At 48.1% G+C, this 70,618-nt stretch overlaps 2 protein-coding genes and 1 non-coding gene across 8 annotated transcripts; 1 reads left to right on the forward strand and 2 right to left on the reverse strand.

Moving 5' to 3' along the window:
- Positions 1–7,664: 7,664 nt before the first annotated feature.
- SLC52A3 (solute carrier family 52 member 3) lies at positions 7,665–24,927 on the reverse strand. 2 transcript variants are annotated; one of them, XM_019755183.3, is made up of 6 exons: positions 24,806–24,927; positions 14,870–15,494; positions 12,691–13,193; positions 10,838–10,961; positions 10,173–10,422; positions 7,665–9,623 (listed from the first exon to the last, which is right to left on the reverse strand). In XM_019755183.3, exons 2-5 carry the CDS (start codon positions 15,434–15,436, stop codon positions 10,210–10,212), a joined length of 1,407 nt encoding a protein of 468 aa, XP_019610742.1. In that variant the 5' UTR covers positions 15,437–15,494; positions 24,806–24,927; the 3' UTR covers positions 7,665–9,623; positions 10,173–10,209. The 2 variants fall into 2 exon arrangements, with proteins under 2 accessions (XP_019610742.1, XP_074173744.1); XM_074317643.2 differs by lacking the exon at positions 24,806–24,927 and adding an exon at positions 23,980–24,166.
- An 8,593-nt stretch (positions 24,928–33,520) lies between these two features.
- LOC141568429 (U6 spliceosomal RNA) lies at positions 33,521–33,627 on the reverse strand. Its single transcript, XR_012491545.2, has one exon. It is a non-coding gene; the product is annotated as a U6 spliceosomal RNA (small nuclear RNA).
- Positions 33,628–39,770: 6,143 nt separating this feature from the next.
- On the forward strand, positions 39,771–53,150 carry FAM110A (family with sequence similarity 110 member A). Of its 5 annotated transcripts, XM_074317408.2 has the most exons (3): positions 41,332–41,579; positions 49,104–49,161; positions 51,568–53,150. In XM_074317408.2, exon 3 carries the CDS (start codon positions 51,665–51,667, stop codon positions 52,550–52,552), a length of 888 nt encoding a protein of 295 aa, XP_074173509.1. In that variant the 5' UTR covers positions 41,332–41,579; positions 49,104–49,161; positions 51,568–51,664; the 3' UTR covers positions 52,553–53,150. The 5 variants fall into 5 exon arrangements, with proteins under 5 accessions (XP_019610765.1, XP_074173509.1, XP_019610763.1 ...); XM_019755206.3 differs by lacking the exons at positions 41,332–41,579; positions 49,104–49,161 and adding an exon at positions 39,771–39,911; XM_019755204.3 differs by lacking the exon at positions 49,104–49,161.
- The last annotated feature ends 17,468 nt before the right edge of the window (positions 53,151–70,618 follow it).

The raw sequence follows: 70,618 nt of genomic DNA on the forward strand, positions 1-70,618 counted from the left end.
AAATGCTTATTGTCCTCGTAAGCCATTGTTTTGAGTTAATTTGTTACGCAGCATAGTACATAAGCTATTTGTGACTAATACCTTATTACAGACTTTTGTAGCACAGTGGTCCATCGGTATCTGCAGGGGATTGGTTCCTGGACATCCCGCACATAGCAAAATCTGAGGATGCTCAAGGCCCTTACAGAAAACGGCACAGAGCAACGCACACAGTCGGCCCTCTGCATCTGCGGATTCCCAGCCACAGATGGAAAATACTGTTTTCCTTCCGCAGTTGGTTGACTCCACAGATGTGAAACCCACAGATAAGGAGGGCCGACTGCATTTCTTGAAAAAAAATCTGTGTGTAACTGGACCCGCACAGCTCAAACCCCTAATGTTCAAGGGTCAAGTGTATATTTTATTACATACAATAACAATTTCTCTCACAACCACACATCAAATACTGCTAGCTTATCATCCTTCAAAACATTTGGAATCCAGATACTTGCTCCCATCTCCAAAGCTGCCACCGGGGTCCACAGCCACCACTCTTTGCTCACCTGAGCCATTGCCACAGCCACCTCATGGGTCTCTCTGCTTCACTCCTGCCCTTCCCTAGCCGGTTGACTCTGTAGTGAGATCCTGCCCTTACTGCAAAGGTGCAGCTGTGATGGGAGAGGTGACCCCATGACCTCTGGGGGGGCTGCAGGAGGCTTCCAGGAAGAGGCTCTCTTGGGGAAAGTGAGTGTTTAGCAGGGTCCTTTGCTCCCCCACCCCCCAACACACATACACACACACACACACACACACACACACACACACACACAGAGGAGTGGCTCCTGAGGTGGCCAGACAAGGAGGATGACGCCAGGGCCAGGTAAGGTGTGTGCTTGTGGCCCTGGTCACTTCATAGCACCCAGGGGACCTCGTACTCTGTACAGTTTGGAGCTGCTCTGACTAAACATGTGAATGTGAGAGTGGAGTGTGCCCGTGCATATGTGTATGCTTGTTCCCTGCAGGCCCCCAGCAGGTCACAGAGTGCGGTGGTTTAGAGCACAGACTTCAGTTAAAATCCCAGCTCTTGCTCTTTGGCCGTGTAACCTTTGACAAACTGCCTAACTCTCAGTGCCTCCATTTCCTCCTCTGTAACATGAGGCTAAAAAAATACTAATACCTACCTCATAGAGCTGTTATAAGGATTTAATTAATGAGTTAATATGTGCAGAAAGCCTTGGGACAGTATTAGCACATACAGGAATTACGTAAATGTTGGCTGTTAATATTATTATGGGCATAGACCAAATCCCAGCTCTGTCATGGACTTGCTGTGTGACCTAGTGCAGGTCACTTTGCTTCTCTGGGCTCAGTTTCCTCACCTGTAAATGGGATCATATTGGCACTGTCCATAGGGCAGTACGAGGATCCAAGGAGGTTGTGTATGGGAAGGCCCTGTTCTGGTTCAAGGTTGGTCTTTGGTTATGCATGTATTCGAGGCTCTCATGTGTCTGTATGTGTGGCATGGGAGGCACTCTTGTGGCCTGGATTCCTACCTTCCCTCTGAATGCTGCCTCTTCTCACCTGCAGGCCCCCAGCTGATCAACCCTCCAGGCCCCCTTTTCTTGCTTCTTGGGCTGCAGCGCCACCTGCTGGCCCAAAGCTACATGACAACCCAAGAACACTGCCTTTGTAAGGACAGAGAGAAGGGAATATACACTTGAGCACCTACTGTGTGCAGAATAGTTATGCTATATAGTATATACAGGCCAAGACAGGTGTCAACCTAAATTTTTTTAGAGGATGAGCCTCAGGGAAGTCACACAGAGTCAGCTGAGAGCAGGGATTCAAATCTACATTCCTTTCCCCTCACTTAAAACAGTTTTGTGTTGAACCTGCCTTCCCCACTACTCAGAGAGGAGCCAGGCGTTGAGGTCAGGGGTCCTTGGGAGAATGTTAGGGTTGTCTCCCAGGGCCCAGATGCAGCAGGAAGAGCACTGGACTGGGGGTCCCCAGGCTGAGGTCTCCCTCTGGCTTCCGCAACCACCAGCCGAACAACATTTTGAAAATTCTCACCCATTTATTCTAACTGTGGGGGAGGACACTTAATGTGGGTGTTGGGTTCTAATGTGAGGAGAAAATTATAAAAATAAACACATTTTTAAAAAAACTACCCCAAATCCTTTCAGTTACCCATCAAGTACAGTAAGGGCAGGTTTCTAAACATCGTCCTTCACAGTAATAAATACACTTAACATAAAGGGGGCAGCATGTGGTGGCGACTGCATAGATTTGCAAACTATAATTTTCGATTCAGCTCTCACTCAGATGTGTGGGACTGTGAACAGTGGGTCCATGCTCCCCAACCCCACATCTTGCTTACAGCTGGGCTCACGTCCAGGCAGAATCACCCACACTGTGTATATCGTTAACCCTTCTCTCTCTTTTTCTGGGAGCACACAGTTGCATTTCTGATGTTATATTATAAAAAACAGCCAACATTTCTTGAGCATTTATTATGCATCTGGCACTATTCTGAGCCCTTTACCTGCATTCATTTATAGTATATTATCCTCTTAACAATGCTATGAGATAGATATTATCGCCACAGATAGAAAATTGAGGCATTGAGAGGTTAAGTAACTAGCCCAAGGTCACACAGCCAGTAAATGGTAGAGGCTGGATTTGAAACCGAGGAATCTGGGGCCAGAGCCCACACTCCTAACCATCATGCTAACCACCTGAATGGAGGCCCCATGGGAGCCAGGTGTACATGTGTGTGTATCCGTTGTCGGCCCACAAGCACCTTAGGCAAGCCAGAACCCAGTCTGGGTCACCTTTGCATCCCACATACTGGCCCTTTCCATCCAGGGCTCACTTTGGTTATGTGCTCAGTAACTGTGTATTGAAACAATTCATAAGGCTCGCTGAGCCCCAGCTCCTTCACCTGAAAGACAGGAATAAGAGTCAGCACTTCAGATTGCCCAGCGAGCTCGTTAGTGGGAAAGTTTACGTTAAAGACCCCCGTTCTCCCTTGCTTACCTCCTGTTCACCCTTCCGTGGGCTTCCAGCCTGCCCAATTTAGTGGCCTGCACCAGCTCGGGAGAGCTGACCGTACTCATCTTTTCCCAACTTTTCACTCAGTACCATCATGTTTGTAGCTTGAGATCAGCAACAGTGAGAGTATTTACACCACAGAAATTGGCAATAGAAACAGGAGTTTTTTCCTTTAGAGATGATAAACATTTACCACTGTCAGGAGGAAATGGATTCTCTAACAATCACCTTCAGGCAGTAGCATAGTGGAGTGATCATGCCTATTGGCTTTGGAGCCAGACTTCCTGGGTTTAAGCACGAGCTCTATCACTTACCAGCTGTGTGACCTGGTTCAGTTACTTAACCTCTCTGAGCCTCCTTAGTCTCATCCATAAGATGATTGCCTATTTCATTAGGAATTCAATGCCTTCTCAATAAATGTGGAGGGACTTTCTTGTTTCCCCATCTTAGGAAAGGGGATGGTGATGGGAATGGGACTTGCAGTGTCAAAGAGGAACCTCAACAAGGGCAATGTGTAACCCCAGGTCCAGGCCCTAAGTGGACAGTGTCTTGAGCGCTGTCAGGCCAGATCTTTATGAGCCAGCATGGACTGTATGCATGGAGGCTGGGGGATAAGGGATCTCTTCCAGTTTCTTGGAGGCAAGGCTGCTGTGAGATTTGGAGCCTGGAACAGATTTGGGGGGAATCAGGTAATCTAACCAATGATTCCCGCTGCCCTCCCCTCCCCTCCTTTCTGCTAGTGAGCATTCCTAGAGGTGTGTTATGGGGTTTGCAACATATAAGATGTAATATACATATAACAAGAATAATACAAATAGGGAGAAGAAGGAATATTGCTATGTAGGAGTGACATTTCTATACCTCATTGTAATTAAGTTAGTATAAATCTGAAGTAGATTCTGATAAGTGGAGACATATGGTAAGCTTAGAGCAGCAATTTTTTTTTAAAAAAGACAATTTTTAAAGAAATTAAAATGTTACACTAGAAAATACTCATTTAATGTAAAAGAAAGCTGTAAAGGAAGAATAGAGGAATGAAAAAGACATGAAATATACAGAAAACATAATGTAAATGGCCGACGTAAATTCAATTCTATTAATTAACAATAACATTAAATATAAATGGATCCAATCAAAAGGCAGAGATTTTCTGACAGGATACAAATAACAAGCTCCAACTATATACTGCCCACAGGAGACATACTCTAGATTCAAAGATACAAATACTCTGAGAGTTCAAGGATGGAAAAGATATATTATGCAAATAGCAATCATAAGAAAGCTGGATTGGCCTTATTAATATCAGAAAAAATAGGCTTTAAAACATAATATGTAACAAGAGATAAAGATATTTTACAATGTTAGAAGGGTCAATCCATCAGGATGACATAAAAATTATAAACATATCTGTACCTAACAACAGAGCCCCAAAATATAAGAAGCAAAAATGGACAGAATTGAAAGGAGAAATAGACAATTCAATAATAATAGCTGGACACTTTAATACTACATTTTCAATAATGGATAGGCAGAAGATCAACAAGGAAATAGAAGACTTGAACAACTCTATAAACAACTAGACCTAAAAGACATCTATAAAACACTCTACCACCAACAGCAGAACACATATGCTTCTCAAATGCACATGGAACATTCTCTAGGATAGACCATATATTAGGCCACAAAATCAACCTCAGCAAATTTTAAAAGATTGAAATCATACAAGTATGTCCTCTGACCACCTCCTCTAAGAAGTCTGTGGAAGGGTTCCATGCGAAGGTTGAGCCAGAGGATTTTATGCTGGTTGTCTGAAAGCTGGAACCTTCTAGAAAACTTTCAGGGCTTCTGTCTAAACATTACCTCATGTTACCCTGTTGTGAGCATTAACTTTGTTAACTCATGGAAAGCACTTAGAAAAGTGCCTGGCATGCAAATACATTTCATTTGTTATTGTCCTCACAATGATTTCATGGGGCAACTTCATTATTTTCCTTATTTTACAGGTGAGGAGACAAGAGACTCAAAAATGCACAGTAAGTTGAGGTCACATAGCAAATAATCAGGGGAGCCAGATTAAAACCCAGATACAAGGCTTCTTACTTCAAAGCCTTGTACAAGTACACAGAGAGGCAGGTCTGCGAACTTTCATCACTGCATTTTTTTTCAGTAGCTTAAAATCGGTGTAGATGTCCACCAACAGGGACCATTCAGTAAAGCCCAGCCAGAAAGTACTTTGTGCTGGTTACAAGAAACAAGGTCATCCTATACATAGGGACATGGAACCATCTCCAAGACGTTTTGTTCAGTAAAAAGAACATCTGAAACAAAAGTTTCATAACCCACAGGAAACAAAGCCAAATATTCCATAAGATCTGTCTGTGCATGTGCGTGTATGTGTGTGTGTGTGCGCGCGCTAGAGAGAAAGAGTGACTGAGATCTTTGGGTGCTCATATGAAGCAAATGAAGGTGATTTAAACAATAGGATCTATTTATAGGAACCTTTCTTTCTTTAGATTTTATTTTATTGAGCTTTGAAATAATACATGCTCAAAGAAAAAATTCAGAGTACAGCAACGTATCATGAAGGGAAAAAACCCCATAGAAATCCCTCCCTCTGGAACTAACTAGGCTAACATTTTGGTATATATCTTTCCAATCCTCTTTCTGTGTGATCGTGAGTATGTGTGTGATTGTATGTATGCATGTATGTATAGGTATAGAGAAACATACATATGCAAATATGAGAATTCTGCTGTTATAACAAAATGTCCCCCACATTATAGAAACTTAAACAATATAGAAACTTATTTCTCTGTCACATTAAATCCGGGTCCCAGGCAGAATGGTGGCTTCACAAACATGGTTTCTGACTCCTTCTATATTCTTATTGTATTTTTCTCAACCTGTGGCTTTTTCTTCATGGTCTAATACAATTGCTCCAGGTCCAGCCATCACATCTGCATTTCCACCAGCTGGAAGGGGTAAATAGGAAGTGGAGATCCTGCCCCTGCCTTTTAAGTACACAATCTAGAAGCTGTACACATTATTCTTGGTAACTGTTGTCTAAATGTCATCAGATGGCCATTCCTTGGCACAAGGAAACCTGGGAAATGTGGTCTTTACTGTGGGTTACCATGTGCCCAGCTAAAAGTCAGGGTTTCTATGACTATGAAAGAAATAAGAGAATGGACATTGTAGCAACTAGCAATGCTGTTTGTTGCTTATTTTCATTCTCTCAATAATAATATCTTTCTTCACTAAGACAGAAAGTTCTATATCTTACATGGTAGCCATTGAACCCTGTGAGAGGACACCAGCCTAGACCTAATTACAAGTTGCAATAGAGCAGCTGTTCTTTCTAAGGCACACCCAGAAGTCAGCTGCTCAACCAGCAATCTCCAAATGAAAGGCAGAGTCCTGGCAACACTAATATTTACCATGGCACTCCCACCAGACTTTACCTTTATAAACATCATTAAGAGAACCAGAAAAGGTCATCCCATTGCAAAACCAGAATTGCAAGACAAAGTGACAAACCTCTGACAAGTTTCAGTCCCTTTGCTGATCATTCTTAAAGTGATACCATTAGACTGTGTGTGTGTCCTGCCTACAGAAGCACTAATTTCTCCTCCCTTCTTTTCAATTCCAGAGGAATTTGAGTGTGTGTGTGTGTGTGTGTGTGTGTGTGTGTGTGTGTGTGTGTGTGTGTTGGGGGGTGATGGAGTGGAAAGCATGGGAGTGGATTGGAGTTTTCTATTTCTATCTGTAATATTTGCATTTCAAACTAGAAGACAGTGAGCCAGGGGAGGTATTTATCTCCACCTGAAGCTAAGGTTTTCTTGACTGGTTCATGTGGTTAGAGGCTCGTGTCTCTGACACAGAAAGATCATGTAATACACAGCCTAGGCGGCCTGGGTCCAAGTCCTCGTTTTGCCTCTCACTGATTGTGTGACCTCAGCCAAGATACTTAACCTCTCTGCCTCAGTTTCTTCATTTGCAAAATAGAATTGATGATACAAGAAATACTTCTAGGGCTTCTGGGAGAATTAAATCAGTAAAGTCTCAGGAAGAGCCCAGGGCATGGGGAGGCCCTCAGTAGGTAACCGCAGGAATGGCCCCAGGCCCTGGCACCCAGCCAGCCAGGAAGGGCGGCAGCAGGCAGGCTCTTTAGCGCCATAAACTGATGGTCACTGTGGTGGACATTAGTGAGGATGAACAGGGTAGAGACTCCCTTTTTCATCATTCTAGTGCTGACCAACCCTGAGGAAGCGTATTGGTGGAAACCCTACCAATTCTCTTTTAGACGGCTTTGTGGGCCTCTCCTCAAAGCAGTCTTGGCCTGATTTTACATATTCAGGTTCCTGGGGCCACCTTCCTTCAGGATAATTCTGGAGTGTGTCTCAATATTTATGCCAACAGCTCATTAGAAAGAACCCTGGATTCAGAGCCAGAGTTTGGGCCCTGACGTTGCGGCCCATTTTCTGGGGGACTCTGGCTAGATCATTTCCCTGTCTGGACCCCTGCTAGCTCACTACCGCATTTATAGGGCCTGCCTGGGACACACCTGGAGGTTCATGTACCGTCTGTCTGAAGCATTAGACGGTGTTAAATTAAAAATAAGAAGACCTTCCAAAGCGAGAGGGAAGTGCTTTTATCATCCCCGTCTCACAGAGGGGATGGAGGTGTGCTAACTCATGCGCGTTACCTTCAAGGCCGTCAGCGTCATCGAGACTTCCAAGGGTGGTGAGTAAAAGCAAAACCACAGAGAGGGTTGTCAAATGGAGGTGCCTTTTCCAGATACCAAGTCACTTGCCCTCCCACCTGTCCTTGACAGAATATATTAGCGTGGCCAGCTCCGTACTGTACTTGCTCTTCTGCGTCTACTCTCCACGTGTGTAATTATTCTTGGCGCATCTTCACGTGTCAGCACAGAGTTTCTTGCTCACAATCCACTCCAACATTCTTTCTGGGAGGGAATGCTTGGAAACAACCCAAATGCACTTGAAAGGGCAAATACAAATTTAAAAAATATTCTTCCTGGTGCCAAAAAGGGAGACACCCCTTCTCCCTTTACTTAGAGCATTTACTTCAGAGAAGTTGTAAATTCTTTTTCTGCCCCTTTCAGATGTATGCGGTTCTTTAAAAAGCTGAATAAGCCTCTTGCCAGGTTTACCACCCAGGAATGTTTTTCTCAGGGACCTGGGAGCCATCTCTTCGTAATGTAAACATCAAGTAACCCAGCACCCCTATTGCCCAGTCTCTGTGGGAGGGTGGGAGCCTAACTTCAGTGCTGGGCTCCAAGTTGCCAAACAACCTCCTCTCATAAAGATATGAGTTTCTTTTCCTGTGGATAAGGACAATTAGTTAACACAGATAGCCACCCCAATGATAAACTATGTGACAGATGGTGCTGTCTGGCCCTCCTACTTGAGGACTAGCTACTGTTTGAGAACGTGGATGTAATTGGTTGTATCTGCTTGTATATAAAAGCAGGATGGGGTTTCTTTCTGCCTCTGCAATCTCTTTAGCAGATTGTCTGGGATGTGTACCACCATCTGGTTTAATGCATATTCAATAAAAAAACTGTTTTCTTTCTCTTCTACTTTTGTGGAGAGGTTTTCTGGGTTGGCAGGAGATTTTATTTTTAATTTTTGTTTCCAACACCTTCAAATGTCTTTTGGCAGAGGGCTACTTATTAATAAAGGAATCTCGTACCTCCATACAGTGGAATACTATGCAGTCATGACAAAGAACAAGAACACGTTCCAGTTTCATTCTCCGTTTAAGTGCAAAGTACACAGTAGTTTACTACTTTTTCTGTAAAAAGACTCTGTATATATTATATTTCCATAATCTCTAGAAGAGAAGGGATTAAGAAAAGTGCTCTTGTGTGTGTGTAAGAGGTGCTGGGCAGACCGGGAGGAGGAGAGGGATGAGATTTTTTTTGCTGAACACCATTGTATATTTTCTGATTTTTGAAACATATTGACTATATTATCTATTAAAAATAAATTAAAAAGCAGGGGTGGTAGCAAGCAAACCAAACAAACCACTAAAGAAAAGAAACGCTAGGTCCAGACATTCTCTAAGCACTTGATTCTGTCCGTTTCTGAGCTCAGTCTTGACCTTGCAGCCAACTGAAAACTGATGATATTGATACATTTTAGAGGTTCATTTGGACTTTTTCATGGAAGGCTGATCTTAGTGTAAAAGCAGGGAATGTCTTTATTTAAAAACAAAACAAAACAAAACACCAACGAAAAGTAAAACCAAAAACCAATCAGAGAGCTAATACACCCTTCCCCATACTCCTCCCTGCAGTTGGGAGAAATGCTTTTTGGGGTCCTCGGTGTCCACTTTTTAGCCTTGATGAGTTGGATGGGGACTCACTTTCAGAGGTGTGGTGTAGCCTCTCGCCTCATCACCTCTCTCTGTCTCCCAGAAGGTCACTTACTGTCCAAGAAATAGGCCTTCCGGGGCCTGGAGGGGAGGTGGGAAGGGGTATGTGAAGTACGCTGTCCGTCCACACTGGGAATCGGGGAGCCAACATGCCTGAGATCCCATTAGCCATCTGTCTTCTAGAAGCTCCTCTGTGAGGATAGTGGGGAAAGAATATGGGGCAGGGGTCATCTCTCCAGCCCTCTGGCCACTTTAGGCTGTGTTGTCACTCTTGTTATTGCTGTTGGGCCTCAGATGAGGAAGTGCCCAGGAAGGCTGGCTACACGCTCGGTGTGTTTCCCTTTTATCCCTGTGCCAAGGCTCTGAGGCAGGTGCTATTTATTATAATCCCATTTTATGGATGAGGAAACAGAGGCACAGAGAAAGCAACTGACTTTCCCGAGGTCACACTGCTTGTGAGGCCAGCTCACCCTCCCAGCTCTTTCCCTTCTAACACCCTTGAGCCTGCCTCCAGAGATAGTCAGTTATCTCTCAAGAGGGGAAGGAAGTTCTGAAAGGGTGGAACTGTAGGCTCTGTGATTCAGAGTTGGGTAGGGCAGTGCTTTACATTTTCAGGTCCCATGGGAGGCCTGTGGCTTCCCCGCCTTAACGAGGGGAGTTTGTGTTGATGGTTCAGGGTCTGCCTCCGAGTCCGCCCCCCCCCCCCCCACTTGCCCTGTAATCTTGGGCCCTTGCCTTGCCTGTCTGGGTTCCAATTTCCAGGTGCCTCCAGTAGGCCTAGGCAGAGCACTGCAGGCTGCAGAAGTCCGCCGATGAGAAGAGCTGCCAAACGTTGACCAGTGGGAACATGAGTAGAGCTCCGAACAGCGAGCCTAGCTGCACGGTCGCCCCACACCACAAGAGGGCGCTGCGGCTATGGTCGCGCAGGGTCACGCCCAGCATCACCTTGACATAACTCAGACAGCCAGTGAAGAGCACCCATGAGACCACCTGCGGAGATAGGGTGAGAGATGCAGAGTGAAGGGGGCTTTGGAGTGACCCCAGGGGCGAAGGGTAAAGGGTGACCTAGCAGGGCTAAGGGAACCCTATGAGTTGACCCCTCCCCAAGGGCAAAGGAGAGCCCAGTGGCTTTTCTGTCCCCCACGATCAAGTCAAGGGCCTCTGGGAGAAGGCCACTGTTGATGTACAAATGGTGGGAAGACTGTAGCTTTCAGGCTGGACTATCACCTTGGACCAGACACTTCACGTTCCTAAGCCTCCTCTCCCAAATGAGAAGCATCCCCGCCCCCCAATCTGGGGCTTCAGGAATAAGCAACCACAGACTTTGGTCAATAGGAAGGGCTATACCCAGGGTCTCCCCAGGCCTTGGCTAGGTGAGGGGCCACCTGTGGGAGCAGATACTTACAATGAAGACTTCTCCACTCCAGTGGCCCTGCATGAGGGGGCAGGGGCTCATCACGGCCATGGCCATATTGTAGGCCCCAAAGCTGGTCCCAAGCACTGTGAGGACCCCCAGGAATGGCAGCGATCTAGGGAAGAGTGGGGGAGGTGAGAGGCCTGACCTCTGCCTCCCCTGCCCTGGGGGCCATGTGGAATGGTCAGCATCTCCAGGGTTAGAGATTAGACCCATGGAAACTTCCAGGCCACCTGGCTAAAGAGGCTCAGTGAAGCTCCTGACGGACAAGGCTGGTTTAAGTCACCCTGAGCATTAATGGCAGGGCCCAGCATCCCAGCAGGAGAAACAGAATGACCCTGGTGCACAGACCGGGTTCAAATCCTAGTTCCACCATTTAAGCTGAGACTAGTCCCTAAGCCTCAGTTTCCTCACCTTCAAAATGAGTCTTGCAGGGATGTGGGGGCCTGTGGGAGCAGAGTGTGCAGGGCCTGACCTTGGCTGTGGGCCGTACCTGGTATTTTACCTGCTGTCATTTCCTCCTGCAGCACACCCAACCTCAGCCAGAAGCCAGGCTGAGGAAAAGGTGGCTTTAATCACAGCACTGGCACTGCAGGATGTGGTGTTGATCTGGGGTGGCCCTTCCCTTTTGGCCTCAGCTGCCCATCTACAACGTGAGGCTTGCACGATCTGGGGACCCTGGTGGCCAGTTTGGATGCATTCTCCTGGTGGCCTCCCATGTAGACCCAGGTCTGACAATTGAGGACACTGTCCTTCCTTTGAAATCTCTGACCCTGGGGTCTTCCTGTCCATATTCTTCAGAACACCAAGGTTGGTCTGCATCCTGGGTGAAAGTGGAGAGTCTGCCCCTGCCTCAAAGGACTCTTCCTGCTCCAAGATTTTTAGATTCCCTGACTCTCAGATTCTGTATTTCTAACATTCTGAGCATCTCAGATTTCACAGGTCTGTGGTTTCTGGTCCTGCTTCCCTAGAATCTCCAGCCTCCTTCCACAGTTTTTAAGCCCCAGGGAGAAAATTCAGCTTTCTGGCAAATTGACATTTTCCGTCTAACTCTCCTATATTCACTCCTTCCAGGGCCGGAGGAGGTGGCTGTGGCAGGTCAGGGTGGGCAGCGCTGAGGGAGGTGGGCATGTGCAGGACTGAGGCCAGTGAGGTCGTGCAGGGCAGAGGGGTGGATGGGAGGCTGTGGGACTTAAAGTTTCATGACCCCAAGGTGGGCCTTTCTCCTACGGGGGTCTGAAGTCCTTGTGTCACTTAGGTTACTTATTAAAATTTGAAATCCCAGGTCCCAATGTAGGCTGGCTCAATCTGCATTTTATCAATTTGCCCAGTCATTCTTCTAGAACTGCAGCTGTAAAGGAGACAGCATGCGCTACAGGCAGGAGGGCAGGGCTGAAATCCTGGGAATGAGACCAGGGCCAGCCCTTTCTCCAAGCCTCAGGGTTTCCATTTGTAAATGGGAACTTCAGTTCTTGCCTGGTGGTTGCTTTTCGTGGGCCAGTGGCAGTGATGGTAGACGCACTGGGCCTGCTGTGCACCAGGAACTGCTTTGAAAGCTTTATCGAATTAGCTCATCTCATACTCCCAGCAATCTGAGGAGGTAGAACTATTATTTTCTCCATTTTCCAGATAACAATCCCTGAGGCACAGAGAGGTGAAGTGACTTATCCAATATCACACAGCTAGTAAGTAGCAGAGCCGGGATTTGAACCCAGGCTGTCAAGCCCCAGGAACCATATTCTTAAGCACTACACATACAGCCTGATGGTGGGGTTTGGAATTCTGGCTTCTGGAATGAAGTGCACCCCCAAACAGAGTTTCCCAGGGCCAGTTAGGGGGTAGACCTGGTAGACAGGAACATGGAGAAGAAGCAGGCCAGGGGGTTGGCCATGGAGCTGAGGGTGGCGGCCAGGTGGTAGGTGACAGGCCCGTAGGACAGGCAGGAGTAGGTCTGCACAGAGGGCAGCACGCCGTTGGTGAGAGCATTCACAAAGGCCACCAGGACGTAGATGAAGATCAGCTGGGCCGGGTGGTGAGGGGCACTTTTCTCTTCCAGATGCCCCGGGCCTTTACTGCTGTCCCCCGGGCCTGGGGGGCCGAGGCCCTCTTTCAGCGGCCGGATAGCGTAGAGGGTGACCTGGGAGGTAAGGAGGTCTTCTGTGGAGGTTTTCCAGTGCCTGGGGTAATGCTGGAGGAGAAAGAAGGCGATGAGGCAGCAGGCCATCATGAAGGCCAGGAGCAGGAAGAAGACCAAGGGCGAGAAGTTGGCGGGGAGGTAGTGGCTTTCCAGACGGCCCGTGGAGAGCGCCGTGCCACTGAGACCAGATGCAGGAGTGCTGTTATCTCCCTGGGGAAAGACAAGACAAGGGTCATCGGATCCCTAGGCAACGGTGGGACACAGGTCACGACAGCATTAATAATGATAATGTACAATAAATATGATGCGTTATTATTAATAAGCGTGTGATGAATGCTAGACACAGAACCACTAAGGTAATGATAATAAGTGCTCACACTGACTGACTGCTTGGCAGGCACCAGCGCTTGGCACACCTCAGCTCACATGCACCTCCTAACAGCCCTGTGCAGCAGGGACCATTCTCCCCACTTTTAGAGGGACCGGAAGTAGCAGAACAGTTCGTCTTACCTGAGGGTCATAGAAGCATGTGGCAAACCCAGTCCACTAGGTTCTTTCTGACTCAGAAGCTATACCTCTTCCCACTCTACTGTTCTCCAGGGTTGACAACCACAAATATGCTCAGAGGAGGGGCTGCCGGGGGACCAGCCAGCAGGAGAGCAGCGGCACCCCAAGTCCCCCTGTGGCGTTGTGGCCTGGTGTGGCCAGGTCTCTTTCCTAGAGATTACCATACATCTAGATTCATATGTGTGAAATTTCAAAAAATGTAAATGCCATCAACTAATTCAAACACTTGAAAAAGAAAAAAAAATGCTCGCCACCTACGATGGCCTAGGCCACTGGTTTGCAACCACTGCTGTACTGCTGTGGTTTGGATTAACACCAGACGTATAGTAAGTTGTCCAATATCTAGTGGAAAAAAGTTTGAAATGTGGCTGGAAAAAGGGGTTCTATGGAAAGTAACCTCATGGGGTGATCTGAGCATGAAGTCCCAACTGGGCAGATCATGGTAGGGTAGTCACGCCCAGGCATATAGATTCTTTAGTGAAAGGCTTATCTTTGCCTTAAGGAAGCCCTGTCCATTGTTTCTGTGCATCTAGGTTAACACACCTTTGAAATGCCAGAGTAAGGACACTCAAAGGCTTAATCATCCTCAAGAGAGCACAGAATCTTAACTATTTTGTAATCTAGTACCCATCTTGCCTTCTCCCACCTTCATGTAACTTTCCTTACGTTCCCTCTTTAATTTCAAATGCATAAAAGAAACTGCAAAACTATTATCCTCCAAAGTATTTGAGATCCTGCTTCCTGGCAATTGTCACCAGTTTGGGCTCAAATAAACTCTTATAAAAATTCTCTACAGATTTGGACGTTTCTTACGTTGACAGACGTTTTAACAACAGGGGGTGTTGAGGCAATGTGTAAAGTCTATGGTTCTCAGCCCTGGCTGTACATTAGCATCACGTGGGGAATTTTGAATACATATAAACTGACAAGCCCTATTTCGCAATTTGGAAATCCAAAAAGCTCAGAATTTTTTCATGACTCACTTGGCAGCAACACTTGAAGGGATGTGAGGCCGTTTACAGCGCTGTCACTGTACTGGATTACTGCAAAACAGGTGGGGCAGGTGTGTTCTAAAATCTGAAACTCCAGATTCCAATACACATCTGACCTCAAGGATTTCAGGGAAGCCCCACCTTCAGAGAGTCTTATTTAAATGATCTGGCTGTGTGAGAGGCCCACTGGTCTGTTTCAGTAGCTCTCCCAGGACATCTCAGCTGCAGCCAGGTCAAGAACATGGATCCACCCAACATGTCAGAAAAAAGTGATCTTGCTGTGATGAGGTACAGAGCACTGTACCAGCTCTGGGTGATGCCAGGTACCTGTGGAGTGTCGGTCCTCCAGGTGGTATTAGGGCTTGGGGTGGTGTGAGAGGTCTCAGTGACGTTGACGCAGGTGGTGAGCCCTGAGCCCTGGGCAAGAGCCACCAGGGCAGGCAGGAGGCCGCTGAGTCCTTCACCCACAAAGTAGGTGGTGAGATAGTGGGTAGGCAGCTGGCTCATGAAGGGCAGGAAGGTAACGGAGGAGGTGCAGTCCACCAGGGACAGGAAAAAGGTGAGGACCATGAAGGTGACGCTGTGGTGGCCACTCAGCACCCAAGAGGTGACGTTCCAGAGGAAGGCAAAGAGGATGCAGGCGACAATGCCCACACCCAGCACGGAGAAGATGACGGGCACCTCGGAAAGGCAGCCAGGCCGGAAATGATGGAGCAGGGTAACTAGGAGGGGGCCGACATTGGCCAACTGGATGATCACTGTCAGGTAGGAGGGCAGGTACCAGCCTTCAGGCAGCTCTGCCACCAATAGGGGCAGCTCTACCCAGAGCCCGTTGATGGCTACCCAGGAGCCCATCCCGAAGGTGCAGACCAACAGGTGTGTCAGGAGGGCCATGGTGATGCGTGCCTTGGGCCAGAGGCTGCCACCTCCCCAGGTTAGTCTGTAGCAGGGCCTACAGAGAAAAATACCAGGTGAGCAATGTCAGGTTCACAGTGTAGCAAAAGGCTGGGTTTTTGGGCCCAGAGTTTTCTCATTCCCCTTTTCATGAACAAGTTGGCTTTTTATTAGCAAAAAACAAGAACAAATTCCTTTATAACTAACCTTCCAGGAGGAAAGGCTGTCTAACCATGACTTGTAAATCCAGAGACCACCAAAGGAAAGTTTGATACATTCAACTGCACAAATATGAAAACACACAAAAGCAAACAAATAAGCCAACAAAACACCCTCTGCAAAAAAGGCAAAAAAATACCAACAGCAAGATCAAAAGACAGATGACAATGTGGGGGAAATATATTTGCAATGTAAAGCACCGACAAAGAGCTCATCTTCCTAATATATAAAGAATTTTTAGAAAATGAAGAACAAGAAGACCCACTAGAGAAATGGGCAACAGTTCAAGAAAAAGTACAAATAAACCTTAAACATATGAAAAGATTATCACCTACATTTATCATGGGAAATGTCCATTAACAATAACTCAAGGTACCGTTTCTCACCAAGATTGTTCCAAAGATTACTTGCCCTAGACAAAATGACACACATATGAGGTTATTATTCCTCGTGGCCTTGTTGGTAATAGCAAACCATATGAAATGACCCAAGTGCCTATCCACAGAGGAGGGGCCAATGAAAAGAATGCCTACGAGTTGGAAAGCTATACACCTGTCAAAAAGAGTGAGGAACGTGGGAGACCTCCCAGGCTGACAGGGACAGGTCCTGAGGCTACGTTGACAAATGAACAACATACAGGTAGGCAGACAGTGTGCTGCCTTTTGAACACAGGGGAAGAGGAGGAAGAATATGTTTTCTTTGCTTGCATTTGCACAAAGCAGTCCTGGAAGGACACACAGGAACTGCTGGGATGTTTGTGGCACCTGTACAAAAGGATTTGTAGGGCCGGCCCAGTGGCTCGGGCGGTTAGAGCTCCGCGCTCCTAACTCCGAAGGCTGCCGGTTCGATTCCCACATGGGCCAGTGGGCTCTCAACCACAAGGTTGCCAGTTCAATTCGTCGAGTCCCGCAAGGGATGGTGGGCTCCGTCCCCTGCAACTAAGATTGAACACAGCACCTTGAGCTGAGCTGCCGCTGAGCTCCCAGATGGCTCTGTTGGTTGGAGCGCGTCCTCTCAACCACAAGGTTGCCCCTTTGACTCCTGCAAGGGATGGTGGGCTGCGCCCCCTGCAACTAGCAAGGGCAAATGGACCTGGAGCTGAGCTGCGCCCTCCACAACTAAGACTGAAAGGACAACAACTTGAAGCTGAACGGCACCCTCCACAACTAAGATTGAAAGGACAACAACTTGACTTGGAAAAAAGGCCTGGAAATGCACACTTCCCCAATAAAGTCCTATTCCCCTTCCCCAATAAAATCTTTAAAAAAAAAAAAAGGATTTGTAGATCTTTTTTCTAGGGTTTTGACTTGTGAACCATAAACATACTACCTGTTACAAAAATATGGTTACCTGCTATAAAATTCCAATCTGGCTTTTTGCTTCTCAAATTATAGAACTCCCTAGCTGGACAGGTCCTCGGAGCCCGCTGGACCATTCTGCCATCTGTTTACCACTTTCACAATAACCTGTGTCATACTACCTGTGATGTGACTGTCTTCCATCTACCCTCAATCTAAGCAAAAATACTGGAGAGGCCAGAGTGAAACTCTGGAGCCAGGTGCCTGGGCTTGAACCCAGCTCTGCCACTTACGGACTTAGGAGAGTGACTATGGGCAAGTAAGTGACTTTGCCTCTCTGTACCTCATTCGCCTCATCTGTAAATAAAAGACAATGACAGTATCCATGAGATGCAAATATGTTGAGTTTCTCTTGTCTCAAACTGCACCTGACACACAGTACACTCACCAAGGGTTAGCTATTTTCATGATGGTGAAATGCCAGGCATACCAACAGAGTTATTTTTTCTGATTCACATGAAAATGAATACATGACTATTCAAAATTAGAAAGGGAAAAAAAATCCCTCTGAGGCACCACCTGAAATCACTGGTGGCTCAAGCACCATTTTGGAGAGGAATGTTGACTGGGCCAATCACTCACTTCCTTTCACAGATGGGAAATGGGGTGGGGTCCACAGGGCTGGAGGGGTTCTCCTAAGACTGGGAGGTGGGATTTGGAGTGGGTCCCCTGCAGTACTTGGCTCCCCCTCACCGTGACCCTGTGGTGACCCCTGATCCTTTGGTTCTGCTCAGTTTACACTGTCGGTCTTTACCGCCTTGTCTCTGTTCTTCTGGAACCTTCAGGAGTGCCCCTTGTGGCAATGCTTTACCCAGGAAAGTCTTGACACCACAGCAGGGTTCCCACACCCAGAACTGACTCTCAAATCCCGGCTCCCTTCCTCATTCCTCCACTGGGGAAACCCATTCCACCCTTTCCCAAAGCCACCTCTTTTCCTCTCTGGGAAGTGTTGGAGCAGAATGCAGTCAGACCTGTTTTCTGTCCCGCTCCACCACCTTAGCTAAGTCGCTTAAGCTCTGTTCTCTAACCTGTGAAGATGGCCTAACAGCCCGGCTCTGGGTACACCAGGGAGGAGCCGAGAGAGGAGCAGCTCCAGGCAACTGCCACCTGCCTGGCTGCACACCCCCCCCCCCTTCCTCCTCTGCAGCCCAGCTTTCTGCAGGACCCTGTGCCCAGGAAAGCTCCTCTGGCTGCCCAGCACTGGACCCCAGGCTCCCTTCATGTAAGGTTTTCTGGTGTGGACGTACGCAGGCACATTTCTGGGGAGACTGACGCTCTTAGAGGGCAGAAGTCTGCTTTGGAATCTGGCATTTTGAAGGCAGAAGAACTTTGCAGATGATCTAGCCAGCTCAGTATTTGTAAATTGGCAACTTCTGGGTCTCAACCAGGCAACAGATGTATTATTTTGCTTTGCTGTGTGTTATAAGCAATTGGTTACTAAAATCCGCAAGTCAGGAGGTGTCATACTAAACCCAAGATTTCTGGCTTCTCGGGAATATTCTGGAAGACCACACCACGCATGCTCATATGGTAACACTCACTCTTGACCCTCTTTACCTTAGGAGACCGGCCTGGGCCCTGCCTGGTCCTGTAGGCACTGCAATCCCTTATTTTTGAGAGGGAGGTGTGGCTTGCCCAGGATCCCTTACAAGCTGGGGCAATGGTGGGGCTGGAATCTAGTTTTGGGCCTCTCTCTGTCTCAGACTTCAGCCACTGTTCTCTCCTATAGTAAAATCTGGAGCCAGATGCCTGGGTTCAAATCCCAGCTTCAACCCATCTAAGCTGAGCAAATGACTTAATTTGCTGTGACCAATTCCTCTTCTGCAAAATGGGGAGGCTCCCAGTACCACCATCAAGATTGCAATGACCATGAACCTGCAGAATGCTAGAATGGTGCCTGACAGAGCAAATGCTCAACAAACGTTAACTGCTCTGATTACTATTTCAGCAGATTTCAACTGCATTTGAAGACATTCAATTACCTCGAACACACTTCTGGTTACCACAACACAAGTTATTCCTGAAGGCAAAATTTTATCATTACTTCCTCCTAATCAACCAACAAGGGATGATAAAGCATCTACTTTGTGTCCGGAGCTCTGAACGATACAAGGAGAAAAGCCACAGGGGTGTCCCCAGAGAAAAGTAGGAGGAAGAGGTGTGTGGGTTGCAGACCTCAAGTGCAATCACAGGTCTAGGTAGAGGTGACTTGGGGGTGGAGAGGAGGGGACTGCTGGGACTAGATGAGAAGGCGGAGTTTCCCACCCTACCTTGGCCAAGGTAGGTAACTCAGTGGCTGCAAAACGCGGGCAGGTCCTCCTGGAGGGTCAGTGGAGTGGAGGAGGGAAAAGACCTCTTTCAAAGACCAGGAGCTCTGGTGCGCGTCTCAGCTTCCCACTATACTCTCCAAGAAGATCCAGAAACAGGTGATGGCTGCCCACCTCACCTGAGACCAGAATCTGGTGTAAAGCAGGCAGAATCCCACTGAAAAAAAGCTGTCCTGGGCCAACTCAGACCGAGTTCTGATTATGATTGGTGAAACAATATGGGAAGAAAAAATAGGTAGAGAGTTGTATGCTATTCCAAGGCTGAGGCTGCTAGATGCTTCCCATTAGCCATTCTTTCCTTCTTCCTTAGTTGTTACAGAGACCAGATTTTTGGTTGGGCAAATGGTCACCAAGTCAAAGGACAACGTGTCCAGCCTCCTTTGTAGCTAGGCATGGCCCAGATCAAGCCCAGGACAATAAAGTTCTCAGGGACTTGAGAAATCTCCTTCAAGATAACGGAGGGTGCCATTTTGTTCTTCCTCCTCCCTGCTATTTGGAACTCAGACGTGATGGCAAGAACTCCAGCAGCCATTTTGCACCATGGGAGATAGTGTGGGTGCCAGATGGAGATTAGACCTCTCAGAACTTTGTGGCACAGAGCTGCCATACCAGCCCTGTTCTGCCTGCCACTGAACTATTCTGTTTATTTAACATTGTTTAAGTTGTAAATAAGCTTCTATCTTGTTTAAGCCACTCTAATTTTATATACAGCAAAACCCTAGCTCAATGTACAGAGATATATGTTCAAGGATGTACACTGACCAATTATAGTAACCAAAAATGAATGAGTGTATTTATCTCCTTCACTATTAAGGCTCCAACTCAGAAACTCAGGTCCTACCCCAACAAGGATTTGATCAAAAACCAAAAATCAACAAAATTAGTTGTTGAGCGACAGCAAAAGGTTAGGAGTCAACTTGGGGCCAAGGTCCGTTCCAGGCCTTGACAGCAGAAGGTAGTAGATAAATGACGTGCCTAATGAAGAGGAAGAAGTAAATAATTAAAGAGAGGAGGTGAATTTGCAGGAGACGATTACCTGTATCATCTGAAAAGCCGTTAAGCTAATGAAAGGGGTCCGCAAGGAGGCCAGTTACATGTTTATAAATATGTAATTTTCCTGCATAGAACCAGTTAGAAAATAAGACTTGCTATTGAGTAGTCATTTGGGAAGAACAAAGCTGGGTCTCTTTCTTACTTCTTACCCTGCCCCCCAAATCAATTCCAGCTGGGCCAAATGTTTAAATCTTTTTAAAATTAAAAAACAATACAGTCATGCACGGCATTCTGCCATTTCAGTCACTGATGGACTGCATACATGACCGTGGTCCCATAAGATTATAATGGACCTGAAAAATTCCTATCACCTGGTGACATCCTAGCACAACACAGTCCTCACGTGTTGGTGGTGATACTGGTGTAAACAAACCTACTGCGCTGCCAGTTGTAGAAAAGTATAGCACATACAATCATGTACAGTATATAATACTTCATCATGATAATAACCAACTATGTTACTGGTTTATGTATTTACTATACTATACTTTCTATTGTTATCTTAGAGTGTATTCTTTCTACTTATTCCAAAAATGTTTGCTGTAAAACTGTGTGCCGTATTCTGTCGGCAGCAGCCTCGTACATCCCATGTTTACCGTCTCTCGATTGCATCATTTTCTCTTGGGGGTGACTTAATCTGTGTTGTTTTGTCCAGTCACATGCTGTACAGGCTTGTAGCCCAGGAGTAATAGGCTGTGCCATAGAGCCTAGGTGTGTGGTCGGCTATACCATCTAGGTTTGGGGAAGTACACGCTATGATGTTTGTACAACGATGAAATCACCTAAGGACACATTTCTGGGAACAAATCCCCGTCATTAAGCGGCTCATGACTGTCATAAACTACCCATACTTGGCAAGAACAGCTTTTGTAAAGAACTTGGGGCAGAGATGAGCCTGGGCCAGTACGGCTGGAGCAGTGGGCTTGATGGGAAGGTAAGGGCAGCCAGCGCAGGTAAAGAGCCTGAATTTCATTTCTGTACAATGGGTGCCATGCACTAAAAGCCTTACCTCCACACCCACAGAGCTGACTTCTCTGGGTTATGATCTAGGCCCCAGCATAGCTGTGTAATTTGAGGGGAGTGGTTTGGCAATTTTAGTCCGTTTCTTTATCTGGAGAAGTTATGTTGGTGGCATGGCCCAGAACGACCTATCTCCTTTATGGCTCCCCTGCCCTGGCCCGCTCCTGGCCAGCCACACCATGTGCCACATGCTCCTGGACCTGGGGGACAAAGCCATCAATGACAAAGAGTGGGGGGACATCATGGGCAGAGGGAACTGCATGTTTTCAGAGAGCTGAGGAGTAGCTCAGAACAACTAACACTTCGAATGGGTTGGGATGCATGTATTTTTAAAATGCATCTTTGTTTTCTATTTTTTCTACAGTGACCTTACAGTTCTTGTTCATTCATTTAATCAGTATTTATTGGGCATTTGCTGTGTTCTTGACAACAATCTCTGCTCTCAGGGAAGTGTGGGAAGCAGTCATTAAGCAAAATGACAGAACTATAGAGCAAGTCAGCCACTGATGAGAGCTGTGGAGGACAGTGAAGCTTGGAGGAGGGGGCGATCACGGAGGCTGGCTGCGATCATAAATGGGGCTGTCAGAGGGAACATGAAGGAACTATGCATGGCAGTGAGCCATGTCAGCAGAAAAAGTAGTCCAGGAGGCGGGAACAGCAAGTGCAATGGCCCTGGGGTGCGGCCTCACTTGCCGTGTCCCAGAAACAGATCTTGGTGTTGAAAGAATTAGCCAGGAGGCTAGTGTAGCTGCAGCAGTGCAAGTGGAGACAGGTTGGTCATGTAGGGTCTGGTAGGCAATAGTTTGGATATTTTCTCTAAGCCAAAATCCTCATTGCTAGGCAGAGGTGGGACCTGCCTTAATTTAGTTTTTAACAGAATCATGCTGGCTGTTGTGAGGAGAATCATGTGGGGCCAGGGTGGAAGCAGGAGTGAAATTTGTTAACCCATTAGGAAGCTGGTGTAGTAATCCAGGCAGAAAAGATCATACAGTAATAATAACAACAGCAACTACAATTGCTGCCTTTTATTGGCTGCATGTCTTGACAGGCTCTGTTCTAAGCACTTTACATATATTATCCATCAAATCCTTTCAACAGTCCTGAGGTAGGCATTATGATTATCTCCATTTTATAGATGAGGAAACTGAGGCTCAGAGAGGGCAAGTAATTTCTCTGAGGTCACACAGCTGGTCATCTAGGAGCTGAGATTTGAGCCCAGGCATGTCTGACCGTGGACTCAGACCTGTAACCAGCACGAGCAAAGCCCTGGGGTGTAAGTGGGTGTGAAGAGGCTGTACAGGCCAAGCTGAGCAGGATCACTTTCCTCTACCCCCAGGCCTCCCCAGCGCTTGTGGGGGGAAGAGGAGAAATGGGGTACAGACCCCAGAGAACCTGATTGAGGCTTCGAGACATACCTGCTTCCTGGGGCCCCTTCTGTGATTGTAGGAGACCAGAAACCTAAGCCTTTGAATGAGACACCTAAGATGCTCCTATAACAGGTGGGCAAACAGACAGAGAAGCCAGGACAGCCCCAGGCAAAGGTGTCTCCTTCCTTCACATTCTTACATCTAAAGCTGAAAGTCCCAGGCCCAAGGGAGAGAAGGGAGCTGGTGTGAAGTTCCCGCCCAGGGCCAGTGCACCCTCAGTGTGTGGCTGGCCCATCTCCTCCCCGACCAGGCAGGAAAGGTCCTGTGTGACTTTAACATCAGAGCCCAAGCAGCCTCCACCTGTCTGGCTCTCTGCTTTATTCCTTCTCAGCACTGTGGTGCATTAGCTCTGTTACTGGAGTATATCTCTGTCTGCCTGTTAAGTGATGGTCTCTCCCACTGGAGTGTCATCTCCATGAGGTTAGGGTCCTATCCTCTCTCAGTGTGCAGGTGGCCATCTGGTTTGCCAAAGCCTGGGCCACGAACAGAGAGCCTGCCTTAGCCATGCAGGTTGAGTTGTCTAGGGTGGCCCCAGGCAGTGCCAGAGTCTGACAAAGTCTGGACAAGGGTCTTAGTCAGCATTGTCCCAGCTCCCTGGCTGCTGGAGTCCTTGGTGAGTCCTGCAGACCTCTCTCCCTGTGGGTCTGGGGCTGGTCTCCACCCTCATATGATTAGGGTGGTGGGGACGTTGTCTGGGCAAGAGTGGGGTGACTTTGAGTCAACAGAGCAGGGAGACTGAGAGGGTCAAAACCAAAAACGTAAAGGGAGAAATGGAGAAAAAAACTGAGACACAGAGAGACAGAAAGAACCAAAAGCTAGAAGCAGAAATGAGCAGAATGAAAGACAGAGGGACAGAGGCAAGGCAAAAAGAGGAGCTGAGGTAAGGAGGAAATGGAGGCAAAGGAGCAGCTGAGTGTGCTGGATGCCTGGCTTAGCCACTCAGCTGGTCACAGCTCACAGCCATGCGTATCAAAAGGCCTTTTTCACCTCTCCTTGTCTTGGAGTTCCCCCAGGTCTCCCTCCTCCAATTCTATGTTCCCATCTCACAGATCTGGGGAAACCGAGGTCCAGAGAAGAGGTGCTGCTGGCACACATCCTGTCCATGCCCCCTGCTGTGTATCCTCAGGCCAGCTGCTCACCCTCTCTGGACTGAAGTTCCACCAGAGGTTCGGAGGATGCCCAGGCTTGTTGGGCTTTTCTGCCAGGGAGTAAACAAGGAGATAACGGGAGTCCAGGAGGGCCAGCTGGGACTGTAAGTTCCCTTCCTCCTCCTCCCTCCCAGGGTCTGGAAGGGCTTCAGGCTTCCCACGGGTTTGACCTTGGCTGGGTTCCCCTCTGCTTGGTGCCCATCCCAACCCCCAACCCCCAGTGCTGGTGCCAGGCTGGTGAGGCTCCAGCCCCACCTGGCAGAAGCAGCCATCTAGAGATCCCAAAAGCGTGGAAATGCAGCCGGGCAGAGGTCAGTGAGGGCCCAGTGTTCTGGCCTGGAGAGGAGGTCTGGTCCACCCAGCCGGTTCCAGTTGTCCCAATTCCAACCCTACCCACTGGCCAGCAGAGAAGGAGGCCCTTCTTTCCTCCTATCCCTCCCGCCTTGGACCCAGCAGCCTGAAACTAGGGGAAAGGCCATGGGCTACCTTCTGTCCTCAGACAACTGCCCCTCCTCCACCCCGTGCCGGCCGCGGGTACCTGCAGCTGTGCCCTCACAGGCCACAGCCGCCCAGCGCTGGCCGCTTACCTGCTGGTCTCCTCCAGCAGCTCTGCATGGGAGGGGCAGGGAGGTTCGTTTTGTATTAACCTGTCCCCGCCCCCGAAGTGGGGGAAAGGCTGGGGCAGGTTGGGCGGGGCTCCCAGGGTCACCAAGAGCCTACTGTGTGTCTGGAACCCGTCCAGCAGCCTAGCTGGGAGGAGAGTCCTGATTATCACAGGGACAGTGACAATAAAGGGCTGACATTATCCAGTACTTACAGCTATCCAGGTTTCCTGAGGGTTGATCTCCAGAAGGCAAAAGATTTGCCCACTGTGATGGCCCCAGCCCATGGCTACTGGAATTCCTTTCCCACAGGGACAGAACTCCAGGGAGCAGAAACTCTTGGTTCAAATACTGGTGAACTTAAGCAAGCCCTTTGGAAAGCGGGGATAATAATAGTGCTCTCCTCATAGGGTGGCAATCAGCCAGTGTGTGCTGAGCTGACTCTGGCAGGCACAGCTTGACCTGCAGCTAATCTTCACCCCAGCCTTTTGGGGGGGGGTACTATAACTATCCCCCTTTTATAGACGAGGAAACAGAGGCCCGGAGCAGTCAAGCCCTGGCACAGCTGGTCTCCTATCTGCTTAATTCTCTAAATAACCCCAGGCAGTAGGCTGGTGCTACTTTTATTCCCTACTTTACAGATGGGGAAACTGAGGCACAAAGCGGTTAAGCGACTTGCTCGAGGTGCTATAGCTGGTAAAAGCAGGCTCTGAATTCGAACCCAGACTCAAACTGGTACTCACATGATGTAAATCAACTGCACAGGGCCTGACACTTGGTAAATCCTTGCTGCATGTTGACTTCTACAAATAAGTCTGACCTGCTTTTTGCATAATTGTCCAAGACATGCATTTACTGATCAAGCAATCTGTCCCCAGGTGAATACTTGGGACGAGGGCAAACAGACCCTAGACTGCTCTCTCAGCTGTTAGGGGCTCAGGAAGTGTTGGTAGCAAACACCTTGGTTCACAGGGACAAGAATTTGCTCCTAAGGAGTCTGAAACGCGTGTCCTCCATCAGGACTCTGTCAGTGAGGCGGCTCCTGGCCCCAATCCCTGCCTCCCAGAGATGCTCCCCTCTGACTGCAACAGGAAGTTCTCCCTTAGGTGTGAACCACATCCCTGCTGATGTGGTTGGTCCCACTCTGGCCATCTCACAGGTGCCTCATACATTATTTTTATTTAAAAATGTATCCTTATTATTAACCTTCAAAGACTCCTCCATTGCTCACCAAATCAAGAAAAATGCCTCAGCCTCACATTTATGTCCTTTCTCAGCGGGGACCCATCAGCCTTGACAACTTTATCACTTGTCTTTTTTGTGTGTAGCCTTGCAGCTTACAAGCAGAACTGCTTACCACTCCATAAGTATTTATAGTACATCTGAGCCACCAAAATTTCCATATGGTTCCTTGCATTTAGGGTTTCCAGGCAGGAATTCCCACCCATTCTCAGGAATATTTTTTGCTTTCCCATTCCCGAATCCCGAGATATAAACTGTTTTCTGTTCTCCACAATGAATCGTTCCCCCAAAGTGATGGCTGATACTACCAACCACCTGGGTTCAAGGAGCCGATTTTCTCAATTTCCCGACCAACTTTTCTCGGGATTCGGGAACGGGAAAGCGAAAATAATTCCTGAGAACGGGCGGGAATTCCCGCCTGGAAACCCTACTTCCATTAGAATATCCTTTCTGCCCCATCTCTTTCTGGCACAATCCTGCCCATATTTCAAAGTCAATCTCAAACGCCACCTCCTCCGAAGAAACCTTTCCAGACATCCTACCTGACATAACCAGTATTGGGAGCTTCGTATGTGTGTTGCATACATGAATAAGTGAAACGCAGTCAAAATGTTCTCCCCTTCTTTGTCATCTCCAGAAATTTTTAGAGCCTTTGTTGTTGTTTAAGTAATAGACTTTTTAAAAAAGCAGTTTTAGGTTTCCAGGAAAACATCCCACCCACATTCTTAACACAGTGGGACATACCGTCCGTGTTGGTCTGAAGCTTGCCTTTCTCTCTTAGAGATCTTTCTATAGCCCATATCCTGAGACCTTCATTCGTTGACTAACTTCTATTAGATTGGTGCAAAAGTTATTGTGATTTTGCAATTATTTTTAACCTTTTAAACCACAATTACTTTTTTTTTTAATGAAGGCACAGGTCACAATGGCCCATGTGGGGATTGACCAGCAACCTTGGTGTTATCAGCACCACGCTCTAACCAACTGAGCTAACTGGCCATCCCTAAACTGTAATTATTTTTGCACCAACCTAATATTAAGTGTCAGCTGTATGTCAGGTACTGTGAGCGGTGCTTGGCATATAAAATCGAACAAAATTCATAAAGCCTTTGTCCTTGGAGAGTTGACACTCTAGTGGAGCGAGATGGGCAATAAATAAGAAATTATTTAGTATGTTAGAAGATTTGTTCTGTAGAAAAAAGAGAGAGCAGGGTGAGGGGGACCTGGAGTTGGGGAGGACTGAGTGGGGGGCAGATTGCAGAGTAAGGGGAGCCAGTAGAGCCATTCTGAGGGGGAAAGTGTCCCAGACCTGGCAAGGGCTGGAACTAGAGGTGTTCCATTATGCAAATGCACCGGGATGAATTTCGCTGGCCCCCATTGCTGGGCGCATATAATTTACCATCAAGAACAATGCTGCAACAAACATCCAGGGAAACTTTCTTTTTGCCCATGTCCAGAATACTTGTATGCTCAGTTTGTAGCAGTGAATTACAACATACCTGAAAGGGACCACCCAGTTGCCCTCCAAAGACACTGCACCAGCACCTTTGGTTTCCCGGAAAGGGCTTCCTCGGCGCTCTCAAACAGATGGATTCTTCTGGCAGGTCACGAGGGCGCTCAGATTCCACCAAGAGACTTTTCAGGGCAGAGATAAGCTAATCTGCGGCCGCGTCCCCAGGGCGGGCACAAGCAGGTTCACGTGAAGGTAGTTACGTTCCTGAATGAGTTGAATGGTGAATGGATTAGAGGGCTGGAGGTGCCGCTGCAGTTACTCAGAGACACCACCAGGAGGCGCAAGGAGTCCCAAACTCCGGAGACAGACCTTTTCAAGGGCATCTAGTGGTTTAGGACCTTCTCAAGGGGGTTGTGTGGGGCTTAAGTGTGAGAAAAAAAATGGGGGATGGAGGAAGGAGAGCAGGGAAAAGGAGATGCGGGAGAAGAGGGGTAGAAAGAGGAGTCTGAGGGTGTCTCCAGAGCAGTTATAGACTAGTTTGTTTCCCATAAGGGCACAATGCAGCCCGCCATCAAAGTAAATATCATCTCATATCCATGAATCGAATTCAAGAGCCCAGAACAGAGTGGAGAAAAAAGTCACGGGATAAACATGTACAGTATAATTCCATTTGCGTAGAAAAATTATTCCCATAAATAAATATTACATATTCTTTAGGTGTGTGTGTGTGTGTGTGTGTGTGTGTGTGTGTGTGTACCACATATACATCCAAAGAAAAAAATCTGCAAGGATGAATTTCAAACTGAGAAGTGGTTACTTTGGAACTGTGTGTGTATGCAAGAGGTCAGGGAATGGGAAGGGTGGTGGGGAGTGTTCAAAGAGACTTTAGCCTTAACTGAAATATTTCAATTTTCAAGGAATCCATATCACTGTTAGTTGTGTAACCTAAAATTAAAATTTACTTTAAAAAAGAAAAACAAAGAAAAAGAAATAAAAGAAACATCAAAGGCCATCTTATATTGCATCAGTAGAGGTCTTACTTGAAACTAAAGGGAGGTGACAGCCTCTCTGCTCTGCTCACAATACATCTGGGGCCTCCTTTCCTCTCCTCTGTTCTGTCTTGTGTAAAGAACAATAACAGTTTAAGGCATGCCAAGAGTTGGAGGTGGCGGGAATCATGGTGCCATCTAAATTGGGTGCTGATGGGGGAGCATGCCCTTTACCCAAGCTGGAAGAACTGGGCTGGGAGGGGAGGGGAGCAGCTTCCAGGTGTGTATGTCACAAATGGATCCTTGTAGACAGACCTCTGCTGGGTGCTCTGGGGCAGGATTCCAGAAGTAAAGGATGGTGGAGATTCTAGTCCAGATGGGGTAGAGATTTCACATCCGGCTAAGTATGAATGGTATGGGCTTACTTGGGGACTTGAAGAATGTCTAGACCTGGAACATATGCAGGCTCAGGCATTATGATGCTTCCTGGAAATGTAGAAAGTCAGTGGATAGACACCCAGCATCCTATGGGAGGGTGTGGGGGTTTCCATAATAGGCCCATCCGCACTGGAAAACAATAACTGGTAGGCCAGAAAGGACTGCCTGTTGAGATCAGACCTCAACCGTAGGTATCTTCATCCGTAAAATGGGTGGAGAGTGGAGTGTGGTCTCTGATTTTATCCAGCTGGAGATCTTCCAGGGTCCATTCTGCATTCCTTATGGTCTTCGACGTGGGTATTTGCAGTTCCAATAATTAGCCACCAGAGGTCGTCTTCTGACAGGCTTGAAAAAGAAAACAAAAAACAACAGTCGGGTCTGAAGGGGGAACCTGAGACTGGGATTCTCTTCCTTTATTTGCTCAGTAACTATTGATTTTGATCAACCCTGTCCCGTGCACTGTGGATACGGCAAGGAGCACGGTCTCTGAATTGGAGCTGCTATATTCCCTCCTAACTCCTTTTTATTTTTCTCCCACACTCACATTTGATCCCTTAGCAGATCCAGAATCAGGCCCCTCTGTGCCTCTCCACTGCCACCACGTCAGTCCAGCCTCCTTCATGTCCTACCTGGACGATTGCAGTAGTCTCTTCACTGGCTATCGTGCTACTGCCCTTTCTCCCCTTCCTCCCATTCTCAGCCAAAGGAAAGCTGCTGTAACATAAGTCAGAGTCTGCCCTGCTTCTGCTAAGAGCTTTCCAGGCCCTGCTCAGTACCTCCTCGTAGGACCTGCCTTTATACCCGACCACATCTCCCTCCCGCCACTCCTTTACTCTCCACTCCCTGCACTGGCCCCCTTGCTGCTGTCTCAGAGGCAAACTCCATCCCTGCCTCAAGGCCTTTGCACTTGCTATTCCTTCTACCTGGGGCTCTCATTCCCCAGGTCGTTCCACGGCCCTGCCTGCTCTTTACTCAGGTCTTTGCTCAATCTCATCCGTCAGAGGTTATTAAAATAGCCTCACCGCTGTCACTCACCTCCTCACTCCTCACCTCCTCATGCCACCCAGTTGTCCTCTTGGTGCCTTGGTGTGTTAGATATTCACTTATGTATCTTGTTTGGTGTCTGTCTCCCACCAGTGTCAGCTCACCAAGGATGGGGCGTGTGTCTGTTCTGTTCATGGCTGAGGCCCTGGTGCCTAGTCTGTGCTTGTCACACAGCAGGAGCTCAGGAAATATTTGTTGACTGACTGAATGGAAGAGGAGACTTGAGGAAGGGCAATTGACTGGACTTGGGGGTGAGGGAGAGGGGTGAGCTACAGTGACTTCCAGGTTCCTGTTTGAGCAATGGATGGAGGGGCCACTGCTCCTTGAGTTGGGGAGCCTGGGGCTGCACTGAGGGAGGGGGCATCACTACGGAGGGGAGAGTCCTCTCCTGCTGGGGTGTGGGCTCACAATGCTCTGATTCTCTTACCTCAGAGACCTCAGGCTTCTGGGGTCCTCTCCCCTACCCTCCGCCTATGACTTTGACTTGTTGGGGGTCAGAGGCCTGCTACTGACCCTTTCCATGCCCTGGGCCTTCTCTTCACCTCTTCCTCTGCGGGATTGTGTTTCCTTGGTCCTTAGGAAGAGCACAGGCCCTGGAAACAGGGGACCTGGGTTAGGCCGGGCCTCAGTTTTCCTGTCTAGACAATGAGGTAGACAGCGAGAGAACAGATGCCTGGACCCAGGTCCAAAAGGTGGAACGGGCTGATGTAAAGGGTCTCTGTCCTTCTGCTGTCCCCTAACTGTCCCCTCCCCACTCCAGACACTGGCAGAATGGCCAGGCCTCTCAGGGCTCGGGGACAGTTAGCTGTATCCTGCCTGGTCCCAAACCTGAGAGCAGATGTATGGGGGAAGGGGGTTAGTCAGGGGCAAGGCCCATGCAGCCGCTCAGAGCGCCATATGCCAGCAGCGAGGAGAAGAACCAGGGTGTCCCAGGGGAAAGGGCCTCAGACAGGGAAGGGATGCAGGGCTCATGAGTCTCTCAGATGCAGGACTGTTTTTTCCAACCCTGAAAGTTCTTTTTATCTTGCCCAGTCTCCTTCCATTCTCATTTCACGTTCACAATTTTGGCCAAACTCAGGGTCTGCCATAACGATTGTTTCTTAATGTGTGTGTGTGTTTTTAAACCAACTGGCTTAGATTGAATTAGAATAATTTTACATATACAGAAAAATAGAGAATATTATGAACTATATATCCAACACCCAGATTTAACATTAGCATTTTTCATATTTGCTTCATCTATTTCTTTATGAGATATTTTAATGTGAATTTTAGATATCATGAATTTTCACCCCCTCATTCCATTTCAACATGTGTCTGTTGGCCACTTGTATGTCTTCTTTGGGGTAATGTCTATTCAAGGATTTTTTCCTTTTTTGTTATGGAGTTGTATGAGTTCTTTATATAGTTTGGATATCAATTCCTTATTAGATATATGATTTGCAAATATTTTCTCCCATTCCTTACATCTTGTTGATTTTTTTTTTTTTTTTTGCTGTGCAGAAGCTTTTCAGTTTGATACTGTCCCACTTGTTGATTTTTGCTTTCGTTGTTTTTGCTTTTGGTGTTATATCTAAAAAAATCATTGCCAAGACTGATGTCATGGAGCTTTTTCCCAATGTTTTCTTCTAGTAGTTGTATGGTTTCAGGTCTTACATTTGTTTAGGTCTTTAATCTATTTCCAGTTAATTTTTGTAAGTGGTACAGGATAGGGGTCTAATTTTGTTCTTTGCATGTGGTTATTCAGTGTCCCCAACACCATTTATTTTATTTTATTAATTAAATGTATTGAGGTAACATTGGTTAATAACATATATAAATTTTAGGTGTGCAACATTATAATTTGATGTCTGTATACTCTATTGCACCAACATCATTTGTGGAAGAGACTATCTTTTCCCCATTGTGTGTTCATGGCTCTTTTGCCAAGTATATGTGGTCAACTATTTCTAGTCTTTCGATTTTGTTCCATTGGTCTATGTGTATTTTTATGTAAGCAACATACTGCTTTAATTACTATAGCTTTGTAATACTGATTTATGTTTTAAAATTTCTGCCTGAGCTGGGGGGTGGATGGATAGGGAGAGAGAGGGCAGGAGTGACCCCGGGTCTGATGCAGTGTCCAGGCAGAGATGGGTCAGGTGAGGCCATTTCATGTTCCTGTCCTAGTGCAAGTGGTCTGAGGGTCTGGGCTGGGGATGCAGGCCTGGGGCTTCTGATGTCATGGGTGTCTGGACCTGTGGGATGGGCCCCAGCAAGAGAGAAAGGGAGGCAGGGTTCCTGCAGTAGCAAGGCTCATTTGCATCTGATTTGCATGTGGGATGGAGGGGTCAAGTTGAAAGCTGAAAGGCTTGCACCAGCTCCTTGGGTGGAGGGTCTTGGGTGTTAAGTTTCCACAAAGATTCTGTCTCTCGGCTGTGACCTTCCAGTACAGGAGGGGCTCTACTTTCCCCCACCCCTCTTCTGCCTGCCCTGCCATCTGGGGTTGGAACTCTAGGAGGACAAAGGCCCCTCACTCTCAGAACTCTCTTCCTCTGCAGAATCCCATCTGTCAGGCCCAGCCTCTGACCTTGCACAGCCCAGGAAGCGCAGGCCCCAGAGTGGGGGTAGGGAGAGCCCCCCAACCCTAAGGGAGACCCAAGCTTCTCCTCCCAGTCTCCACCATCTGCTCAGGCAGCACTGGTGTCCTCCTCCTTCTGCCATCTGCTCCATGTGATCCAGGCCAGTCACCTCCCCTTTTTGGGCCTTGGTTTCCCCATGTATCACATGCAGAGGTGGGATTGGGTGGCTTTTTAAAAGGTAAGCCACTTGTGTCCCACTAAGATAATTGTTGCCGTATCTATGATCTACCTGCTCCATTAGTGACTTAGGGTTTTTTTAAGTGTACTTACTCTCCTTTACTTAAACAGACTTAATTTAAAAAGAAATTTTATACTATATCTCTAAGTAGAATTCCATTATCATTTGCCATAATTAGAAAAATATGGGGAAAATAATGGAATGGGAACAAAATAATGTTATTAAATTCTAGTCTAGCTTCAAGTGGAAGAAGCCGGACACATCTATATGATACTCTAGAAAAGGCAGTGGTGGCCAGAGTGAGGGGGAGGGAATTGACCGTAAAAGGGCATGATGAACGTCTTCCAGGTGAGAGAAACTATTTCGTGATTGTGGTGGTGATTTTAGACTGTATGTATTTGTCAAAAAATCATCAAAGTGTACACTTGAAGTTGGTAAATTTTTTTGTATTTAAATTTGTCTTCACAAGACAAATTTTTAAAAAGAAACAAATAAAAATTTGTTAGTGCATGAGCTCTTAACAACAGGGTTGCCAGTTCGATTCCTACATGGGCCAGTGAGCTGCACCCTTCACAACTAGATTGAAGACAACCAGCTGCCGGTGGGGTGGCCAGATGGCTCAGTTGGTTAGAGCGGGAGCTCTCAACAACAAGGTTGCAGGTTCAACTCCCACATGGGATGGTAGGTGGGCCCCTGCAACTAAGATTGAAAACAGCGACTGGACTTGGAACTGAGCTGCGCCCTCCGCAACTAGATTGAAAGACAATGACTTGGAGCTGATGGGCCCTGGGAAAACACACTGTTCCCCAATATTCCCCAATTAAAAAAAAATCCCAGTTTAACCTTGAGTCTGGGCCCTCTCTCTTTGTTAAAATTAGCAAGTACAGGAAACAGATAACTAACAAGAGTAACATCAAACTAAGCCCCCCCCCTTTTTTTTGAATTTTGTTTTGTATTAGTTTCAGAAAAATATGGAACGCTTCACGAACTTGTGTGTCATCCTCGCACAGGGGCCATGCTAATCTTCTCTGTATCGTTCCAATTTTAGTATATGTGCTGCCCAAGCGAGACCTAAGCCCTTTTCTTTGAGGTGAAAACAGTGAAAGGGAATTGAAAAGGAACAAACTTTGACTCTAGAGCTATACAATTGAATACAATAGCCACGAGCTTTGTGTGGCTATTTTCATTTAAATTAATTAAAATGTGATAAACATTAAAAATTCAGTTTTTCAGTTGTACTAGTCACATTTCAAGGTCTAAACAGCCACAGGTGGCTAGTGGCTACTGTACTGGACAAATATGGAACGTTTTACCCTCAGAGAAAGTCCTAGTGGCCAGTGCTGTCTAAGAGGATTTATTTGGCGCACCTAAATAAAACAGCCATCCCTCCTTCTACTCTGGGACACCCTGTGTTTGATATTAACCTCACTCTGTGAAAGCCACTATCTCTTTACACTCCACCTTCCTCTGGTGTCAAACAATCACCTAAGACCATTTCACTTTCACAGTGTAAGAGCCCAGGGTGGTGGGAGTCTAGGGTATTAGACTGAAGGGATTCTAAGGATTTGCAGACCCCAGGATTAAAAAGTTCTGGGATTTTCTGAATCAAAACGTGCCCCAGTTCCTGGGGCCTGAAGGCTTTGGGAGTGGAGAGCTGACGGGGCTCAGCTGGGGCCAAATCCAACCCTATCCTCAGGCTTATATGCTCCCTCCCTGCTTCCTTCAGCGGCCAGCCTGTCTCTCACTCCCAGAAGACTGCTGGAAGCCACCAGGAGTTCCGTGCTGGCACCCAGGGCACAAGCATGTGTGCTCTCTGCCAGGATTTGAGATTTATCAGGAGCCCCCATCGTTGGGCTCTATGATTTCTGATGTCGTCATTAGTCTAGCTCACGTTTGTCAAGCCAGGCCGGCTGTGACCAGGTCCTGGGCTAAGGGTTTGGCTGGTATCATCTTGGGGACTCAAGGTAACACCTTAGGATGATGTAGGTGAAATAAGTCTTCCCATTGAAGGTGAGGGAACCGAAAAGTCCAGAGTTTAAGGAACGTCCCTAAGTCAGGTAGCAGGTGGGTGGAAGAGCTGGGATTGGAACCCTGACAGGCTGACCGGGAATTCCTGATCTTGACCTTCAACTGCTGCTTTTTATCTTTAAAATCTAAACACCTCCCTGTGGCCTACAGCTCTCAGCAATGTAACATCAGTCTCTTCTTGTCCCTCTGTTCCAGCCACAGGCCTTTTGGCTCAAATATACCAGGCTCATTCTTGCCTCTGGCCCGTGCTGCTCCCTCTCAGCCATCCTCTAGATTTCTGCACGGCTGCCCTTTTTAACCTTTCATGTCTCACCTCAGAGGAGAGACCTCCTTGACCATGCTATATAACGCATGGTCATATAAAAAATATATTGAAAAAAGTTATTTTTATTTATAACATTTCACACTTCTTCATTCGCTTACTCTCTATTCTGTCTCCCTCACTAGAATGTAACTCCTTGTGCCCCCATCCACCTCCTAGTAATTGGCACACACCAGTGGCTCAGATAGTGTTTGTTGAATGAGTAAATACATCTTGAAGCAAGCTAAGAGGAAGTGAAGGAGGGAGGTCTGCAGGGGTAGGCGGACATGCCCTGGTCTTCTCTTTCCAAACTACTGTCTCCCCTTTGTCCAGATAGAAAGCCGAGGCTCAGAAAACATTGACAGGCAGAAGAATGCTCAGCTCTCACTCCCACAGCAGGTCAGTGATAACAGCCCCACCTGGAGAGCCCTGTTTTTATATTTCCCAAGCCCTTTCTCAGATGTTATGCTGGGAGGACGCAGGAGGTTGGCTGGGAGCTATCAACACCTCCATTTACCTGATAAAAACCCTGTAGTCTACAAGGTCAGGAGACTTGCCGCACGCGGTGAAACACCCGGAGGCACAACAGGGGCAACCCCAGGTTTCCTGTCCCTGTGCAGGGTGCTGGCTTCACTCTCATCCTTTGTTGGGGGACGAGGTTGAAAAAGAAAACAGAATCCGCCTTCACACCACCCACCAACACAATAGAAAGGGAGTTAGGACTGACTGGTCACAGGTGGGGCAGTCCAGGATTGAAAGTAGGGGAACCAGGTGGGAATGTCACTCCGAGCTACCATAACGATGATTCTACTCGTAGCGGTGACAGTAATCATAATGTTTGTTCACTACTTACCATGTGAGAAGTCGCGTGCCGAGTGCTTGGTGCAACATTATCTTATTTGATTCTCATGACATTCCTGGGAAGTGGTGTCACAAGAGATGTAGCTTAGAGAGGTGGAGCCACTTTCCTAGGATCACACAGCCAGCAGGGTGTGGAACGAGCATTTGAACGCGTGTCCATCAGGGCTGCCAACCTGTACCACGTCGCCCCTCTGAAAGCCCCTTGGGAGGAGAGGACTGGGGGCCATGTATGGGAGACAATCTGTGGGCTCTTTCTCAGTTCTGTTGTCAAGTGTTAATTGAGTGCCTGCTGTGTGCACTGGGCGTGGGAAATGGAGCAGGCGAATCCCACCTACCCCTAACATGCTCATTGTCACTTGTGTGGGGAGAGAGGACCTGTAAATAGACAATTTGATATGACAGGAGAAATCCAGGACACTGTGGGAGCACAGAAAAAGGTCCCGCAGCTCAGCTGAGGAGGGGACAGGGAAGGCTCTTGGGAAGTGACTTCCACAGGACACGGTGGAGTGAGCCAGGAAAAGAAAGTGCAGGAAGAGCATTGCAGGCAGTGGGCACCGAAGGCAGTAACGGGTTGTTGGTGGTGGTGGGGCAGCTCCAAGAAGCTGGATATTGCTGGGGTGGCTGCACAGGGTAGGGAGAGGAGGCGTGGAGGCTGCACGGGCTGTTCGTACTTGCAGACCAGGGAAAAGCCCCAAGTCTGAATATCTATCTCCCTAAGGAGAGGGAGGGAACGACCGAAGAAAGAGCCTGGCCACTCCAGTTTGGTTATTAATAGAGTTTATTAAGGGAAAGTTACATGAGAGACATGTCTTGGATGGCTGCAAGATGAAATGGATCTCTGCCTAAAGGGGGGAATAGTCACGGGTTCGAGTATGTGAATTCTACCAGGGAAGGAAATTACGTGCTTGACCAGGTCAGGACAACAACCTGTTCCAGGAAACAGCACATAGTAGGGGGTGTCAGAATGAACATCAATTATGATCAGATTGTCTTTAAGAGGGGTTTGCAGACAGCAGCCTCCACTCTGGGCCAGGTCCAGTTTTCAGGACAGAGAGTGGTCACATCACAGAATAATCTCTCCTCCACAGGCTGGCCTCTCAGGGTGCTCCTGAGCTGAGCCCTCCCCTGCTGTGTCTCCTGGCTGCATGCTTCTTCCTGGAAATCCAGGGGGAGTGGGCCCCATAATCTCTAGTTGTCAGCAACTACATCTTGGGCCTTGTGGTTGCTCTGATCCTGCTGGTTCAGAATCAAATTCTTTATAAGGACTAAAACCCAGGAACTCCCCTGGGTTGTGTATATGGGGCATCTTCCTGCGTCCACTCAAAGTGAGTGTTATTGCCTCCATTGTACAGATGGAAAAATTGAGGCTCAGAGATAAGAAGGGCCTGGCCCAGGGCCACACAGCCTGGCAACTGGGGGGTGGCTCACAGTGTGACTGAGCTGGCAGAGTATGTCCTCAAATCTGGAATATGACCATAGGAAACTGGCCTAATTCTTTGGCAGGGGGAACCTGGCCCTCTGGAGGCATTGAGGTGGTTTGAGAGGCATGTACTGTGGAGAACTGGCGATTGAAGACCATTCCCGTGTTTGGGCAGTCTGGTCCAAGTGGAGGCACCTATATTTTAAAGGGGGTGCTAGCAGAGGTGGAAGTGTCCCTTGTCACATCATGGAGACCCACTCTCTGGAAACAGTGTTTTCACTGTTTCTGTGAGCTGTTTAGTAAGTGTTGTGAGGACACAGGGCTTCAGGGTTGAACATGTTTGGGAGACAGTGGAGAAAGCAAAGAGAAAGAGCCATAGGGCACTGAGGGTAAGTCAGGGTGTGGTGCCTCTCACAAACATGGGAAGTAAGCATGGGTAAATCCCATTTTACAGGTGAGGAAACTGAGGCTTAGAAAGATGTGCTTGCGTTTACATAGTAGGTCTCAAAAATATTTCTGGAACAAATAAATGAGTTGGGAACAAATAAATGAATTGGGAGATATATTAAAAAAATCTTTCCCTATCACTTAATATTTTTCAAAAACATAAATTTTAATGGCTGTATGGTATTCCATTCCAGTGGCATTCACCATTCCCATTGTCCTGTGGCCAGGAAATTAGGTTGTGGTTGTTTCCCTTTTTTTTAACTATTAATAGCAATGCTATAGTAAATAATCTTGTTAAATCTTTCTGAATCTCCTTCGTTATATAGTTAGGGTCAATTTCTAAAAGTACAGTTGCTAGATCGAAGTACAGGCCTACTGATACAGCACAAAATTTCTCAAAATTTTTTGAGAAATGTGACTATGTTGCCCTCCTTAAAGGACGTCTGTAATGCCGGGACTCAGCTCCCACTCCCTGCACAAGAACGCAGGACATGGTGAGGCCAAAAAGGAACAACAACGGAGCCATGGATAGGGGAGTCATACCACTATATTCTCGATGGCGGCTGGTCAAGACACAAAAGCAAACATCTGCCAGTACCTAGACGAGGGGTCTTCCTGCACCCCAGTCGTGCTGGCGGCCAGGCGAGACACAGGAAGTAGGATCAACACAACCTGCAATCCACAATCTGCTTGCTAACCGCACTTGCTAGCCGCAATCCGCAGTCTGCTTTTCTGCCAACCAACAAACCAACCCCCCTAGAGTAGCCACGGCAGTTATATTAGTGGCTAATGGCTAACCACAGCGGATGGCCATCTGATTACAGCTGATGGCCACCTAATAACTTCTGATTCTCTGACTCTCTCTCACCTTTCCATGTGAGGCCGAGAGCCTGGAAACTGCTCTCTGGGACTCTGTCCCCACAACATCCCAGTTGACCTCCTCACCTGCCGTGTTTGGAGGGACATAGTTGGGCTGAGATGTCTTTTAATTCACGCCCTTATTTTATTCTCTCATAGAATATCCTTAAAAGCGTTAGTTATTTTTAAAAAATAGATCGTATATTAAGGTACAGAATCCAAACTGTATAAAAAATATTTTCTAAAAAGCTTTTCTTCTTTGCTTGTCCCCTAGTCAGCCCAGTAGCCACCACTAGGACCAGTTTCTGGTAGATCCTTCGAGAAAAGTTCAGATGCAAGCAAATACATATAGAGAGAACATCCTTTAAATTAATTGAAGTAAAACAGCATACAGCCATGGGGTGCATAGAAGATAGGGAGCTGACATCTGAGGCTGATTTCATCTCGGTTTTGAACTAAGTGGAGAAAAATACTGCCAAGGTCAGGATACTGGAGGAGGCACTGAAACAGCCTCAGGCCTGTCTACAGGGCAAGATGTTATTGTCGCTCACATGCTGAGTCAGGATATGGTCATAGGATCGTTCAGCTCCCTCTGATCTGGGCACACTAATGACAGCTTGTCCACCTTCTTATTCTTATGGGCTCTCCCTCCCCACCCCTGCACTGCAGGGAAGGGGCAGGCCTGGGATGCTCTCAATCACTCTGAATTCGTACCAAGTACTTAACAAATCATTGAAGACAGGAGACATCACCAATATGCTGTTGGCAGGTGAAGATGCTCAGAGTTCTAGAATCTGAGTGTGCCCAAATGACCTCTCTTCATGTGGCCTCATTTGGAGTCCAAGGGAAGTTCCTTCTGCCCCTGTTTGTCTCACTTTCTTAATCTGGAATGAGGCTCAGCATTTTTATGTTGTTTTGTTTTAAGCTCCAGGGCACACAGGGCAAAAGCAAGCTTTGAAGCTGTATGGGTCAGCAGGCCCTTTACCCAGGCATCTCAAATATCTCCCAACCCCTGATTACAGGTGTAGATCTCAGAGAAGAATCCAACCACTGCACCAATGTCGTCATTCCTGACACAAACACTGAGAAGCTGAGGTCTGGGAGGCACCCTAGCAGTGTGTTCACATGGTCATATGCCTTTGTAAAATCTGCCAAATCAAGACATTTTAACCTCACTCTGATAAAACTACCATTTCCTTCCACTCTTACTTCCCCTTTTGTCAGATGACGATGGAGCGAGGGCTAGCTAGCATTTTGGAGATCTGGCTAAGAGTATCCTGAGGTTTAGTCAAGGTATAGGAATGGCTGGTATAGGAATGGCTTCCAGAGATATACCTACTTAGCTCACGGAGCTTACTCCGCTGGCATTGTGACAAGAAGGTATAGAGGCATATCCGATATATACAAATGGTCTTCCTTGTTCATGGAAAGTCTGATGGAGGTATGTCAAACAGGTAATTCATAAAAGTAATGTTATTTTTCTGGATTTTGTAATCTTTGTGAAACTTACCATTTGTTGTAGTTTCTTTGATTTTTCTAACCAAATAATCAGTTTATTACCTAACTTTATAGTTCTTTTCTTAAATAAGTCTCCCTAAGTTGTATAAGCCTCAGGAAATACAAAGTTGGCATCTGCCCCTGCTGAGTTTCTCTGTGTCTTTTAGGATCACAGGATCTTCCTTGCCTTTCCTTACTGCCAAACAAATCTTGCACATTTACCCGCCAGACTGCACAGTCATTGTTGGCTGTTGATATATTACTCGTCCTCCTCCCACATTTGTCCAAGGCATGTACACAGTAAGTGCTCAATCATCGGCAATCCAATCCAATCCAATAATTTGAAAGACACTAGCTGGAATAGAAAACAGAGGCTGGTTGTAAATTGAGCAATGCCCTAGACCCAAACAGTGACTCAGCAATGAAACATCCTCATCTCGAAGAGCCCTTCGAGTTAGTTTATTCTAATCCTCTTAAAAAATGTTGTTTTTTCTTGGCATGTTTAAATATTGGAAAAATCCATAAAAGCACAATGAAAAAATTAACTGCTGTTATTATAAATGATTATACATATGTACATATGGTATTATAACTATGTGTTTAATACATATTTATGTTGTACACAGTGCTTTGAGACATACTTTTAAAAAACCTAATATTTCCGTAGCATTTCACCCATACTTTAAATATCTTTTAACTATATAATTTTTAATGGCTTCATAATATTCTTCGTCAGAAAATGGGGATAATTAAAGGTATCCATCTCAAAGGGTTATGCCATGAACACTGACAAAGGTTATATAATGAAAATGATATTTTTTACTTGGCATGTAAAAAGCTCAGTAAACCTAGAGCTTCCCCAGAATGGTTTTATGTAACCAATCCCCTTTCGCTGAGCATTGAGGTTATTTCCATTATTTTGCTATGATAAATAACACTGGGTTATATTAATCTTTGCTCATATCTTCGATCATTTCCTTAGTAAATTTCGGGAGTGCTGGATATGCACATTTTAAAACCAACCCATTTATTGGAAGAGAGAGGGAAAAGGGCTTCCCCGGGCTCATACAACGAGTTAGCTGGAAAATCGGGAATAGGAAACACCCGGGGACCCTAAAGTGAGCCTCATCCAGCTGGGGACCGGGAGAAAGTCCTGTCTGAGCAACTAGGCATCGGGACTACAGTGCCCGCCGGAAGAACAGGAGCACAGCGCAAAGGCGCTGGTGCGGATGCCCAGGCGCAGCGCTCACCCCCGGAACCGAAGCTAAACGGTCGCCTGGCAACCCGGGCGGCGCGGCGTTCGAACGGAAGCGAGGAACCAATCAGGATGTCCGGGGCAAACCATTCCTGTGACAGGGGGGAGGAACGTCATGCCTACTTCCCCTTCCTCTGCGCTGCAGGACCTTCGCTCCGGTGGAGGCCTTAGGACACTCAGATCCCCCCGCTCAAATCGGGTGCGGAGGGCAGCTCGGAACAGTTCCCTGCGGGCTCCCGCGTGAGGCTGGACCCCCCGAGCTGCTTTGGTCACAGCCATTCCCCGCCGGGGTCTGAGCTGTCAGCCTCTCCAAGACCCGCAGTGAAGGAGCCGGGACTCGTCTATAGCCGGCTCCAGGTGAGGGCGCGGGTGGTTTGGGGCGCGAGCCTGGGCCTGGGGGTGGGGGTGGGGCGGTTCCTTTCATCGAGCGCCTACTGTGTGCGTCCTCTCGGCGTTGTACCTGTGGGAGGCAGTGGTACCTCATTTCACAGATTAGACCGCTGAGGATTAGAGGGACAAGTGTCCTAGCCTGGCGAGGTCTTGCAGAGAATCCAATTCAGGTCTTTCTGCTCTACCTCGCGGTCTCTAATCTAGGTAGATCTAAATTTGCCACAGAGGCCCAGATGGGCAACTGGTGGTCACTTTTTCAGCCTCTTAGCAGCAGGGACGCCGCCCCGTGGAGCCTTGGCTGGATCACCTCCCTCTTCCCTCTCCCCCACACCGTCCTCCGGGTGTCCTTCTGGGCATCTGTCTGATCTTCTCCAGAACTCCACGGGTTAGACTTAGGGCTCATTTGGGATCCTTCTGCCCACGGGGTTCTGAATTACATACAGTGCCGTCCCTCTCAGAGGGCTTCTCTGGGGGGATCGGGCTGGACTGACATTTCTGGGCTAGATGCCAAGTGGGCAACAGGTGTTCTGACCTTGGAGTCGCTGTTGGACTCTTGGGAATCTGGTCCAGGTTAGGGGAAAAGACAGAGGCAGCCCTTCATTGGAAGCCACTAGTCACCGGAGCCACAGGAGACTTTGGAGTAGGGGGTGAGGCCAGGGCCCCTCCTGGTGGAGCATCTGACCTAGACCAGGCCCTGCCTCCTGGTGACCCCTGGTCCCCTGGTCCCCCAAGCTACTATTGTGGGTTTCCTTTTTTTGGTGGGGAAACTGAGGTTCTAAGAAGATAAGATCCTTGCCTGAAGTCACACAGTCAGACTTGGCACCGCTGGGGTTGGCTCCCAATCAGTCTGGCTTCAATACTAGACACTCAGAATCATAGCATCTGAGAGTCTTGAATTTCTTCAAGGGGGGTTACTTATCCTCTATGCTCGGAACCCCTCCTGGCTCTGGGGAGAGGAACTCTGGGAAATCAGAAAGAAAACAAGTCTTTCGTTCATTCTTTCAACAAATATTTATTGACTTCGTATGTCTTGCCCTCCCCCTTGTCTATTTCGTTTTTCTCAGTAGCATTTACCCCATCTGTGTATTTTACTTTTTAGTGAGTTTATTATCTTACCCAACTGGAATGTGATGCAAGGAGAGGCTAGGATGAGGTAAGTGAGGTACTTACCTCCATTGTAAAATTGAGGGGTTCCAAAACCCTCTGTAATCACAGAAACTAAAGCTGACATTTATTGACCGTTTGCAGTGTGTTCTGCTGGTGGGTGATCAATTGATACGGCCTCTATGGAGTGCATTCCTCCCCATCTCTGTCATAATTACAAATACGTCCTCCCATCAGCTGTCCCACTTCTAGGCCAAGTGGTGTAGGTGCAGTGATACTGCAGTGTGGTGTGTAATGGGGAGAGCCTGGCATCAGTAGGAGCTGATGGACCCTTTATGTACTAAGGTGGCACAACATATAGTAATCAACAACATATATTATTAAGTAAATTAATAACATATATTATAGTGAATAATATATTAACAGCATATATTATTAAGAACAACATATATTTCTAAAAAGAGTAAGGTGAAAACACACAGCACGTTGCCATATGTGTAAAAAATAGAAAGCATGTATGTTCATTATTGCTTGTGTCTACCTAAAATCTCCCTGGAAGGACGCACAATTGTCTGGTTACAGTGGTGCCTGCAGAGAGGGGAACTTACTGGGTGGCAGGGAACAAGAGTGGGAGGGAGTTTATTTTTAAACTCCTGCTGCCCCCACCCTGCTGCCTTTTATAGCTCTTGAATTTTGAGCCATATGCATATATCACCTGGTTGAAAAGTTATATATGTATTGTATATATAAAACTATATATGTTAGATTATATGTTTAATCAAAAAACCACTACCCTGTTTGTGATCTGTAACTGACTTGCTGTGTGACTTTGGGCAAATTTCTTTACATCTCTGGGCCAAGATAAGAAACCATGATGATGAGCTCAGGCCTGGGCAGAGGCAATCCAGACAGGAAGTGGGCCTTGGTTGTTTTGCTGTGGTCTGCCCCAACCCCCACATTCCCCATCCTGTGTGCCAGGCCCTTCCCTACGGCTTTGTGTGTGGTATCTCTCACATTTAGTCTCCAATGCAAGTCCCTTTATCCCTATTTTGCAACCTCAGATGCAAACAGAGGTGGGCCTTCGGTGGGCCAAATAGATTACTGCCTTATGCGTCTGCCCCCACATCCCTCCCGCAGCCTGCTCACCTCTCCCTTCCTGAGGTTTGTACAAGACCGCCCTGGGCAAGGCTGACGCCAGGCGGGCTAGGGCACGAGTGTCTGGGGAGACTCCAGAAATAGCGTGGGGCCTGGTGTGGCCCTGGAGGATGCCCCTGCTGGGTGTCTCTGACCTGGACAGCTGGGCTGAAATGGAGCTGGGGCTACTCTACTGGCTGGCCCCCACCCTGCTGCCTGGAGCCTTCCTGATCCTCCTCTGGGGCAGGTGAGGGCCTCCTGTCTCTACCTAAGTCTGGGCGGGCTTCTGCTGAAGAGAAGGAGAGAAGCAGGTGGAAGGAAGGGATGAGGGTAGGGGTGCAGAATGTCAGGAAAATTATAAACATCAGAAACCATACCTCCTGCCCTCTCAGCAAAGAATGAAAATCAGTAACATCTCTTGAGCACTCATTGAGTGCTAAGTCCTTTATAAGTATGAACTCATTTAATTCCCTCAATATTATGATGTAAGGTAAGTTACCACTATTATGATTTCCACCTCACAAAGGGAAACTGAACACAAGAGAACTTTAGTAACGTGTACAAGGTCATCCAGAACTGGAATTTGAACCCATGGAGTCTGGCTTCTGGCTTCAGATTCAGTACTCTTTCTCTCTCTTTTTAAAAAATTTTTATTGGGGAATATTGGGGAACAGTGTGCATTTTTATAGGACCCATCAGCTCCAAACCAAGTCGTTGTCCTTCAATCTAGTTGCGGGGACGCAGCCCACCATCCCAAGCTGGAATTGAACCAGCAACCTTGTTGTTGAGAGCTCGCGCTCTAACCAACTGAGCCATCCGGCTGCCTCTTTTTTTTTTTAAATGCATATAAAATAAAATGTGCTATTTTAACCATTTTTAAGTGTACCGTTCAATGGCATTAAGTACATTCACATTGTTGTGCAGCCATCACCATCTCCAGAACTTCCTCATCTTCCCAGATGGAAACTCCATACCTACTAAACACTAATTCCCTCTTCTCCCCTTTCCCCAGCCCCTAGGAACCACCATTGTACTGTGTTGCTATGAATTTGACTACTCTAGGTACCTCATATAAGTGGAATCATACTGTATTTGTCCTTTGTGACTAGCTTATTTCACTTAGCATAATGCCTTCAAAGTTAACCTATGTTGTAGCCTGTGTCCGAATATCCTTCCTTTTTAAGGCTAAGTAATATTCCATTATATGTTTGTATCACATTCATTTATTCATCCGTTAATGAACTCTTGGTTTGCTTCTACCTTTTGGCTATTGGGAATAATTCTACTATGAACATAGGTATACAAATATCTGTTCAAGTCCCTGCTTTCAATTCTTTTGGGTCTATACCCAGAAGTGAAATTGCTGGATCCTCTGGTTAATTCTATTTAAAAAATTTTGCCCAACTGCCATATTCTTTCTACAGTGGCTACACCATTTTATATTCTCAACAGTGTACAAGGGTTCTAATTTCTCCACATCCTCACCAACATTTGTTGTTGTTTTTTTGTTGTTGTTGGTTGGCTTGTTTTCTTTTGGTAATGGCCATCTTAATGACATGGTATCTCACTGAGGTTTGGATATTTCTGTCCCTAATGATTAGTGATGTTGAGCATCTTTCCATGTGCTTATTATCATTTGTAGACCTCCTTTAGAGAAATGGTTATTCAAGTGACTCTGCACTGTTAGATTTGTAACCTCTGAGAGAAGTGGGTCAACATTCTGGGCTGATGAATTCCTCACCCAAGAGCTGGGCACTGGAGCATCTGGTTGGTGGAATAGTTATCACAGCTCATGCTTTGGTGGCGTTTGTCATGCACAGGCCTCTGGGAGGGAGGCACTGTCAGGAGTCCTGTTTCACAGTTGGGAAAACTGAGGCATGGAGAAGTTGAGTACCTTACCCAAGGTCTCATAGCCGACCTCTGGTGGAGCTGGGATTTGAACCCAGGCAGGACAATTCCAGAGTCCATGCTAGAGAAGTGGCCAGGGAGATGGAATGGAAAAGGGCACTGCAGGCAGTCGTGCCAGTGTGTGCAGAGGTCTGTATGTGGCATCTGGAGGTTTGGAGACAGAACAGGGCTTAGCTAGAAAAGGCTGGAGCCCAGCTTAAATGGCGTGACTGAGGCTGGAGGAAGAGTGGGGTAGGTGGGGGAAGGCCTGGGACAGGGTTGGGGGTTGGGAGGAAGCTTGGTGCTGAGGGGCCTTGGCTTTTGAGGTGGCCTAGTTCCAGTCCTGCCACTTGGTCAATGGTGTCCCTTCTTGTGTATGGTCCCTGGAGGAAGAAAGTATGGAAGAGTGTGGTGGAGTTCCCAGCCCAGTGGGGAGATGGGAAACAAGTGGCAGATAAGTGAATATCTAAAGTGACAGGTGTGATGAATGTTTGGAAGGGAACAAAGTGGGTGAGAGAATTGACAGGAGTCTCAGAGTAATCAGGGAGGCCTCTCTGAGTAGGTGACATTTGAAGTGAGACCTGAGAGGTGAGGGAAGAGGTTTCAGACAGAGAAGAGATGGTGCCGAGGCCCTGAGGCAGGAAGGACTTTGGTGTGTTCAGTACAGCAGGGAGGGCTATGTGGGTAGAGCAGAAAAGTTTGGAGATGAGGTGGAAAAGGAGGGCAGGGGCTGGATCCTGGAGGGCCTGAGGGCTGAGTGCAGGTTTGAATTTTATTCTAATGTGATGGGGACCCACAGGGGATTTTAAGTGATGTTGGGAAAACATTGCCATTATTGTTCCCATTTTATAGCTGAGGAAACTGAGACCCAGAACTATAGCCAGGGAGTGCTCGATGGCTGATGTTCTCCCTCTGGAGTCGAGAGAGGCTGAGATTCCTTAGGAGCCCCTTGGCGAGTGGCTAAAACGCAACACTGGAGACTTGGCCCCGTGTTCTCCCCACCCCCCATGCCTGTCTTCAAATCCTGGCTCTGCCATTTACCAGCTGTGTGACTTCAGGCAAGTGGCCCCACCTCTCTGTGCCTCAGTATTCTCAACTGTAAAATAGGCATAATAGTAGTACCTATCCCACAGAGTAGGTATGAGGATCAAATGAGTAAATATATATAAAGCGTTTAGGACATTGCCAGGTACAAAGAAAGCACTCAGTAAAGTTCTTACCTGTTTTATTATGAAAATTGTTATTTTTGCTTTGCCTTTACTACAATTAGTGCCTAACTGAGCCCTCCCCTACCCCATTGTTGCCTCAGTGGAGGGCCAGGCAGGGACCCAGCAGGCCATTGTGGGAATGATGGTCTTGTCTCCCTCATCCCCCTAAAATCAGACCCCAGGGCCTGGAGGAGGCCTCAGCGTTGACTCATTCCTAGGGGGAAGAGAGCTGTTCCCTGAGTCACTTCCTGTTCTCTCAAGCCCTTCACCCCAATCCTGGTACAAACCCTACCAGGCACTGACATGGCACTTGGCCATCTTCAGCCTCCCCAGGGTTTGAAGCTGGGGGCACTTCCTTCCCTGGGGCTCAGGATCCCTGTGGAAATTGGCCTAATCAAGCGCGCCACCTGAAGTGACATAACCGGGCTTGGGCTGGCAGAGGAGACAATCACCTCCTCCCAGGGATTCTTGACTGCAGGGCTGCTGTGTCCTATAAAATGGAGATTAAATAGTTCCTCCTTTGGGGGGGGGGGGGGGGTTCCAGAGATCTAAATAAGTACAGTGCCTGGCACTCAAAAATTGTAGTTATTATTAGTGCTATTATTGCTGTTAGCAATGCTTACAACTTGCTCCAAGCTTCTACAGCACGGCCAGGACCTAAGAAGGCACATTGGCCTGGCCTGGAAGATGGCATGCTCCTCACTTGGTAGAGTGGAGGTCCAGATACGTCCCACATCCTGCCCAGGGACACAGCTAGAAAGGGGTGGCATTCAGGCTTGGTCTGGAGGGAAAGTACCCAGGTTGGACTCCTCAGGGTGACTCCCGGCAACTGACTCAGCCTGTCCCAGCCTTAGTATTCTATTAGTCAAGTGGGGATAATAATAGAGCTCACCTCATAGGGGTTGTTGGGAAGATTAAAATGCATTAATTAATACCAGGAAAAGCACTTTCTCATGCTGTGCAGTGAACATTAACTGGGGTCATTGTGGCTGTGGGAGGGGGGGACTGGGTGCTCTTGCCCGAGTGGGCCATGGGGACTCCATGCACCAGATGAGCAGATGGGGTCAGTGAGGCTGTAGAATCGGCGGCCTGGGCTCGCAGAAGAGCTTCCTGGGGTGGGCGGGAGGTGGGGGCGGCAGGGACCGGGCCCTGGCGCTGAGCCGACTGCCAGCGCATCTGGGCTCTGGTTCAGGCTGCTGCCTGGCTTTCGTCTTCTTTTTTTGGGTAATACCTGGGCCGGCGGGTTCACCTGCCTGCTGCTGGCCGCCGGAAGTTGCGCAAACGCGTGTTACCTGAGCCCCAGGTGGGCCGGGCCAGAGCGCAGTGTAGTGGCGAGGCTGCGGCCAGGTATGTGTGGGCCGGGGGCTCCCGGCCGGGGTGGGGGGCGGCCCGGGCACCTCTCCCTCCTCGGGAAGGCGGGGACCGGGTAGGGGCTCACCTTTCAGCCAGGATGAGACCTTCGAAGTCGAGCCGTCATCCCCCTCATTTATGAGCGAGGCCAACCCGGGCTCAGAGAGGGGCGGTGAGCTGCTAGCGTCACACAGCGCGCGGCCTCGGCCGCTGGGATTCCCCAAGATTGCCCCGAAATGAGGAAGGACAGAAGCCAGAACGGGAATCCGAGCTGCCCCTACTCCCTCTCTGCAGCCTCCAGGGAAGCCGGTGGGGAGAGGGTAAGAGGGGGCTGCATGCCCGGGGAATGCCAACAAGAAGGGCCCAGGGCCAGCGCGTTTGGGGCCATTTATGGGTAACGTTTGAAATCGTAGGCGTTGGGTGATGAGAGGAGGCCTCAGAGACTCATAGAGAACGAATCCCACCTGGGGACTGGGACCCTGGCTTCAACTCGCAGGAGCCTCCACACCTCCCTTTGCCTACCTGTGAAATGGGGCTTGTTTAGATCAGCTCCCTGAGGAGCTTCTATCATGTGCCTCCTTTGTCCGCGGTCCGGTCGCAGACAGACCCTTCCGGATCTTGCTTACAGACCCCTGCGAGGGGGGCGGTCGGTGGAGTTGGGTCAAAGTCCTAAGAAAAACAAGGAGCCGCGTTCATGGAGCACCGCCTTTTTGCCAGGTGCTGAGGAATGTCCTCGACCTGTTTTATCTCTCCATCCTCTCGGTGACCTGGAGGCTCAGGGAAGTCTATTTTTAACCGCATTTCGCAGATAAGAAAACGGAGTCTGTGAGAGGCGAGGCTGCTTGCAGGAGGCGCACAGCGGACAGGTGGGTGAGCCCCAGGCAGGCAGGTGGGCCAGTGGCCTCAAAGCCCGGCGCCGCTCCTCACATTTGTCCCTGGGGCCAGCAGGTCAGGCCAGAGGGGACGCGCTCCCCGCCCCCCCCACCCCCCCCTCCAGCGCGGGGCTTCTGCCCTGGCCCTGCCCATCTGACCTCCTTCCTCCGGGTTTCCCCGATGGTGCCCCGGAGGGAACCACTGCCTTCGACGGGTCGGACTGGTTTGGGAGGTGTCGGCCCCGGGGGTGGGGCAGAATCTAGCTACCTCTACAGGGCTCAGCAAGGCTGCCTTTCCTGCCAGACCCTTCCCTCCGGAGGTCTTCTGGGGGTCGTCCCTGAGTGCAGTACCCTTCCTTTCCCACCTACTCCATTCCTTCTACCTCAGGAGCAACCCTGGCTCTTGGCCAAAAGCCCTCCAAGTTTCTGTTCTCAACTTGCCATTGCAGGAGAGGTCTCAAACTGGGGCTGGGGGCCACATGGAGAGGCGGAGGTGGCAGGTATGTTTGCAAACTTGCTTGTCCCCCTCCGTGCATTGTTTTTTAAAAATTATTATTATTGAATATGCTAACATTTAAGAATCTGGAGTTTTCCTGCGCTTCTGGATTTCCAGCTTCCTAGAATATTCTGCACTTATCACCTTGGACCCTTTGCCTACAGTAGGCAGGGTGTGCCCCTCTCTAGTTTACCCCAGGTCTGCCCATTCACATTTGGCCCCCATAGGCATTTCAAATCAATAAAAGTTTATTGAATACCTATTACGTGTCGAGAGCAATATCTTGAAACTGAGATACAGTGAACAAAACAGACCCCACCACCCCTGCCCTCAGAGTGCTGATGTTTTAGAGGAATGGGAACAACAAAGAGTAAAGCTATAAACATAATAGATGAGTGAATTAGGCTTATATGAGTTTGTGTCTTATTTATCTGCTCTGGGTCCTGGGTTGGTCATTTCTTTGAGTCTCAATTTCTCCATCTGTAAAATGAGGTGACAGTGACGTATCTCACAGGCTTGTTGGGGGAGTACAGGAGAGAATGGTGTCAAATGTCCAGCATACATAGAGAACCCTGCTCCCTACCTCAATCCACACTCTCCCTGGAATTGTGGATGTCTGAGTGGGGCTGTCTGCTAGAGCTTTCTGCTTATGGATGGAAATGCTCTCATCTCTGCTTTCTATTGTGGTGACCAGTAGCCACATATGGCCAGTGTGATTAAGAAGTGAACTGTAAGTTTTTATTTAAATTTAAAGCTAAGGTTGTGGCTAGTGGCTATTGAATTAGACAACACAATACTAGATGGCCTGAACTACAGGTCCTCTTGGGGATCATCTAGACAAAATCCTCCTCCCCCAGTTAACAGATGAGAAAGTTTGGGACTTGGTCTACAGGTTGTCTCCTGGCCCATCTCCAGGGAGGCTGCAGGGTCATTTTGTGTCCCCAGCCCTTCCTTGGAAAAAGGGACACAGGTGCCTTGATGCCTGGGATACCAGGCCCTGATGCCTAGGTAATCATGTAGATACTTGTGCCCCCAGGTGTGGGCCCTCCTGCCGATGGGTGCCTATGCTATGGCCGCTGGCAGATCAGAGCAGGGCTGTCTGATCTTGGGTATTTTCGGCCACTCTTAGAGGAGCGTCGCTTAGGGCTGATGTTACCGTGATACAGGCACACATGGATCACCATGGGGCTGGCATTGAAGTGCCAAACTGGAAGCTGTTGGTGTCTGGACTTCACTGGGGCGGGGGTGGCGATTTTCTGCACTTCTCCCCCACAAGCTCTGCTGCTGTGCCTGGGGCCTGGCATGTCTAGGCCGGTGGATGGCACAGGTCAGCTTCCTGCCTGGGTGGGTGAGGGTGGAGGTGGGACCATGCTCCTTCCCTGTGGGTAGTCCAGGTGGGGATGGAGCCCTTTCTCTTGGTCACCTGACCCCAAGACCCCTGTGTCAGCGTCTTGCTTGGAGGCAAGGAGCAGAGCCACCAACTTGCTGAATTAGCTTAATCAAGTTGGTTGCCTCCCTGGGCTTCAGTTTCACCATCTGCAAAATGGAGCTGTTAAGAGGACCCACTGAGGTTGAGCCAGCTCATACCTAGCACACAGCTCGGAGCCCAGTTTGCTTCCTTTAAAGTGTGCCTTGCCCTGTCTTTTCTGCTCAGGCTGCCCGTGCCTTTTTCTTTGGCACCTTTTTTTTCTCTCTGCGTTTGCTGTGCAGGGTCCTGGGAGGAAGGCAGGGGTATGGGCGGAGCTACAAGGCCTGCAGCTGGTGTTTTCTGCCTTCTGATTGGCTCCCTGTGAATCAGGGGCGTGGCCTTCACTTTTAATAGGAAAGGAGCCTCAGCCTCTTCCAGTCTTTGCTGAGCCTTTGTCTGAGCTGCTCAGCCACTCTCTTTCTTTCCTCCCCTGCAGCGGTTGCCGGCGCCCAGCTGCCAACTTTCTGCCTGGATCTCTGTCTCCTCATTTCTCCGATCTCCTCATACAGAAGCCTTTGGGGTATGTAACAGCCATGCCTGTGGACACGCTGTCTCCCGGAACCCGCGACACCCCCGCTCTACCTTTCCGCCTGCGAACTAAGGTCCCGGGTTACCTGCTCCGGCGGCCTGCAGATAGTGGAGCCCGGAAACCTAGTGCTGTGGAGCGCCTGGAGGCAGACAAGGCCAAGTACGTCAAGAGCCTGCACGTGGCCACCACCCGCCAGGAACCTGTGCAGCCCCTGCTCTCCAAACAGCCCCTCTTCAGCCCTGGGACTCGCCGCACGGTGCTCACTTCCAGCCGTCGAGCCCTGCCTGGCCCCGGCCGGCGACCCCATCTGGACCTGGACATCCTTAGCAGCCTCATCGACTTGTGTGATAGTCCCGTGTCCCCTGCCGAGGCCAGCCGTACTCCGGGACGGGCAGAGGGAGCCCGTCAGGACCCCCCAGCCACTCCCCCACGCCCGCCACCCAGTACGACTGCGGTCCGCCGAGTGGATGTCCGTCCCCTGCCGGCCTCACCTGCCCAGCCATGCCCATCACCAGGCACTGCAGCCGCCTCCAGCCCGGCCCGGCCCCCGGGTTTGCAGCGCTCCAAGTCGGACCTAAGTGAGCGCTTCTCGCGGGCAGCTGCCGACCTGGAGCGATTTTTTAACTTCTGTGGCCTGGACCCAGAGGAGGCACGGGGGTTGGGTGTGGCCCACCTGGCGAGGGCCAGCTCAGACATCGTGTCCCTGGCGGGGCCCAGTGCTGAGCCAGACAGCTCCGAAGGGGGCTGCTCCCTCCGCAGCTCTGCCACCGTTGAGGAGCGGGCCAGGGAGCGTGTCCCGTATGGCGTGTCCGTGGTCGAGCGCAACGCCCGAGTGATCAAGTGGCTGTACGGGTTGCGGCAAGCGCGGGAGACCCCAGCGGCTGAGGGCTAGGCCTCCACTGGACTGGGCGTTCGTCACAGGGCAGATGATGGAGAGGCAATTGATCCCTTGACCCCGCCTCCATCCATTCCCTGGTTTGGAGCAGACAAGAGGCTGCTTGCTGCCTTGTGTGAACTAGGTATGGAGGCAAAGACTCAGAGGCTGGACCAGCATCCATCTGGCAAGGACTGACCTTGGAGAGAGTTAGTTGCCTCTTGACCTTGGACCATTCCCTATGTCTCAGATGTAGGGGTTTTGACATGATTGTACCTCTGTATGGTTCCTCTCGTGGGTTTAGGGCACTTAGCTCTCCCCACTGAGAGTGAGGGGCCAAGGATCTCATCTGGTCTGTCTACCCAGTTGCTCTGTTTCTTTCTTCCTTCCTTCCTTAGTCTCTGTCCTTTGCTGACTTCCTCTTCCTTACTCAGTGGGCCCTGGTTCCCTGGTAATCCACGCTGGGCTGGGGGAAGGGAAGAAGGGGCTATCCACTGTTCTTCCCAGGCTTTGGCAACCTGGCCCAGGTGGGTAGACTACAGTCGGGACCAGTAGGAGTTTGCATGGCTCTGACTTCCCTCCCTTTGGTTAATAAACACAAATGCTTGTTTTTCAAGGGCTGGGTCATCAGACTCTTCTGTGTTTACAAGGGGAAGAGGTGGGAGAAGTCTTGGGGTGGAGCCTTCCAAACCTAGTAATTGTTCACCCCTGGATCTGGTAGCACATGAGGTTCAGTGGTTGGCCTGGCCTGAGGGTTCCTCATAACCCCTCTAGGAGGTTGGTGGGCCTCCTTCACAGAGGAGGAAACTGGGTCTGGCCACGGAGTGAATCGGGAGAGAGCTGGGACTGGAACTGGGTGGGGCCTTTCCCCTGGACCAGGAAGGGGAACTGCAGGGGAAAGGCTGACACGATTATGGACCCTCCAGACCATGAGTCTTCTGACCTCCCTCACCCCCTGCTTAGCTCCTGAGGGCAGGAAGCTCAGAGAGCAAACCCTGAACTTGAGGTCACAAGGGCTCTAGAGTGGGGGTCCGAAGTGGGAGTTCTTAGAGGAAGAGGGACTTGGGGTGGACAGCACAAAATAAATGGATTTGCCTCCAGCTCTGAGTGACTTTGGCCTGCGGGGACAGTTGGACAACACAGTCTTCTTTGGGTTGGGGGAGGGGAGGAGGCCACTAGCACAGAAGTCTCACCTTCTTCCATCTCCCTTCAGGTTAGTTACCTGCTAGGAAACCCCATCTCGGCTGGTGGAGCCATCAGTGCTATGGCCTGGGAACACAAAGGGTGAAAGCCTGGGTGGCCTCTGCCCATCTCAGGGGTAGGAGAGGGGATGGGCTGGGTGGTGCTTCCTTTCTGAAGGCTGCCTTGGCTGCAGCGCTCAGAAACAGGAAGCTCTAATGGGGGCCCTGGTGACAGGTTTGATGTAGGTTTTATTTTAAGCATAAAGAGGAGATTTCCGTTGGGCTGTTGACAAATATCCAGGTCAGCCCAGCTGTCTGTCTGTCTGTCTGTCTGTCTGACAGTCTACATCCAGCCCCCTGGGGATTGGGCTAGGCCTGGGCAGTTTGGGGAAACAAGGGAAAATTGGGTTACAGAAGAAGATGCCGTTCCAGCCCATGAGAATGGAATCCACCCCCTCATGATACAGAGGGGGAGACTGAGGCACAGAGAGGGTGATGATCAGCCCCCAGGCCCCCAGAAGGTTTAACATTGCAGGACCTGGGCCTCCTGGTCCCCATGTTAAAGTAGTGATGGGGTCAGGGGGATAATCCGGGCAGGCTATGCAGAGGGGGTGTCTTCTGAGGTGTCAAAGACCAGTCCCTCCAGGCAACCTGGCCCGAATTCTGTGCTAAGTGTTGCCCCTTGCTGTGCTCTGCCAGCCCTTAGGAACACAAGAAGGTAGGTGTGCTGGCTGCGTTTCACCTGTGGAGAAATTGAGGTTCATGTCAGAGGACTGGTGGGTGATGGCCTAGGAGGCCCTTTGTTCCTGGAGGAGGCTTAAGTGCTGGGCTTAGACGCTTCACACTCACCTTGTCACTGAATCCTCAAGGTGACCTTTCGAGGGTCACCTTAGAAGGTTGCCTCTTGGCTTTGAGCAGGAAGGGTAGTAGCTTGTGGGCTGTCCCAGAGCAGGTCTGCACTCTAGTCTGGGGTCACACCCTGGCCTCTGGACACCCCAAAGTCAGCAGCACTCTGGCTCCCTGGTTCTCCTGACACATGCTCCACCTCTTCCCCATCCTGGCAGACTTTCTCCTTGGCCACTTTATTGAGCACCTACTGGGTGCCATGCAGTGGGTAAGCCAGTCGTGGACCCTGCCCTAGTCTTGGGGTGGGGAGGGCATGGGCAGCTAAGCAGGAGGCACATAGTCACATAATGTGGAGCAGGTGTGGAACAGCCCGAAGACCAGAGCTGTTCCCAGGAGCTGGGCAGAGGTAGCAGAGAAGGGCACTGGGAGGGTCTGTTGGAAAGAGAGCAGGGTGGGATTCATAAAAGTGGGGAAGGTGCCAGTATGAGCCTTGATTTCTCCAACAGAAGTTTCCTGGCTCGGGAGGGCTCTCTCTCCGTCAGGATTTTGTAGCCTCCCACCTTCCCATGTGGGGATCTGTGCAGAGAGCAGCTTGGGGCTTCTGCTACTCCCTCCTACCAGCCTGCCAGCCTCAAGGATCTGCAGAAACAGCCCCTCTATTGTTCTGCCTCCAGTTGGAGCGTGAGGGTCAGTGAGTGGCAGCCTCTGTGTTTCAGTCCCTCTGAGGGCCTGCAGCTGCTGTCCCGTCCCCTGGGGCTGCTGGGCCCCTATAGCAGCTCCCCCAGGCCAGACTGGCCCCAGCTGCCTAGCCCCTAATTAGGTAGAGATGAGATCTGCCCCCTGATCTATTTCCCACCAGCTAATTATATACACGTGGGCTTGGGAGACCGGCAAACTGGCTGCTCACTTCTGTCATGAAGGTGTGATGGGCCCCTGGGAAAGGCACCTGACCCCACCTGCCAGACTTTACCCTCTTGGCAGAGGATGAGATGTAACTAGATGTCCCTGGTGAAATGGTTCTGGTTCTGCTACTGAGGCATTCAAAGGGATCAGGGGTAGGAGACCTCCACCTTGCCTGACATCCAGGTGGAGCGGGGGGGGGGGGACTGAAGAAATCAGGCTATAGGTCCCTGATTCTAGGATCCCTGGGTAGGGTGGGGACATGGGAGAGATCACGGTGACAGCTGTCTCCCAGACAGACATGCACATAGGAGGGTTTAGGGTTGTTTGGGTCCATCCAGGCCCAAGACAGAATACCCCATTCAGGTTTTTAAAAATGTAATATTTTTCAGATAATACATTCATATATTTCCTCCAACACTTTAAGAAAAACTTCGAACTTAAAGAAAATTTGAAATAATTGTACAGTGAACACATATACCTACCTAGTAGGTGCGCAATTCTTAATATTTTGCTAGATTTGCTTTATCAGGCATCTATTCACTTATCCATCCCTCTTATCCATCTAGTAAGACATCTTATTTTTTGGAAGCTTTTCAAAGTAAGTTGCAAACATCAGTGCATGTCCCCTTAAAGGCACGTTAGCATGCATATCATTAGCTACAGTTCTTTTTGTTTACAGTTTCTTTTTCTTTTTGTTTGGGAGGTGGAGGTAAAATTTACATACATTGAAATGCACAGATCTTTTCCTGAGTTCAGACGAGTGCATACTGTACCCCAAACCCCAATCAGGATATAGAGCAGCACCATCCGTGGAAGAAAATTCCCTCATTTTCTTTCCCTGTCAATTCCTGTTCCTACCTCGTGGGTGTATCTATATAAATTAAATAGTATTAATAAAAAACAGTGTCTTGCTCTGTACTCACTCCTAGGTCTGCTCCCCCCAAAGCAACCTCATTCAACTTTTAACTATTTCTTCTGGTCATTTCCCCCATATTTATAAGTAACAGGCTTTTCCTGCTGTTTTCTTGATTAATTTTAGGCAAATATTGACCCACTTTCTGGTTTGGTGTCTTCACAATATGGCTTTTACAGCTTGACTGCCTGGGTTTGAATCCTAGCCCTTGAACTGACTGGCCGTATGATCTTGGCAAAGTGAGTTAACTTTCTTGTGCCTCAGTTTCCTCATTTGTAAAATGAGAGTAATAAGCATATTTAAGTTGTTGGATTGTTGTGAGGATTCCCCATGTAAAGTGCCTAGAAAAATGCACATTACCCAGTGAGTGGTTAACAGTGTTTCTTTTTCTAATTATTATTATCAAGGAAGATCGAACTGTTCTTATGCTCCTCTCCTTTCAATCGAGATTTATCACAATTTTCCATTAAATGAATATTTAGTGTTATTTATATTACAACTATATAAGAATTATTTCCTGCTAAGCCAAATCACATGTTATGGCTACGTTTCCTTTCTCGTGAAACTCTTTGTTTTTTCCTGGAGTTACTACCTGCTTTGTTTTTCATTTCCTTAGTTTTCTCCTAACCCATCCTTAATTCTCAGACATCCTTTATTTCCCCATAGTTACACATAGAAAGGATAATTTATTGGTTCCAATTTCCTTCCTGAAACACGTCAAGTGCTTTTTTAACACCCCATCCTCCCATGTAAAAACAAACAGAGGAGCCAATTTTAAAAACAGAGTATCAAGCACAAGTACAATTTGTAAGATAATCATTTGTGAGCACCCACTATATGTCCCTGCCCATGTGGGTCTCTAAGAGGGATAAAAACTGAAGCTATGGCCCCTGCTGCCAGGCCTCTCCATTTACACATGGGAACCCCTCAGTGCCATCTGCTCACTGGTGCCAACCTGTGGCCCATTCCGTGCCCTTTCCTTTATTCACCCATTCATTCGATAAAAGTCTGCTGGGTCCTTCTCCATGGCCTGCACTGTGCTGGCCAGTGCCAGGGACATAGCAATTTCCAGGCTGGCATTTTCCTGGACATCTTAGCAGCCAGGAGAGTGCTTTGAATAGAGGAGTGTGTGGTGCTGGGTAATGGCTGGTGTGTGTGTATGTGACCTGTAAGGGACATATGAGTATCTATGTGGGTGCGGACAGATTTTCAATGGAAGGCCATTTGCGTACATCTCTGCATATGCATGTATGTATAGGTCTTGTCTGCACAATGTTCCCTAGGTATGTGTATCGGTTAGTCTTTGCTGTGTAACAAAGCACTCTAAACCCAGTGGCCTAAGATGACAATTTATTATTCTATGAATTGGCAATCTGGGTTCAGCTGGGCAGTTCTTTTGGTCTTACCGAGGCTCACTCATGAAGTTGCAGGCAGTGGAGGCTGACTGGCCTTGGAGAGCCTTCCTCACGTGTCGGCCACCTGGCAAGCTGTTTACTGGGGTGCCTCCGCTCTTCACCTCCATGAAGCTAGCTTGGGCTCATTCGCATGGTAACCTCAAGGTTCCATGTTCAGCAAGAGAAGACAAACTTCAACTCCTCTGCTTGTGTCATGATTACTCATGTCCCAGACAAACTGATGTGGCCAAGTCAGATTCAAGGGATGGAGAAATAGACTCCATCTCTTAGTCATAATTCAAAAGAGCGGGAGTACAGGCAGAGAAGTGTTATTGCAGCCAATTTCCAATTGACCACAGCCTATGTGTGCCAGGAAAACTATTGGGGAAAATTCCCAGCTTTGGACTCAGAAAAACCTGAATATCCTGGTGGTACCACTCACTTGCTGTCTGACATTAATCAAGTTGCCTCACCTCCCTGAAGTTTGTAAACCTGATAAAATGGAATGAAATGAGGCAATCTTTATAAAGGGCCCATGCTATTCATTTGTTCATTAATGCAACATATGTATTGGGGCCTACTATGTGCCAAGCACTAGCCGCAGCCTGGGGATACGGCAGTGAACAAAAGTCACCAAAACACCTGCCCTTGGAAAGTTCAGTCTAGGTTGCAGACAGACATTAAATGATCGTCCCAATAATTTGGCGGTTCCTAAGATTAGGTTCTGGGAGGAAGGAAGCGCTGCTGACGTGGCCAGGGAGGTCTGGAAGCCCGAGATATTTGAGCTAAGATGTAAGGGATAGATAGGAGTTAACCAGGAGAAGAGGGGATAGAGTGGAAAAGGATACCAGATTGAAGGAACAGCATGTGCAAAGGCCCGGTGATGGGAGACGCAGATTCTAGGAACAGAGAGAAGATGAACGGGGCCAGACCTGGGTCATAAAGGTCCAGACTGTAGAAAGTTATGGGAGCCTCTGCACAAGGTGGACGGTTTATCTTGCCAGATAACCTGAAATAAAACCCAAAGGGCTAACTGCTCTATGAAACCCTCATGACTTGGAAACCTGTTACTCCTCCCGCCTCACCTTTACCTATGCTGCTATAACCATGTTGCCTCCTTGATGTTTCAGGAACACACCAGACACATTCTTAGTGCCTTTGCACTTGTTTCCATTGCCAGCATCTAGCCTGCCCCAGATATCTCCTTCCTCCTTCCACTCATTTATTTCTTCTCTCACTTCATTCAGGTCTCTGCCCACATGTCACCTCCTCAGAGAGGTCTTCTCTGACGCACCCACTCACTGCCCTCCCCAGCTAAACCATCAGCATCCAACAGTTGCTAGTTTCCTACCTTGGCTTATTTTTCTTGCTAGAAAAAATACAGATCACCCCCTGGCTTACAGTAAACAGAGGCAACATTATCTGTTTCTTGCCTGTGTCTCTCACCAGAATGCAGCTCCAGGAGGCAGGGCGTTTCCTTTGCTCTAGGCTGTATCCCCATCCCCTGGGGGCAGTAGGTGTTCCATAACATTTGTTGGATGAAGGAATGAGTGAGAATGAGGGAGCAAATGGCATGCTGAAAGGAACTGTCTCCTGGAAATTGGAAGGTCTGGGTTCAAGTCCCAGCTGGGTCACCTAGATAAATTGTTTGCCTTTCCGTTCCTTGGTTTCCCCAGCTATGCTGAGGCATCTGTGGTCTCAGGTAGGTTCTGGGTTCAAAAAGGAAGACTCCAGGCCATGGAGGGGACAGTTCTGTCGGGGAGGAAGGCAGCTGAGGCCCTCTCCTTTACCCTCCGGGGATGAAAATAGCTTAGGCCAGGCCCTGGGAAGGCCCCCTACCCTCACTGTGACATCCTGCTGGAGCCAGGGAGCTCTGACTGGAGCCTGCCAGCCTGGCGCTGGGCTGGGATCGAAGCTGCCTGACAGCTGGGCTCCGCAGACCTGGGAGGTTCTTAAGGGCAAACCAGGCCTGTTGGATGTCCCCAACCTCCCTCCCCACCTATCCCTCCTCCCTAGTGTCCACTGGTAGTACAAATCCCTTAATCCCCTCCATGCCTGCAGCCTTTGCAGCTTGCAAAGCTCTTTCTCAGTCCATATCTAATTTCACCCTGCACGATAGCCGCTTTACTAGTGGGGACACTGAGGCTGACAGAGGACAGCTGCCTGACTGGAGGTTACATAGCAAGAACGTAGTGCAGTTACTACCGCAACCCAGGTGTGGCCAGGCCCTGCCCTGCCAGTGTGTGTGTGTGTGTGTGTGTATGTGTGTGTGTGTGTGTGTGTGTAGGAGTAGGGTGGCATAATCTCTGGTAAGCCTCACTACCAATGCCCTCCCTTCACTGCCAGCCCCATGGGTCTCTGGTCCCTGATAGGGTGTGGCAGTTAGCAGCACCTAGAACCAGGCTTCCTGGGTTCAAATCCCACCTTTGCTACTTCCTAACTGGATGGACTATTGGGTACCCATCGTCCTCCTTCCTCAGCGTCTGCCAATAGGACAAATCATCCCTTAATACTGGGCATTATCAAGACTAAACTTATGCATTGACCAGGTTTTAAAATTTTAATTAGTCGCAGTATTTAAGCATTTAAATTGTTGGAAGAATCACATATACAAACCAACTAATGAGCATCTATGAGGCTCCAAGCATCTACTGTGTGCCCTGCACAGAGCAAAGTGCTTCTAGGGGAGTTCATTTCTGGGGGTTGGTGCCATTGTGAGGGGGAGGGTCTCAGAAAGGTGAAGCCACATGCCCAAGGTCACACCTCCAGGGAGGATGTGGGAAGGAAGGTGAGTTCGGGGGTGGCTGAGACCCCAGAACTCACCCCTCTGGGCTCCTTGAGACCAGGTGTCAGGCAGGTGTGTCACTCCATGTCTGGGTATAGGTGTTCCCCTTGGCAAAATGGGGTAGTTGTGAATGGAGAGGGCTTGCCTGGCTCAAAGGGCAGTAGGGGCCCTGTTTCAGCCAATCGTCACCCCCCATGAACGTGAACTCAGTGGGGCCAAAGCTTGTGAGTTCTCATGAGAATAAAGATCTCAAAATGTTTTGTGTGTTATTCTTACTGTTTCAGTGCAGGCAAGTAACTGTTTAAATGTAAAAATACCCCCATGCAAAGGTATAATGTTATTTACTACACCATTGTTTGTAACAGAAAATAGTTGTAAATGTCCATCTCGGAGAAGTGGTTAAATCAACTTGTCATGCAATGGAATTCCACACAGTCCTGCATGCGCTTGATGTGGAATGGCAAGGTACCTGGTTCAGCGATCAAAGCGAACCAGGAATAGTATGAACGGTGTGTGGAAACTGGAATATGTGTCCATATACTCTTGTCTGGCATCAAATCTCCCTGGAGAGTTACACAGGGAACCCTACACATTGGCAGCCTGTGGGGGAACCGGCTAGCTGGAGCTGGGGTGTGATGGAGAAACTTTCTGTACCTTTTGAGTTATGAACCATGTGAATATATTATCTATGTAGAAAAAAAATAAATGTGAAATAAAGTAGACAAAAAGAAACCTGAAACAGACAGACAAACACCAGGCCTGCAGGGTCTGCAGGCTCAGTTGGCTTCCAACCCACCTCACCCCCACTCCCCTCCCCCACCTCACCCCACCCCTGGGGCAACCACAAGCCACATTCTGGGTTTTGCCCAGCTTGGTTTTGTGGCTCCACCCTCTATAGTAACATTTTGGTTTTCACACGCACAGCACCCACAGGAAACCCCAGCCAATGGGGGTCAGGATCCGGGCTGGGCCATCTGCCAAGGTCCGTGGTAGGCACGACACAGCCCCAGGAATGGCGTTGTCCAAATGCCTGAGTGATGATGCAGCCCCTGGATGGAATGATGACACTACCCACAGTCTCACAGGCTCTGCTGGTCTGGTGTTTGTCTTGCAACCTCCAGGTGGGTGTATGAACGCTTCAAAACACCCACCTCCATCAGCTAGCTCTGAGCCTTCAGACACTGAACCCATCCATCCATCTATCCAACATCCATTAAGCACTTACTATGTGCCAATACTCTTATAGGCACTGAAGATACAGCAGAAAACAAAACAAATCAAATCTGCTCTTGTGGAGCTGACTTTCAAGTGGGAAGACAAGCAATACCTACCCGAGTGGAAACGCTGTGGAGAGAAATGAATCAGGGAAGGGAGCGGGGAGAACTCTAGGTCTTTTCCCTTTTTATTGAGGTATAATTGATATACAATAAAATTGACCTATTTGAGGTATACAGTTCAGTGAGTTTTGACAGTCGTATACCTCTGTGTGTCCACCAGTCCAGACAAGTGATAGACTTTCTCTCTCATCCTGTAAAGTTCCTTCAGGCTCCCTTGCCGTCAATTCCCGCCCCCTACCTGCTTCCCATCTAGGAATGGCTGGTCAGTTTTGCTTCACTGTCAGTTGGATTTGTTTTTTCTGGAGTTGATACAAATGGAATCTGGTTTCTTTTACTCAGCATAGTACACTTACGATTCATCCATGTTGTTGTGAGTTTGTTCCTTTTTATTGCTGAGTAGTACTGCACGGTATGGGTGCCCCATTCTTGTCTCATCCGGCCTATTGATGGATATCTGGGTGGTTTCCACTTTTTGGCTGTTACAAATAAAGCTGCTATGAACATTCGTGTACAACTCCTTGTGTGCACATATACTTTCATTCCTCTTGGGTAAATGCCCAGGAGTGGAATTGCTGGGCCACGTGCTACATGTCGCATAACTTTATTAGAAGTGGGGATCCTGCTTTTAAATAGGGTGGTCAGGGCAGGCTTCGCTGACCACGTGACATTTCAGCAGCTGCCAGAAGGAGGCGAGCGGAGCCTTGTGGATGTTTTCCAGAAAGTGTGTTCTAGACAGAGAATGGGTTGGGGCTGTGCCTGGTGTGTCTGACGAACAGCATGGAGGCCCGTGTGGGGGGAAGGGGGTAAGTGAGGGGGAGAGGCCTAGGAGGTGCGATCAGTGCAGAGCAGGGCTGGACAGGGTAGGGCCCATAGTTCATGGGGACACTGGCTTTTACTCTGAGAATCCATGGGAGGGTTCTGAGCAGACGTGGGACAGGAGCAGATTTGTATGTTACCCCCCACCCCCTATCCTGCGCTGACAAGGGGAGAGTGGGCTGCAGAGCAGCAAGGGAGGATTAAGCCTCCATTGAGGAGGCTACTGCAACTGTCCTGGTGGCAGAGGAAAGAGCTGGACGGGCATGGAGGCCGTGGAGGGTGAGGAGTGCCAGCTTCTGATCTACTCTGAAAGTGGGGCCCACAGGGGAAGCACTGATTGGGAAGTGAGGGAAACAGAGACCGGAGGTGGCCTTTAGATGCTGAGAGCCACCCTCCGCCAATAGCCAGCAGGGAAATGTGCGCCTCAGACTGGCAGCCACAAGGACTGAACTTTGCTGACTACTCGAACAACTGAGTCTCCTCCAAGGAACACAGCCCAGCCGACAGCTTGATCTAAGTGTGGTAAGACCCCGAGCGGAGAACCCAGCGAGGCTGTGCTTGGGCTTCTGAGCTATAGAAACTGTAAGACTGTTTTCAGTCACCAAGTTTGGGGTCATTGTTTACTCAGCAGTAGATGACTAACGTAGGCATCCTAGACTCCTCCAATGTCAGTGCTAAAAGGGTCCTTAGCCACCACTGAGTCCAACCTCCTCGTGCACAGAGGGGGAAACTATAGCCCAGAGAGCAGACAGGAGTTGAACTCTGGTTCCTGCAGGGAATCGACCTCAGGCAGAAGCTGCGTCAGTCATGGAGGCCTTGCCAGGCCCAGCCTCTCATCTCCTAGGAAGCTGCGGTACCAGCTCGTCTGGCAAACCCTCCTTCACTGGGGCACTGGCCCCTCAGAGAGGTGGTTTCTGGCCACCCAATTAATACCCTCATCTCCTGGAGGAGCAGGTTCCCTAGCAGAGCATGGCCCACGGGTACAAGAGCCAGACCCTACAGAATCTGGGACCCCAGGGAAGAGGGACAAAGAACAGGCTTAGGTCAGAGGGACAATGGCTAGCATCCCAACCCTGCCATTGTAGGACTTTGGTCAAAGGGCATCCTTTTGCTGCGCTGCAGGGTCTATAGCTGTGAAACAGGGGCAGGGATGCTTTCCTCCAGGTGGTCAGTGAGCTAAGGTGAAACTGGGTGAAGCCCCATCAATGCTCAAATGGGTGTCCCTAACCTCTTCCTTTTTATGGGCCTTGTTTCCCCCATCTAGTCAGTGACTTTATGCCCTAGATCTGTTTTGGGGGACCATGAACCATTTTAGGGTTGAAATTCTAGCTCTGCTTCTTACTAACTGTGTGATCTTGGGTAAGTCACTTAAGCTCTCTGAGCCCCAGTTTCCTCACCTGCAAAATAGGGCTATTAATACCTCCTCATATGAGAGATGCAGGTCAGCTACCAGGTTGAGTGCCTCAAAAAATGTCAGCTAGCTTCATCACCATCATGATGGTCATGTGGAGCGTGTGAGCTAGGTCATGCCTGCTGATAGGGGCAATAGGGCGGAGCTTCCCAGGCTGAGGGAAGTTTGTTTCCCTTGGGGACAAACGTCTGTGGGCTGGGCCAGTCTGCATACATTTTTTGGGAAAACTAAACGAGTTCTTTCCCCTCAACCCTCTGGCCCTGAACCTATCTAACCTTCTGCCCAGAGTGTCACCGTGCTTATAAGTGGTAAACCTGCAGGCAGGTTTTGGGAAAAAAAAAAAAAAAAAAAAGCATTTATTTCTGTTCCCAGGTCCAGGAACTACCTCTTGTTATTCTCTGCAGGGATGGCAATAGCTTGTGCAAATGCCCGGAGGTGAGAATGTATGTCAGACACAAACTGGGGTGGGCATCTCGACAATGTCCCCACTGGCCATGTTTGACTTATGTACGCTGTCCTCTGACCATAGCTGACTCCCTGGTGTTACCAGACATCTGCGTGCAGTCTGGGCAGGTAAGAGTCTCCGAGGAATTTGAAGCTTGAATGGAGGGCACAGAGGCCGAGGCAGTTGGGGATGCATCATCCCTGGCCAGTACCCTGGAGAGGACAGCCACAGGCTCTGCCACTGAGCCCCACAGAGACCCCCAAGGAGTACTCACACTGGGGGTTGCTCTTCTCCCATCCTGGGAACCCCTTCCCAGAAATCTGCTGGGCTCCTTGGTTAGTCACTTCCTGATTTCTGCCAGCCAACTCCCCGTGACCCATGTGATGATTGGGGGGGCAGAGCATTGTTTGGGGTTGAGGGCAGACTGTGGGATGGAGTAGTGACCCCTCTGGTTCATGTAGGCAGCTGTGGGGTGCTTCAGTGCAGAAAGAGCACTGGACTTGGAGTCTGGTTCTCTGACTGTGTGTGACCTTGAGCAAGTCACTGAGCCTCTCTGTGTGGTCCAGTGGGATGAAATCAGGGGGTCCTCAAAGAGCAGATGGGAAACTGAGGACCAGCGAAGAGGGGCTTTACTTAAAATTACACAGCAGATTTAGGACAGGAGCTCCTGGGTTCCCCGAATCCCAGCCCTGAAGGGGCAGGTCCTGGAGTAGGAAGCATCTCTAATTAGTATCAATGTCTGTTTCCTCTAGATGAACCCTGGGTCCTCAAGAACTTCACAGACCACAAATTCCTTTCCCAGCTACTTGTTGTATTTGGCCTGGTGATAGTATCAAAGTCACATTTGGGGCTGAGCAAACTGAACCCAGATAGGGACAGGGACTTGTCCAAGGTCATACCACAAGTTCATGGCAGAACTAGAGTCTGGGTCAGATCTGACAAGCCTGTGCTTTTTGCTCTAAAGCAGTGTTTCTTTAGCTGATACCTGGGGATGAATTGGGGAGGGGTATCACTGAGTTCCCCGTATGAATTTTAAAATTATTTGCTTTCATTTTGATGATAACCCTAAGAAAGTAACTCAAACATATCATGAATCATTTGTATGACCCCAGGTGAGTCCTACCTGAGCTTGTGTTTGGACTTGGGACCACATTGGCACCAAAGAATAACATTTACTGAGAGCTAACTATGGGCCAGGCACTGTGCTTTGCACTTTTCATGTATTATTCATTAACCGTCACAACAACTCTATAATACAGGTGCTATTATCATCCTCATTTCACAGATCAGGAAGTTGAGGCACAGAGAGGTTAAGTAACTTGCAAAAAGGTCAACAGCGCGTATAAAGGGTGTAGCCAAGATCTGAACCCCAGCTGACTCCAGAACCTGTGAGGTTGACCACTGTGCTTTACCATTGTAACCATTTCTGGGTGGTGAGAAAGGGCAGAGGTGGTCTTGATATGTAAAGATGAATTCCTGCTAAGTGAAGGCAGGTGATGCAGAAGTAGAGGGTGGGAAGGAAGTTTTGCCGTGACTGAAAGAGAACCAAGTGATGGGAGAAGTCATTGGAACACAGAGTTGGGTGGGAGTGTGTGACAAACCTGAAAGAAATGCCAGCACAGCTGAGTGTCCCACATTCACACAGCTGGTGACTATTCAGGTTTAGCAAAGCAACAGCATACATATCATTAAATTAATGGTGCATTGATGCTATGGCAGCATACTTTAGTAGTTGGGGCCATCAGCTTAAGAGCTATGATTTCTGAGTCCAAATCCGTCTTCCTTCTTGCCTAGTCCTCAGACTGTGAGCAAATCACTCAACCTCTCTTTTTTTGTCATCTCTACAAAGGAGTTAGAACAGCATCTGAAAGACTGCTAGTTGCCTATGCAATTTTCCTTACTTTCTGGACCGGACTGATTTTATTTCTGGCTGGTAATGTACCCAGCTAAACAAACAAATATTCTTAGCCTCTCTTGCAGCTACTGGTGGCCAATGAATGGAAGTTGTTGTGTGAGGTTTCTGGGAAATTAGAAGACACTAATGCAGCTGGAAGGAAAGCCAGTTTGCCTCTCTTTCTCTAACTTCCTACACGGGTTCATTCATTAAGGCTGGAGCCCTAGCAGCCATCTTGGATCAAGAAGTGACCTTGACGATGAAGCCACATAGTAAGGAAGTAATATGAAGTCAGGAGCCTGAGACATTGATGACACCACAGGGATTGCATCAGCCCTGGCCTTTTACTGTTTAAATAACCTTTTTATTTAAGAACAGTTTTAGATTTACAGAATTATTGCCAAGATAGTACAGAGAGTTCTTCTATACCTCACATTCAGTTTCCCCTATTATTAACATCTTATGTTATGTATGGTACGTTTATTAAAATTAACGAACCAATATTGTTATGTGATTATTAACTAAAAAGTCCACACTTCATTCAGATTTCCTGTTTTTGCTGCATGTCTCTTTTCTGTTCTAGAATTACATCCAGAAGAACACATTACATTTAGTTGTCATGTCTCCTTAGGCCCCTCTTGGCTGTGGCTGTTTCTCAGACTTTTCTTGTTTTTGATCACTTCACTAGTTTTAAGGCGTACTAGTTAGTTATTTTGTAAAATGTCCTGCAGTTGGGATTTGTCTGATGATTTTCTTATAACCAGACCAGGGTATTGTGTTTTTGGAAGAAGACCACAGAGGTAAAGTGCCACATTCTTCCCCTCACATTCTGTGGAGGGAAGATACTATCAATATGACTTATCAGTATGGATGTGACTTTGATCACTGTCAGTTTCTCCACTATAAATTTCCTTCTTTTTTCTCCTTTTCCATGCTGTGCTCTTTGAAATAAGGTCATTATGCACAGCCCACACTTAAGGAGTGAGGAGTTCTGTTCCCCTCCTTAAGGGTGGAGTAGCCACATAAATTATTTGGAATTCTTTTGCATAGGATATCTATCTATCTATCTATCTATCTATCTATCTATCTATCTATCTATCATCTATCATCTATTTATTCACTCATTTATTTATATTAGTATGAACTCATGGATATTTATTTTATTCTTTGCATTATAATCCAGTACAACTTAATTATTATTATTATTATTATTATTATTAGCTCAAATTGTTCCACCCTTGGCCATTGGGAGCACTTTTAGTTAGCTCCTCAGACCTCTTAACACAAGAGAAAAAGGAACCGAGGTAGATATTTTGCAAGTATAGTCTCCATTCCTCCCATTCCTGTATGCTCAACCCTTTGCTATGTGGCTTTGTTACTTCACTCATCAAGACGTGAATCTTTTTCTCCATCCCTGGAATCTGGGCTGGGTCATGTGTCTTGCTTTGGCCAATGAAAAAAGGCCAAAGCTTGAAAGGGGCTTGTGCATAGGGCTTGCTGCAGCTGGAGCCCTCAGACCAGCATGTGAGCCAGTGCAGGCCAGCCTGCCGGAGGATGTGGCTGCGTGGCCCAGTTACCTCCACGACCCTTGCCTATAGCCAGACAACAGCCATGAGCATGAGGCCTTCAACCATAGTTGACTGCAGATGGACGATGGACCCAGAGATAAGCTGTCCTCACTGAGCCCAGTGCAAACTGCCAAACCACAGAGTCGTGAGCAAATTAGTGGTTAGTTTAACCCACTAAATTGTGAGGTAGTTTGTTATGTAGCCAAAGTTAACTGCTATACAAGCCACTTTCTTTTGCAAATCTGTTACTTGAGTTTTCTGTTACATGAAGTCAAACCTACCTAATCCTAAACAGACACAGAATTGATTTGACAGGGAGGTTGTGAGAAGTGAATGAGTGAGGCAGGGATAGTACATAGCAGTGCCTGGGTGGATTAATTATTAATAATTATTAATTCCACAATTAATAACGATAATACTTATTAGTTTTATAGTATGTTAGCATTTAATTTGTAGTTTTGTTTCAGTTTTTAGTTGTTTGAGAACTATAAGCTTAAGGAGCTGAGACCTTATTTTATGAGAGTACACGAATAAGTAATTTTCTGTCCATGCCCTCCAGCCTAAGATCCCTGGGAGCACACCTGTTGTTAAACAAGTTGGGTTTATTACTCATTGCAGTGAGGGAATGCACGCCCTGGGGAGCCCTGCACTCTCAGGAAGAGGGTGTTAGAAAGCGTTTTTTTTATAGGATTTGGGCTTGTGTTAGGTGATTTTGAGAAGAGTTCACAGAAGTGGGGTTTTCCTCTAGACTGGATGTTGTCAGGCAGTGGGAGTAATTATATGGTTGGGATCTTCATAAATCTTCTCTACAGAGAAGGCAGACCGGAGCGAGGCGAAGCTGTTAAGTGGTAGAGCAGCAGTAGTCACTGTAGGAGCCAAGACAGGCGATACGTAGTTATTTTTGTGGCCTGGAAATGTTCATGTTTTGTATTCAGACACAATTACAGAGTGATCTTGTTTTTGTCTTGATTCATGAGTCACAGAGCGTTCTGTCTGACATCGGTGTTCTGTGAAATTGTTTGTGTCCAACCGGGCATCACCTATTACCTGTGTCAGACAGTGTGGAGCGACACCCAGGCCTAGTTGATCCGTATCCGGCCAGCGCCTGGATGGCTGGGCTGGTGGGTGTGGGAGGATTCCTTCCCCCTTTTGAAGATCTCAAGATATTACTCAAGTTGGAGCAACAAGCTCAATCTGGCTCAAATTGGGCATCTCGAGGTACTTTTCTTCTCCCAGAATTTTTCCTTTCCCATTTACGTATTATATTAACAATATATTAATTGTACATTTATACTTTTAACTATACATAAAATAGATCATATTACTAATAAGATCTATGATTTATAATATTTATCAAGCCCTTGCTATGTGTCAGGTGCTGTTCTAAGCATTTTATATATATTCATTCCAGGAGTCTTTTTAAAAAAGATTTTTATTAAAAATTTAGCTAACATACAATATTATGTGAGTTTCAGGGGTGCATCATAGTTGTTCCACATTTATAGACCTAAAGAAGTGATCACCATCATAAATCCAGCAACCATCTGACCCTGTACCTGCTATCACAATATTATTGACTATATTCCCTGTGCTGTACATTAGATTTCCATGACTTATTGTTTTATACCTGGAAATTTGGACCACTATTCCCCCTTCACTTTTCCCCTGCTTTTTAGTTTTTCAATTATAGTTGGCATTCAATATTATTTTATATTAATTTCAGGGGTACAGTATAGTGGTTCGATATTTATATAATTTAAGAAGTGATCCCCCTGACTAGTCTAGTACCCACCTAGCACTATACATAGTTATTTCCATATCATTGACTATATTCTCTATACTGTACTTTACATCCCCATGACTATTTTTTTTTTATTAAAGTTTATTGGGAAGACAACTGTTAGTAAAGTTACATAGATTTCACGGTGTACAATTCTGTAATACATTATTTATGTCTAACATTGTGTGTTCATCACCCAGAGTCATTCTTTCCATCACCATATATTTGACCCCGTTCCCATGACTATTTTTTAACTACCAATTTATACTTCTTAATTTCTTCACCTTTTCACCCTGGCCCCAAACTCCCTCCCATCTATCACCCCAACAAATCTAGTACCCATCTGACACCATACAGAGTTGTTACAATATTATTGACTATATTCCTATGCTGTACCCTACATCCCCAAGACTACTTTGTAACAACTAATTTGTACTTTTTAATCCCTTCCCCTTTTTTCACCCACACCCGCAACCACCCTCCCATCTGGCAACCATCAAAATGTTTTCTGTATCTATGAGTTTGTTTCTGATTTGTTTGTTTATTTTGTTCTTTAGATGCCACATATAAGCAAAATCATATTGCATCTTTTTCTCTGTCTGACATACTCCACTCAGCACAACACCCTCCAGGTCCACCCATGCCGCCACAGATGGCAAGAACACATTTCCTTCCATGGCTAAACAATATTCCATTGTATGTATGTACCACTTCCTCTTTATCCATTCTTTCATTGATGGAAACCCAGGCTGCCTCCACATCTTGGCCATTGTAAACAATGCTGCCATGAATACATGGATGCATACGTCCC

Source organism: Rhinolophus sinicus, chromosome 13, assembly GCF_057876585.1.
Source record: "Rhinolophus sinicus isolate RSI-liver-muscle chromosome 13, RSI-T2T, whole genome shotgun sequence".
Taxonomy (NCBI): domain Eukaryota; kingdom Metazoa; phylum Chordata; class Mammalia; order Chiroptera; family Rhinolophidae; genus Rhinolophus; species Rhinolophus sinicus.

Excerpts from the sequence above, each read along its gene's own strand:
- FAM110A (XM_019755206.3), top strand. The coding sequence starts at position 51,665 with ATGCCTGTGGACACGCTGTCTCCCGGAACCCGCGACACCCCCGCTCTA.
- SLC52A3 (XM_019755183.3), bottom strand. The coding sequence starts at position 15,436 with ATGGCCCTCCTGACACACCTGTTGGTCTGCACCTTCGGGATGGGCTCC. Across the intron at positions 13,194-14,869 it reads GGAGGACCGACACTCCACAG|GGAGATAACAGCACTCCTGC; the intron begins GTACCTGGCATC and ends GTCTTTCCCCAG. Across the intron at positions 10,423-10,837 it reads GGAGTGGAGAAGTCTTCATT|GTGGTCTCATGGGTGCTCTT; the intron begins GTAAGTATCTGC and ends CTATCTCCGCAG.